The following is a 72,089-nucleotide window of genomic DNA, read 5'->3' on the forward strand; positions in this document are numbered from 1 at the left end:
GATAGGTTTATCTTATTTTAAGTGTCCTAAGATATTTGCACTAGAAATTCGACCTAAATTGGTCAGTTTGTGTTTTTGCAGTGTTGTTGAGTCCCATCATCAAAATCCTTAAAACACATCAAAATGTTGATCAATGTTTCATTTATTATGATTCAAAAGCAACACTGGTCTGGTGGGTTTTAGTCTAGATTTAAAGGAATTTGGTGTTTTGGCTGATTTGTAGTTTTATTCCAGATTTGTGGTGCATAGAAGCTGAATGCAGCTTCTCTGTGTTTGGTTCTGGTTCTGGTTCTGGAGAGTGCATCAAGTTCAAGCAGGGGCTCGTCTGGTTTTGCATGCCACTTGTGAAATAAATTAGACCTGTTTGCATTAAAAGTTGCTCTAATATTACAATTTTTCACATTAGTTTTACTTTTCAGTTTTCCTTTCTAGTTCTTTCCTTTTAGTTTTCTGTGGTTAAGTCAAAATGTTGACTTTTTGTCTCATAATTATGACTATAAATGTTTAGATTATAATTTTTATTTCTTAGTTATGACAATGAGAGTCCAACATACGACTTTCTCTCAAAATTGTCTTTATATCTCAATATTATTACTTTATAAGTCAAAATTTGGTTTTATTTTATCACACAATTATGACCATATGTGTTATATTATGATTTTTTAAATCTTCCAATTATGATTAAAAGTCAAAATTTTGGTGTAGAAAGTCTTAATTGTAAATGTATCTCAAAATTATGTTTTCATATGTCATAATTATAACTTTGAAAGTCAAAATTATAACTTTTTATCTAAAAATTGTATCTTTTTTACTTGAAAAGTCTAATTATAACTTCCTTTTGGGCTTTTATTTTTTCTTTCATGTCGGAAATAGTCTTCCTTAGGAACGCTTTCAGCATTTTAAAAAACTATTTCATCCTTCATGCGTTTCCTTTTCCTGCTTTCAGTGGAGGGGGCGGGGCTTACCTCACAGGCCACGCCCCTTTGCCCTGACTCGTCCTCTCCGTGTGACAGTGGGGGCTGTCCCGAGCATTATCTAAACACCCACAGAGCTACTGACACACACACACACACACACACACACACACCAACAGAGCTCCCTCTTTTTAAGCTGTTTAATTTTTTATATCGGAAGGACCGGAGGAAGCTGCAGACATCCATCCCTCTGGTTTGTTCCTCCCGCTGCAACTCCGGAGTTTTACTGGGAGGAAAAACAAGTTAACATGACGGAATGGGAGTGAATGGGTTGCCAGGGAGCCTGATCCGAGCGGAGTGAATGGAGGCAGCAGCAAACTAAACTGAGAATGGAGGACGGCTTTTCCAGCTACAGCAGCCTGTATGACACCTCATCGCTGCTCCAGTTCTGCAACGGTAAAATGAAACTAACTCATCCCGCTTGCCGTGTTCCCGACCAGCTGACCGCGAGTGTTTAGTGCTGAGCTGCATCAGAGTTCAGCAGCAGCTCCAGCTTTACACTTTAGGGGATTTGGAGCTGAAAGTCATGATGCAGGAGGAATTAAAGCCAGAAAAATGTCAACATTGTGTCAGAGTGAGTCAGCTGCAGCCAGGAGAGGCGATAAACAAAGACAGGCAGGCGGAGAAACAGCGTTTCAGTTTCATGTCCAGATTTCTTTGGATGAGGTTTTCCCCTTTATTTCAGCAGGAGAAAACATCTGCAGTGTTGTCCGAGCTGTTGGGGAGGAGAAATGAGCTGTTTGAGGAGGGGTGAGTCAGGAGGACAGGATGACACATCAGTTTAGAGATTTATTTCTATTAAGCTCTCCTCTGTTTATCTTCTAAGTGTTTACATCAAACTGCATTCAGATTGGTAACATTATGCCTTCCTGCGTGGTTTCTCTACAGTTAATGGCTCTCCATCCAGGGTGGCATGCCCTGGGGAGTCAACTTGCGAAAACAAATCATATCAGTTTGGTTTTTTTGTGTCAATTTAATGTTTTGTATGCAAGTCAGTAATAAACTGAGTAAAAACCCACATGAAAAAGTTTTTATTTTCATACCTGATAGTCTGATAGACTCGCTTCGCTGCACCAAGAACCTCTGGAGGAAACGAGACAAAAACTTCTGAAGAAGACAAGAACGCAACTTTCTGATTGACAAAATGGAAACAAAAATGGAGAGGCATCAGATTTTAGCAGTGCTATGGCTTCTCTTTGGTCTGGTAAAAGACTGCAAACCATTTTTCCAGCTAGCGCTAGATAAGCATGTTTGTTTTGGCTGTGATTACCCAGAATGCCCTGCGTTAAAGTCCACTTCCTGCTTTTGGAGTGGACTTCAGTCTGCTTGCATTCACATTTGCAATCAAACCACACCACAGTTCACTTTAACCGAACTGAGACTTAAGTTTGTAGGAGGACCGGAGTTCATTTTCTTGGTCAATTACAAATGAACTGGACTTTCTAGACAAACAAACTAGAGTTAAATTAAAGCGGATTAAACATGACCGGTGTGAATGCATCCTAACATGCAGCTTTAATTGAGTTTTTTATGTTATTTTTCTAATGCACAGCACTGACAAATGTTTCTTTATGTCTCTGATATGTTGTTTCAGAATAGGGTGGGATTGTATGGTTGAATTCATACCAGCCCAGTTTAGTCTGCTTTAATCAAACTCTAGTTTGTTTATCTAAAAAGTCTGGTTCATTTGTAATAGACCAATAAAGCGAACTTTGATCCACCTAAAAACTTTGGTTACGGTTCGGTTGAAGTGAACTCTGATGCAGTTTGAATGCATATGTGGATGCAAGTGGACCGGAGACTGCTCCAAAAGCAGGAAATGGACTACAGTGCAGGGCATTCTGGGTAAAAACAACCAAAACAAACGCGCGAGTCTATCGCTAGCGGAAGAACTGGTTCATAGTTTTTTACCAAAGACAAAAGAGAAATTGTGGAACTGCAAAAATCTGACGCTACTCCACTTTTGCTTGCATTTTGTGAAACAAGAAGTTGCGCTCATGCCTTCTTCAGAAATTTTTGTGTTGTTTCCATCAGTGGTTCTTGATGCAGCGCCCCTACAGGTGAGGAGGGGAACAGGTTTCTCAAATAGTTTGGTTCTTTAGACACAGTGCAGTGTGAAAGAAAACTGGCAACAGCTGAAAATGTATCAAATGTTGCAGCTTTGGTTCCCAATCGAACCGAATCTACCGGACTATCAGGTGTGAAAACAACCTAAGTGTGTTCAGTTATTTGTAAGGACAGGCGACATTTGTTCAGAATCCTGAAAAGAGACAGTAAGAGCCAAACAAAGGGGATTAGACCGAACACAATGACCGAGCTAACATGCTCGGGCTTCTCCTAAAGTAGTAACAGATTATTAATTAAACATTTCTCCACTTCTTCAAAAAGTTCCTCTTATTCCTCTAAAGTTTCCCCTCGTCTTTATTTAACGGTAAACGTAAGAATGCTCTGACTGCGATCGTGCTGCCGCAGCTTGTCATCGTGAGTCGCCTCGGCTGTCGTTTACTGTTAATGAAAAAATCAATGGCGTTTTCTGAGCTGTGTAAGCACTTGTGCAGCTGATGAGGAGGAAGGGGAAAGCAGCGCCTCTCTAACGAAAACGAAGGATGAGGGATTACAGAGAGGTGACTGCTTCATAGGTCCACTTCAGGCCTCAGTGTTCCCATGAATAACTGATGAAGTGAAGCTGGTTAAAACCATTTTGGACACAAAGGAAGAAGCTGCACAGAGATAGACAAATATTCAATCCATTTGGATTTATTCAAACTTTAAATCCTTTCAGAGCAAACTGTAAAAGTCAAATGGATCTGTTTTCTTTCCTTGTGATGAGTGAAGCGACAGTGACAGCAGAGGTGTGCGTTGTTTTGACTGACCTGAAAAACAGGTGTGGCAGCGTGCTCCACGTCATGGAGGCTTCACCAGATTTCCTGAGGATACGAGTGTCGCTTCAAACTCTTAGAAATAAAAATGCAGCAGCTGGAGGTTCTCTGGTTGGCACGCCATGTTGCTGAAGTAGTAGAAAAGCTTTGTCTTGCTGCATTTATCTCAGTGTGATTTCACACTTCGAAACTTCCTTTCTGTCTTATCAGAGAGCAATCAGTTAACAATACAAATGATTTTCAATTACTAATAATATTTGTAGCAAGAAATAACAATTCACTCTAAAAAATTAAAATATTTTGCTTGCTTCTACATGACATTAAAGCTAAATAACATTCACGTCAGCACAACCACAAAACAAAGGAAAACAAAAGGCTACTGCTAAGACCACTAGCTTGATGCTAATGTCTATAGAAATTCCCATTCATTCTAATAATTAGCATCTGCAGCACTGTAATAAACTTATATGCCCCTCACAGTTTTGTACCTTTATTTTTGTTTCATTGGCATCCAAAGACAAGATGCCAAAGAAAAATAACAAAAGTAGCACTGCTTCAACATATTTTTACTCGAGTAAAAGTAAAAAGTCTAGTAATTGATCAAATTATCAATCATTTAATATTTAAAATAACATCATCAGATAGACCAAACTATGTAGTTGAGAGGAAATGTTGGTATTTTAAGAATCAAAACAACAATAATTTATATAAATAACACAAAATAACAAAATCAAGTAAAAGAAAATGTTTCCAAATCTGTTACTTTAAGTAAAAAACTTATGAAACTTTAACAAAAACTGCAGGTGTGTGTCTGGGGAATTTTGATTAAAACAAGTTTGTTTTTCATTCAGTGGGTAGAAAATCCAGAAATATTACTCTAGTAAAAGTAAAAATACTCTGAAAAGTAAATTTCTTTCAAAAAAGTTCCTCAAGTACATGTAATAGAATAAATGTAGAATAAATGTAAATAGTTACTACCCAACTCTGATAATATGGGACACTTGAATACGTACGTAAAAATCCAAATAATGTTTTAGTTTGTTACTCCTGTGAGGTTAAAATCAATAGCCATCATAACACTGTAAGCTAATTACAAATGATGCCAATAATAGTAGGTATGTTTCCCACGTCGAGTTGCCTAGTAATAACAAAGCATCTGGTGTTGACATGTTGTTAAGGGGGGCCCCAAATTAAAATCCGCTTAGGGCCCCAAAAAGTCTTGGGCCGGCCCTGCCTCTACATTCCTGCTCCCAAATGAAAACACTCATCTTCACAGAGGAACTTGTGTTTTGCTCCAACAGACTGCCTTACCAGGGGCGCACACATCTACTGTGTTTGTCCTGAAGGCCAAACTGACATCATCGTTCTCCGCTCCAGCTGTCCAAATCCACTCAGCGCAGAGGCGAATGATGTCATTCACTCCCCTCTTTCGCTGCCCCTCTCGTGCCTCGTGAGTGTCGAGCATTCAACCAGACTAATGTTCTGAGAGCGGGTCAGCTAAACTACAGAAAACATGAGCAGGATGCACGCTTTGTCCTCTGGCGGTCAGAATAAATGAAAATTAGCCCCCTTACAACCTCAGACACACCCGATGTGTCTGAGGTAGGGTTGTATAATTACATGTAGTTACATGTAATGTGTCTGACTGCAGCTGATGGAGGAAATATACCCTTTAAATAGGCCCTTTGTCTGGGAAATCTGATTTAGAACAAGCTGCTTCTGGAGAAGAGCAGAAATTTAATTGTGTTAGTTTAGGGTTTGTAGCTGCTAATGATGATGGAGTTTATTTGCAATTGCTTTCACAGATGATTTGATGTGTATTGGTTCATTTTAAGGGGAAGAAAGTGACCGCTTTTAGCTCCCATTGAATAATTTGACGGTTGTTTCCTGTTTTGTCTGAAAGCTCACTACGGCCAGCTATTTCCCAAAATAGCTGAGTTTACATTGTCCCTGTTATGAGGAACACAGATTAGAGTAAAAATATAAACGCTGTAGTCAAACCAGAAGAGAGCAATCAGCCCCAATCACAGTAAATTCTCTTTCAGTGGATTTTTAAATGGCTTTAATCAAAATTAAATTTCAATTTGACCTTTTTTATGGAGGATTTTTCAGATATACCAAGTGCATTTTATTTTTACTACCAAAAACCTACGGAAAATCATTAACCAGCTGGATTTTTGTCCCCAAAATTCGCATTTTTTTCTTGAAAGAAAATAATTTCAAATCTAAGTCTGACAGAAGTGTAAATAATTCTGAGCATAAACATACAAAACTTCTGCTTCAAATTCATCAGATAACATGCTTAGTAGCAGCTGATGTGTTTGTGTTGTTTCTATTAAACAGCACAACCTATTATGGAAAACTCATATGTTGCACATTTTTGTACTTACATTTGAAAACTTCTTCTAAAAACTCATAAAAACAGCCAAAGCTATTAAAAACAAAACTCCCAGTCGTTTTTTTCTTTCGACGATGTTTTTTAGTGTGTGGAAAATGAACTGTTTCAAAACTTCTCAAAGGTTAAGTCACGAGCCACTGGCACTGCACCGTTACCTAGCAACCCAAGGGGAATTCCGGACGTCACCTAGCAACCCAAGCAGAGCTCCACCATGTTTGGTCAGCTAGTTTTACCGCCCTATGTGGGTCTGTTGGAATAAGAAATAAACACATGATAAAGTAAAGCGAGCTCAATCTTTTCCATTAGCATGATTTATTGTTTTACTCCTTTCTTTCTCTCTTTCTACCAAAAGTTGGATGACAAAAGTCTTTTATCTGGTAACTTGGAGTCAACTAAGACTTTTTTTGAAGGGCAATAATTCATTTTATTTGTTGTTTCTGTTGTTTTGTTTAGTTATTTTGGATACTTAAAATGTCTTCCAGTCTCAGTGTTAAATGCTCATTAGAATTGTAATTTTATTGCTCTTTGCATAGGTGTTCTTGCATTACTACCATTATATTACTTGAACATGGTCTGAAAACAACAATATTATTGTTTATCACAATAACTTCTGGGACGATTTATTGTCCTGCAAAATTTGTTGTTGTGACAGGCTTAGCTGTATGTGCTATACAATGGTTGCAGGAAAAAACAAATGTTTTGTAGTTGACTTACCATCCAGAAACCTTTTGCTACATTCTCGTTGGTTGTGTAGGAGGCTCCACTTCTGCTTTTCAAAGATGTAGGGTTGTATAATTACGAACCTGTTTGCAGCCATTTTCATGTGGGATGCAAACATTGAGTTGGGGGGGGGCGTGGCCAGCAGCAGTTTATTTGGATTTAAAGTGACAAGGCACCCTAAAACAGCTCAAAATGATCTGTTTTGAGCAGAATAAAATCTCATCATCTAAGAATAATTTAGTGCAAAAAATGTAATGAACATACCACAGACCTAACCTGCTTAAGGAAGCATAACAGGCCACCTTTAAGAATGATTTCTTTTTGTTTTTACCAAATCTTTCTGCTCCATGTTCAAACACACGTCAGGATTAAGGAATCATGGATAAAAAGCTGCGATGTGAGATCATGAATGAAGAAGGTAGGGATTAATTAGTGAAAGTACAGCTGGACTGAGCAGATGTGAAGGGTGCGGTGGGAGTTTAATAAAGACTGAAGCTGCTTTGATGCTTGTTGGAGGTATTTTTGAAGCACATCAGAGGTGACAGGACTTCATCTAGCCTCCGTCTCTTCTTCTCCGTGGATCTGCGTTTAGAGAAGTCTTTGTCTGAACTCTGACTGATGGCGGCACGTGGGGAAGAATTAGGATCAAAGCCCCGCTCAGACTACCTGCCAAGGATGAGTTGTTTTAAAGGGAAATTGTAGTTTTTAGTGTTACAGTAGCGCTGGACAACATGACTGAATAACTTATCACGATATCAGCGTTTCATATCAGTCGACATCGATAATCTTTGATTAGTTTTTTGGATTTAAATATGTGAAATTCTACCAGACTAGGGGTGTGACCTTTCCTGTTTCATCCAGTTTTCCCTCTTCGTCGTTGTTTTTTTTATTATTTGTAAGCAGTTATGAGGAAAAGTGGTGGAACTTTAAACTGCTACTGTGTCAGTTGCTCAGCGGAATTCGTTGCTAGGTAACCGAAGTTAGGGGGTGCTTGAACTGCTGCCCAGTGGGTTGTTGCCAGGCAACCAAAGAGTGAGAGAGTGAGTTGATTCCAGATTTCAGGATCAGAGTTCAGTAGATATTCCATATGTTGAATATTTTATCAGATGTTTTATCTATTGAGATTGATTTATGTATTTTGCTATTTATTTATTATCAAGTTCTTTTTTAGAGCGTTTTTTTTTATCTTAATCTATCTCTCCTCTTCTGCTTTTGACCTTTCTCCTGTTTAAATCAGTCAAATTCAAAAATACTCTATTGATCCCAAATTGAAATTAAATGTTGTAGCATATATTAATTCAAATTCTTTAAAGAGTTACTGTAGATAGCGATGGCTGTTGTTTACATGTTGTCCATGTAAACCTATTTACACTAGTGGACTCTAAAAAAAGACTGCTTCAAAACATTAGGAAATGATGTAAAACACCACTAATCTGTATCTACATGTTTCAGTGGATCGGTCTAATAACTATCGACCTGAACAGGATAACTTATCTGCTCCTGCTGATTCGTTTAAAGGCTCACATTGATTTCCAGTATCAGTCAGTGAGACGTCGCACCTCGTTCTTTTCGGATCCAGCCGCGTCTCGTCCATGTTTAAATCCTGCTCGGCTTTATTCTGCTGCTTTTTCTCAAGCAGTTTGCCCCTTTATCCTCACATCTGACTCTCTCACGGTGGATTTCAGAGCGCTCTTCTGTTTTTCTTTTTCATTTTTAATCTGCAGCCAGTCAGATATTGAGCTGGGCGATTTGAGCCGCCCTGCCCCCAACCATCCAGCGCCTTATCTCCCTCCGTTTTCTCTCACTTTCCCCCTGATAAGGTTTGCTCAGCACTTTTACTTCAGTGCCGCTAAATAGTGAACCATTTATAGTGAAATGATACACAGACCAGCAGCTTGTGCTCATTAAATGTGTGCAGCGATACGCACCTATTTCATAAGATCCTGATCAGATCTTTTTCTGGCGTGTTTAGATTTTATGCATTTTAATTTATGCAAATAAGTGTTTCCGTCTTCAATTAATGAATGTTTTTTCTCAAAAATAGTCACAAAGATAAGATGCTGAAGAAACAAATAGTAGCATAAAGAGATAAAAAAAAGCATAATTAAGGACATGAATGAGAAGAATTACTTTTGGTTATCAAACTACTAACGTGTAGTTTAAAAAACCCAGATAGCTCAATATGATCAACATAGAAATAGTAATCATGACCATATATATTTGTATTAGTTCAATCTGTTTTGTAAAGTACCTTTAAATAAATGAACAGAACTGAATTAAATTAAATTATGTCATAAAAAACTGAAGAATACCTGCTAATCAAAGAATATGAAGGGAAGAAAAAACAGTGACGCGAGTTAAGAGCCTTGAGGAATCCCACGAGTTAAAAGGGACAAAACTAAATAAATAAATACATCATTAAATTATTAATTAAATATGCCAATTTATTAAATGTGCAAGAACCGTAACCATGAAATGATTAAATGCACATTTAATTATCAGCTATTATAAGTTTGCATTTTAATTTTTTCGTAATACCTTTAATAAATTGTCTAGTAAATAAATTATTTAAACGTTTATTTATTTCATTGTACATTTAATGATTAATTTATTTAATTTAGTTCCTTTTAGCCCTTCAAAAACATTTTACTCTTCAACAATTTTCTTTTTAAAACACCTAATTGTACATTTCTGCAAGTTTTTGTATACTAAATTAATTAATCAATTATTTTATTTAATATTTATTTTAATGACACATTGCAGTCACAACTATAAAAGACAGAATACAAATACCAGTAAAGCAAATTAGACTGACTAATAACTGAATGTTTCTTACAGGTATGACTGTTAAAAGTATTTTAAATGCAAAATTAAAAGTAACTCCACATAAAATGCTTGACAGATACTGATGTAACTGCAATATTAGAAGCAGCTATTGCTCAGGTTGAGGCGCTCAAATCTCTTTAATGCGATGCTTAGCTTAAAATCTGCAAAAATAATATATAAGAACCATGAAAATGTGCTAATATAAAAGGGTCTGCTGTCAGCTTCTGCTGAAATATTTTATTTTTGTCAAAATGCATTAAAATGCTCTCATTGTATCCTGTTAAAAGCAGGCCAGTATCAAACATTCATTTGAAGAAACTGTTACTTGTAAAAAATACTTTGTAGTTCTTTTCAAAGCATTTCTGTCTCTTCTGCCACGCAGCTGTAATTGTGTTTGGTTTGGTTGTCTTAAATAAATTAAAAATAGATTTTCTCTGCACATTAAAAGTTGTCAAGAACACACTCTTCCTGCACACTCTTCCTCTCTCCTCTTTATCTGCACTGACACACATTCAGGCAGCCTCATCTTGTGACCTACTAAAACAATCAGGCATGTAAAGCAGCACAGTTCCAATTCCTGGGCTATATACTGTATATATATATATATATATATATATATATATATATATATATATATATATATATATATATATATATATATATATATAGCAGCAATATAAAGCTGATGATTTTAAGTGGTCTCTTAATTTTTTCCAGAGTTGACAATTCTCCTACACTAAATATATTGCATATATTGTCTAGTAAATAATTTATTGAAGTATTTATTTATTTCATATTATCTTTAATTAATGGTTTAATATCCAATTGTTTAACTTCAAATCCTCCATGGGGTTCCTCAAGGTTCTGTACTCGGGTCATGTGTTTTTGTCCCTTAATATACTTTGATTAGCAGGTTTTATTTTCTCTTTTATGACATAATTTTATTTGCTTGGCTCCAGAAACTACTTATATACACTGCAAAACAGATCTTACTATATTTATATGGTAAAATTCTAGTTCTACCATAATTTAGAGATTTTCTTTCTTTTACAGTGTATAAAAGAAGAGCTTCTGGAGCTGAACACTAAGAAAGTTATGCGCCTTATCTGTGCTGGAGAATTTGCATAAATGTGCATCTGCATTTTGAGGATCATCATGTGGGGGGGTGTGCGTGTGTGTGTGTGTGTGTGTTTACCTAACATCACAAGGTCAGGAGATGAGACACGCAGGCGTCACAGAGCCTTGGACAGTTTGTCACAGATGTTTAAAAATACCTCAGCAGAGCAGAAACAGATCGGAAAGTGGCGCCGCTCCGTTTTGAGCGCGCTCAGCAGAGCGTGGATGTTACCTGGGGGGGAGGCCGCTGGTAATAAATCAAACGAGTCAGCACAACCCGCTGGAGGAGATGCCATTATTTTTAGCTGCTGCATCATCAAAGAGATGAGAGGCAAAAAATTATGAACAGTTAAACTAGAAAACAGTAACTTATTGAAAAAAAAATTATTGGGTGTTTCTTTTTTTTTTATAGCGTTTGCTTTTAGAATCAGCAAACCGGAGTTATAATAATTTTGGGTTTTTCTATATAATTTTGTTATATTTCATTGCGATTTTTAATCAAATTCGGTTAGAGTGTGTTTGCTAGTTATTACTATTTAAATATTGTTTAGCTTTAGTTTTGCATACAGGTGCAGAATTAATAAATGTCAAAGTATCGTGTTGTGGTTATGTGTACGTATGTTGGGTAATGAATACTCAACAGAAGTCGTCATTTTCAAAAAAATGTATTCAATTATTATTGAATAAAAAACTGTCTTCTGTTCTATCACAACTTTTGCTGTCGCCATTTTGCAAACCAGCGGAGTTTGAAGGACCGTAAACTGCTGATATTGCAAACACAAAATAGGTTTGTTCATGCAATATGTTAATAAGATACAGGCACAGCCGTCATCCTCTTGCCACTTCCTGTCGTCTTATTTGTGGTTTTTGCCAGCAGTAACATCTGGTTGTTGATCACATGATTTGTGTGATATTTCCTTTTCAGTTTTGCAAAATACATCTATTTTGACGCAGCCAAAAACTCCACCTCATTCTACACCACCAAAACGTTTTATCAAAAAATGTGAGGTTTTTTGAAATTGCTGTGTTTACATTAAGCAAATTTATTTTTTATTATTTCAATGTGCACAATTTTTGTGTTTAATGCAAACACAGAAAGAGGCTTTCATTCTCTTATCACATTTATTTTGATGAGGAAATGATTTATTTCTTAGATTGCTTCATGTTGTCAAACAGCAAATGATTTCTTCATTTTAAAGTTTTTGGAAAATTAAAACTTTGTTGTTGCTGATCAATTCTTTCAGTTCACTCATATTTAACAAAGCAGCAGTTTGGATGTTAGCATTTGAAAACTGCAACATGTATTCACTCAGGTTGTTATTTTGACAATCTAAACTTCTTGGTGTTGTTGCCACAAAGCAAAAACAGAAGCAATCTGTTTTTCCAAAGCTCTGAACAGATGTAAATCAATCACCAAACCTTTTACAATCAGCTCAGGATTAATTTGTTAGCCGAGTGTCTCATTTCCAAACCGTGTCTGGTTGCGATGTTAACAAATATAATTTACCTCTTGGTGCCTGCTGTGCAGCCTGCACAGATTACGCTGCAGCCTAATTGATGCCCTACATTTGCTTTTAATGGGGGAAGTGCGGGAAAACCCGGCTTTCTGTGATTGAAGTGTGCATCCCCCTTCTGCATGCACCCAGCCGGAGCGGAAAACCCCATTAGAAATCCCATCAAAAATTGATTCGTCAGACCACAGGTGCAGACATGAGAGGAAGAAAAATATTTGCAATTATTTTTTCTTGGTTTGGTTTAACCTGACACAACATTTTTTGTTGCTGAATATCATTTTATTTCTTGTTTTGTTGAATTCAGTTTCAACTAAAAAGTTTGCAGCAAAACCAGACAAAGCAGAGATTTAAAACTGGATTATGAGTTCAATCATTTTAAGCATATTTATATTTTATATCTAAATCCTGATTTTAATTTTAAAAGATTCTAATTGGTGCACCCTTAGTTTGTTTCTGTCTTTTAATCTAGTTCTAATATTGTATAAAAAAGGCTTAAGTGGCTAAATGAAAAATCTGGTGAATATGTCATTTTTTAAAATCCAATTAATCATCAGAATAATCGATTAATTGATTACTAAAATAATCGTTAGTTGCAGCCCTAATATGATGCAAGACAAACAGCCTGGATATTTAAATGGGTAGCAGAATAATAGAGAATACGGAGTTCACTGAGGATTGCTACTGTAAAGACCAAATTAAATGAATATCCACTGCAGAGTGACTGTATCCGGTAGTGTTGCTGTTCACTGTTTCTATTTTTAATGAATGGAAATCATGTTTTCTGTGACGCCAGTGTTTCAGGATAGAACATCAGCATATCCACGCGCCCTCTCGCTCTGGATGGACCTCCTGTTCCTTCCTGGCTGTTTGTTGCTGAGGACAAAGGCCTGTTTCATGTGAGGAAAGGTTGAGACTGAGAGCGAGGCTTGTGTCAGAGCCTGGAGCTGCTGCCAGCCATGACTCAGTACATCTGTGCTCCGTTTGGGTCCTGAAAGTCTCACTAATGAAGAGGATTTCTGGTTCCAGCTGTTTGTCACGCCGCTGTTGATTCAGATGGTGGCAGGGGATTTATGTGAAAATGAGAGTTATTGTTGTTTTTGCAGATCCGCTATGTCACTCAGAAAACTGAGGTTTATTTTGATTGGAGGGAAAAGGACTAACTTAGAGGAGTTGAAGTGTTTTTATACCTGATAGTCCGTTTCGATTGGGGACCAAAATTGCAACATTTGTTACATTTTCAGCTGCTGTGGTTTGCTTTCACACTGCACTGTATCAAACCTGTTCCCCTCCTCGCCTGTGGTGGCGCTGCACCAAGAACTTCTGAAGGAAATTACATGAAAACCTCTGAAGAAGACAGGAGGACAACCATCTTCTACATAAAATGTAAAAGAAAATGGAGTAGCGTCAGATTTTAGCGGTGGTAGCATTTCTCTTTTGTCTTTTATAAAAGACCAGGAGCCATTTTTCCCGCTAGTTTTAGATTCACGCATTTTGTTCAGAATTTCTTGCACTGTTGTTTGCTTCCTGCTTTTTTGGTTTCATTGGAGACCAAAATTGCAACATTTGTTACATTTTCAGCTGGTGCGGTTCTGTTTCACACTGCACTTGGTCAAACAATCCAAACTAAATGAAAAACCTGTTTCCCTCCTCGCCTGTGGGGGCGCTGCACCAAGAACCACTGAAGGAGACATGAAAACCTCCAAAGAAGACAATGAGCACAACTTCTTTCTACACAAAATCTGAACAAATATAGACTCGCGCCAGATTTTAGTTGTGGTAGGATTTCTTTTTTGTTGCTTATAAATCCCTACAAGCAATTTCTCCCACTAGTTTGTTTGGTTGTTTTTACCCATAATGCCCTGCTCTGTAGTCCACTTCCTGCTTTTAGACCACCTGGTGTTCACATATGCATTCAAGCAGCACCAGAGTTCACTTGAACCGAGACCGAGGTTTGTAGGCGGACCAGAGTTCGTTTTTTCTGGGCTGAATCAGATTTGATTCATTCATGAACTAGAGTTTGTTTAAAATATACTAAACGGGGGCGTGCCGTGGTGGCGTAGGGCGTAGCGCGACCCGTATTTGGAGGCCTTGAGTCCTCGACGCGGCCGTCGCGGGTTCAACTCCCGGACCCGACGACATTTGCCGCATGTCTTCCCCCCTCTCCTTCCCTGTTTCCTGTCAGCCCACTATCACATAAGGGGCACTAGAGCCCACAAAAGGGTAAAAAAAAAAATATATATATATATATATATACTAAACGGGGCTGGTAGGAATCCACCTCAAACTCATGTTAACATTTCCAGCTTCTGGAATATCCATCCACCCATCTCTGCTGGGTAGAGGGTGGACTGATGCCAGGATCCAGCTGTCATTCGATGAGAGTATACACCCTTAATAAGCTGCCTGTCCATCACACAGAGACAAATACACACTTTTTCTCACACACACTCTCACTCCTAAGTGCAATTTAGAGAGAGCAGTTAGCTTAGCATGTTTTGGACTGTGGCCAGGATTCCAGCCCAGGACCTTAGCAACAATGTTAACAACTGCTGCCTGGCAGAACAGCTACATAAGGTATAAACTGGGATTTTTTTCTCACTTTGATTTTGGTAAGCAGCTAGAGAAGCTTTTAACCCTTTTACCGGTTCTCTGTTTTTATCTTTTCCCTGTATGAACACTCACTCTCCACCTTCACCTTCGTTTCTTGGATGCCCTTTTTTTCTGTAAAATGGTTCTTTATGTTATAGATTCAAAATTGCATCTGCATAGGTGGGGAGAGTACGCAAAAATTTTACTAAAGTAAGAGTACTTCAGACTACTTCAATATATTTTTACTCAAGTAAAAGTAAAAGGTAGCAGCTGATCAAATTATGAGGCATTTAATATTTAAAAATTACATCATCAGATGCACCAAAATATAAAGTTAAGTGGAAATGTTCATATTTTAAGGACAAAAAAGACAATAATTCATACAAGTAGCAAAAACTGCAAGTGTGTGTCTGGTGAGTTTTTTGGTAAAATATGTTTCTCATTCAGTGGAAAATCCAGAAAATTTATTCAAGAGTAAAAAGTACAGCACAGTAAAAGTATTTTTTACTCAAGTAAACATAACTCCTTTGATATTTTGATACGTATCGACTTTATTAAATGTCACACTAATGTAATAAATTTCACCAGGTAGCCTCTTCACGCTTGTTTAAACCGTTTGGGACGTTTTCTGAGGGTATAATTGCGAGCAGATAGTTAAAAAAGCATTTTCACAGACAGAGAGAAAACAGATCTATGTAGCTGAGCTTTGACTTTAGGGATCGCTGACATTCAGTAAGATCTGCTCCACATATCCTCCGTAATCCCTCTGCACTTCCTCTTTGGCAGGACAGCGTGTGTTTCGTTTAACAGCGTGTTGGGATAACGGTTTATATCTGACGTGTTCCTGGGTTAATGGAAGCCACGTCTTTGTCTACTTTTTCTTCTTTTTTTGCCAATTATTTCTGGCTTTGTGGCGGGTCTGCGCTCTGTTTCTCATCTTTTTAATCATTTATCTGTGGAGACTGCTTAAACATTACAGTTCTGAAAATGTTTAAACACTCATCTTTCAATTTTAAACCTCATCACAGACATGTAGCAGATCTTCTGATCTTGACTTCTTTCAATATGTTTTAAGTTGGATTTAATTATTTAGCTACGGCTAAATAATTAGCATTTGAGATCAATATCAAGCTGAAAAATCCTGCTTCATTTAATTTCTGATTCTTATCAAGGATGTTCCCATAAATTTATCCATTGCTGTTCATTCGGTTATATAAATGCTTTTCAAAGATGTACGGTTGTATATATTTACACGTCAGAGTGTAACCGTTGAGTTAGGGAGCGTGGCCAGCAGCAGATTATTTGGATTTAAAGCGACAGGGAGCTCTAAAAAGAATCATTCTGACTAAAATCTCATTATCTAAGAATGATTTTGTGCAAAACATGTAACCAACATATTTTGCATATCCCATGTTCAAGGAAGAACACTAGGTCACTTTAAGAAATAAATACACTTCACATCTGAAATCATTATTTATATGTATGAATATAAAATAAACATCCATAATTAGGAAACTATCTCTAGTCTTTCTTAAAGACACAAACCGTTGATGTTTTATCTTCTCCTTGATGCATTTTGCTGGAACAGCTTTACATCTTATTTTTTGAGGTCGCCATTCCTGTCATGGTGAGAGGATGAAGGTGGGGCCGCCGTCTGACCTGAGTTTGACTTCAGGAAGGATGTGACTGATAGGAAGACGGCGCTTTAACCCCTCGTGGGAATTGTTTCGCCTGTTATCATCTCCTCCTTGACTGTTTGCTGACCTTTGTACATGCAAAGTTTTGAGTGCTTTCAGTGATGTTGTGTCGCCATATGAAGCCACCCAGTCTGCTTTGCTTTCTTTTTTTGCACTCCCCTCCCTCTGTGCTGCTTGTTTTCTGCTCTTTAATCCCCCTACAGGTCTCGTATGTGAGAATTTCCAAAGAGCCTTTAGCGGCTCATTGTAATCAGGCACCTGTTTCCCTCAACTGACCTGTTAATTCGCTACGACGACATCAGCAGATCACCTGCTGCTGACCGCAGCTGACTCGTGGGATGCATCATTAGCTGCATTTCCACTGCTAATCCACACAAATCTTGTATTCTGGTAATGTTGGAAAAAAAGCAATTTCACAGTTACGGTGTTTCCATTAAGTAAGAAATTAAAATAAAATTACACGTTTGTTCACGCGGTAAGTCGTAAAAAAAAAACATGTCAGCAATTGATGTAAACAGTTACATGAGATTTCATTCATAATTAATCCATGGTACTAGCGCTAGCCATCTGTTAGCCATCAGAGGAGACGTTAGCATCTTATTCAGGCGTTGGAGCAACAAGCCGCTTATCCTTGGGAGCGGCTATGTATTTGGCGTTTTGGGGAAAATAAAAAATAAAACAATCCATAATTTTTCTACCACTTCCTGTCGTCTTCTTTGTTGTTTTCGCCAGTAGTAAGATCCTGCTGTTGATCACATTAAACTGTTTTCATTGCAGTTTTGTGAAAGACATCTATAGCCAAAAAAAGACACCTCATTCTAGTCCAAAAGCTGAAGAAAAATCCATTAAGCTAATTTATTTTAATAATTTCACTTTGTGCAATCCTATGGTTAATGGAATGGTCTTCTGCACAACCAGCAAGAATGTGACAAGTGGTTTCTGCATGATAAGTCAACAATGAAACACTTGTCTTTTCCAGCAGCCATTGTACAGTGGTAAAACCAGCTGACCAGAAGTGCTGGAACTCAGCTTAGGTTGCTAGGTGATGGGGCTAGGGTGCCTGGGGTTGCTAGGTAACAGGCAGTGCCTGCTGAATGTGACTCAACAAAAGGGAGGTTTTGAAACAGTTCATCTTCCAGACACCAAAAGACACAAAAAATGTATTGACAAAAAAACAGCTGGGTGGGTTTTTTAAGATCTTGGACTAATTTTAGACGCAGTTGAGACCCAAATGGAAGTATAAAAACAAGCAAAATGTAAATTTTGAATAATAATTTAAGTGATTACTTTTTGCTAACTCCAGGATGGAGCCCACCTCATATTTAGGAGAAGCAGTATGACTTTTCTCATTTCTCTTGGTTAAATGTTTCAGTTTACTGTTCTGGGTCAGAACTAATGACATCCAGCTGTTTAACTCAAAAATGATTGGAGTTGATTGGTGAAATTATTATGATCTACTAAACCAATAATCATGAGAAACCAGTGACAGAATGTTACCTCTTATTTTTTTCTTTAAGCCAGTTGAGTAACATTCGGGACCTCCATTAGTAAAGCCAGCAGCAAAGTGAGTTCAGATGTTTCTTTTAACAAATGAGACTCACTGGGAAAAATTTATGTCCTGCAGGATCAATTTTCACCAGCTGAAGTTGCAGTGGCAATGCACCATCTGGACAAACAAATGAATATTCTGGAATAGGAACCAGCTGTTGGGTTTGTCCAGCAGATAAGCCAGAAGTGGTGATTTCACATGCGCTTTGGAAAACAAACAGAAGTCAAAGTGTTTTAACAGGCTTTTCCCTGCAGCCATTTTGAGTTTTATCATCTTTTTATTTGTGCAAATACTTGTGGATTTTTAGATCATCCGACAGATTTTTCCTGAACTTTCCATCAGGTTGTTTGAAGCTTAGTGAAACGTCTCTGCTCTCCTGGAGCAAAGAAAGCGAACATTAACCAGCCTGTTCGTCGGTGGATTGTTGGCATGTTCAACATTAACCATCTGTTCATGAGAAGATCCAACACGTTGAATACAGCTGGACTCTCCGCGTTCTTGGAATGAGCTTCACATGTGTTTTTTAAATTCCTGTTTTGCATATAATTGTAAAAACGATTTAATCTGTTTTTGTTTTTTTGGTGGGGGTGGGGAAGGTTGCCACACTTATGAGCTTTCAATTCAAAGAAAGATAACTTGAGTAAACCCAAAATGCAGTTTTTAAAAATGTTTTAATGTATTAATTTAAAAAAGATCAACTTAAGTGGTTCAACCATTCTTGCTGGTATATAAAATAACTCTCAATGAGATGTAGCTCAACTTTTGTGGTTTTATCAGAGTTAGCAGATGATTTAAGAAGAAGACAGTGGGTTTGGATAGCTTTTCATCCCTAAAGGAGATCTATTACGCAAAATTTACATTTTACATGTTTTTATATTTCCATTTGCGTCTCAACTGTTTTTAAAAACAACCCAAGTGTTAAAAAAATACCCAGCTGTTTCTTGGCTATAAGTTAATGGTTTTTGTTGAAAATTAACCGTTTCAAAAACTTCCGGAATGTCGAGTCACAATTGATGGGCACTGCCTCGTTGCCTAGCAACGCCAGCCCAGCCCAGCCCGTTACATGGCAACATAAGCTGAGTTCCAGGACGTTTGGTCAGCAGATTTTATCGCTGTACAATGGCTGCTGGAAAAGACGACTGCTTTGTTGTTTACTTACCGTTCAAAAACCATTTGCTGTATTTTTGTTGGTTGCGCAGGAGGCAGTACTAATGCTTTTCAACATTGCAAAAATGCAAAATCTCACCAAGTATTTTTGGTCTACTTTTTGGTGCGAATATCTTAGTACACTTAAAATAAAACAAAACTAACTTAGAAGTATCTTTTCATCAGGATATCAAATGAAATAAAAAATCAAATACAATTTTATTTGTATAGCACATTTCAGCAACAAGGCAATTCAAGATGACCTACATCATAGAACACAAAAATAAAAAGTCCTAAAATACACAGTCAGCAATTGAAACATTACATTTTGCTGTCATTACACATCAGATCACTGATTAATGTTTCATTGATTAAGTTTCAAAAGCAACTCTAAACATGTGGGTTTTTAGTTGAGATGCCTGGAAGATTGATACAACAATATCAGAGCTTGTTTTAGGTCAGTCATTTTTTAATATTCATGAAAAAGTACTAGTTCTACTGGCAGATTATTTTACTTATAACTATAGTTTTTCATCAATATTAAGGATTTATTGACTGTAAACAAGCTCCTTTTTTGGCTGAAAAGTTACTTCTAAGTTAGTTTTGTGTTATTTCAGAATATTTGCACTAGAAACTAGACCAAAATATTTGGTAATATTTTGTGTTTTTGCCGTCTGAACTTTATCTGTGTTTATTATTATCTACTGAAAGCCTTTATTATAAAAAGAAACAATCATGAGCAGGTTTTGTTTTGTATTCGCCCTTCCTGTTGCCCCCTGTAGCTGCAGTGATGGACATGCAGTCAAGCTTGCGGCTGCCTGCCTGAATCTCATCGTTTTACAGGGGGAGATAGTGGGGGACACCATGCCCAGATCCATTAAGGTGAGCAGGGAGCACGGTCTCAGATTTGTGACCCCGCCACATATTGGTCCAGTAATGAAACCAGAACAGACAGGGGAAAAGTTGGAGGGAAGCTAAGGAAGACGGACAGTGATTAAAGATGATGGCTGACAGGTGTGAAGACCCCACTGGAGATTGTTATTGGGCAGTGATCCTCTCTCCCACAGACAGAACAATGTTTAAGTCTCCACACTGTGATGGATGTGTTGCTAAATAAAGATTGACACCTCAGTGATGTGAATCTCTGGGTAGAAAGTATGTGACGGTGTTATTAGGAAGCATTTTTTTTTGTTTTTCTGGAGGAACTTCTCTGACTGGCTGGAGCCGGGTGACAGACGGAGCTCAGAGCTGTGACACCCAGTCATTGTACGGCGGCTACACCATCGCTATCTGTGTACAGAACAGACTCACAGCAGATTCTCAGCAGACACGAGAAGCTTTATCTGAGGAAATTCACATCCTGCCAGACATCCACATATAAACATGTACATGGATTGCCTCGGTGAGATATTTGCAGGTGAGAGGAAAGCAGTTAGTCGTTTCTGGCAACATCTATGCTTTTATTTTTAAGAAAATTAATGAATTCATCATTGCTCTTGTAAGCTTGGTTTGTTGTTTTGTTATAGAAGTTTTAAAGGGCCAATATTATGTATTTTCCAGCCATTTTATAGCACAATCAAGGATCTATGATAACTTTAGTTGTGAAAGAATGCTGTATATATCAAATATGGCTTAAAATACATTTTTTAATGCCTTGAAATTGGGCTTGTGTCTCTTTAAAAACTCTTGCTCTTTCTGAAACTCCACCTTCAGGAAGTCATCATAACATGGCTCCTCTATTAACCTCTTAACAATGTTTTTACTAGCATTGCACTGGGAAGTAGCTCCTGTAATGAGCTCAGCTGATGCACAGTTCCACCAAGTTTGCTAATTGCTGCTGGCTAGTCTGAAGGAGCCGTGTGGAGGATTTGCTGGGGACGGCTGTTCTGTGAGGCGGAAGTTTGAAAACTGCAGCTCCAAGGAGGAGCGATGCCTCAAAGAAGGCACTGGGTCGAACATTTTCGACTTTTGAAACTCAGAAATGACCTCGTTTTTTATTCAAAAATTTCTGAGATTAGTCTAAAAAATATCTGAGTAGCAGTTAAAAGGAGGAGCTTTGTCCTCGAAGGCGGGGCTAGGTCCACCTAGGCATCTTGCACAACTGATTGCAATGGAGATTTAAGAATTTTTTAAACATGTATGAAAGAATCATAGCAACAGTTCAGGTGTTTTTGATGAGGGAATATCATAATATGATGTAAAGCTCAAAATGTCGATTTTACATAACGCTGGCCCTTTAATTAGTAGACACAAATAAATCAGACAAGGAAGGCGGGTGGTTTCATTAAGATTATGAACCACCAAACTTTCTTCAGCAAATGCCTTCTAATTTTGTAACTATCTGTGCGTTTATTAAGTGTGTTTCTAAAAAGTTGTCTAGAAAGTTCGGTTCATTTGAGGAGTTGTGAACTCCTTTTGCTTTTTTGGTCTGAGTGGACCAAAAAAGCAAAATCTGGTCGCCCTACAAACCTCGGTCTCGGTTCAGTTGAAGTGAACTCTGTTAGTTCAGAGACTACTCCAAAAGTAGGAAGTGGACTACAATGCAGGGCATTCTGCGTAAATACAACCAAAACAAACACGGGAATCTTTCGCTAGCAGGAGAAATGGCTCGCTGCCTTTTACTAAAAACAAAAGAAAATTCCTACAACCATTAAAATCTGACGCCTCTCCATTTCTGGTTAGATTTCGTGAAGAAGGAAGTTTAGCTCAGTATTTTCTTCAGAAGTTTGTTTTGTCATTTTGTTTAGTGCTTTTCAGTGCAGCGCCCCCGCTGGCGAGGAGGGGAACAGGTTTTTCAAAGATTTGGTTTGTTTAACACAGTTCAGTGTGAAAGTGAACTGCAGCAGCAAAATGTAACAAATGTTGGAAATTTGTTCCCAAATTGAACTGAGTCTAGTGTGAAAGAGAAGCACAACTTTTTCTGGCATGTAATTATACATCTACATACGATATATAACACAGGCATTCTTATTTTTATTTCTATTAAAGAACAGGGCGTCTTGTTTTGTGAGGCTACATACAAATAAAATCTACTTGACTTTTATGAGAAATAAGGACGCACTAAATGTCTTCCCGCTTATTACCCAAAACATTTTAAAATGTAATACTCGTTTGGGAAGATTTGTTTTCTTTATTTCAGATCTGATAGAGTTTCGGTCGGGGATGTAACCTTTTAAAAAGCTTTCATGAACCCTCAGGAGCTCATCATGCCACTTTACTTCCAGCATCTGAAATCAACAACTGCTGCAGCTGATTGTTTGAAGATGTTATTTACGGAGGTCAAGAGGCTTTTCCGTAATGCTGTCAGGCGGCGGGGGGTTGAACTCAGACTCTGAGTGGGTCTGCTCCGTCATGAATAATTCATCAGGCTGTTATTAACAATCTGTGGGGAAAACACGGCATTGATTTACATGAATATTTCAACAATCCACCCTGACATCAAAGTGTTAATGGAGGACACCCCGGGTAAGTGGGGGTGCATGTGTTATCATTAATGAAGTGGACCCTGGTGGCCGGTGCTTGGCCCCGATCTGCGTTTCTGCTGGAGACAAAATAATAATCTGTTCGGCTTGATGAGAGGCCAGGAAGACGTTGGAAACAAATCTGTGATTAACCTCGCATCCAATTTGGTTTCCTCTTAAGTAAGGCAAAGTTTACCTGTTAAAAGTGACCTGTTATGCTTTATTGAAGAGGTTATGGTAGGTCTATGGGTGATACAAAACTTGTTAATAAATTTTTTTTGTTGTTGCTTAAAATCATTATTAGATGGTGAGATTTTAATCTGCTCAGGTCTGCCTTTTTCGAGCTGTTTTAGGGCCTCTTGTTACTTTAAATACAAATAATCTGCTGCTGCTTCCCCAGCTTAACGTTTACTATTGCACATGAAAAAAACGCAATTATGCAACCATGCGTCTTTGAAAAGGAGAAGTGGAGCCTCCGGCACAATCTACAAGAATGCAGCAAGTGGTTTCTGGATGGTAGGTCAACAGCAAAACACTTGTCGTTTCCAGCAGCCATTGTACAGTGGTAAAACCAGCTGACCAAACGTGCTGGAGCTCAGGTTGGGTTGCTAGGTAACATCATAGTGACTTTCAAATGTACAAAATTCACACTTAGTGAGTTTTTATACTTCTATTTGAGTCTCAACTGCTTCTAAAAATAGTCCAATGGTTAAAAAAATTTGTAGCATTGGTGTCTGGAAAATAAGCCATTTTAAAAAGTTCAGAATATGAAGTTACACTGCCTGTCACCTAACATTATTACACGGTATTTTGTCTAGTTTGTCTAGTTTCTTGTGCAAATATCTTAGTACACTTGACTAGCAAACTGAACTCCAGCATGTTTGGTCAGCTGGTTCTTCCACTGTATGCGCTGTACAATGGCTGCTGGAAAAGACAAGAGTTTTGTTGTTGACTTACCATCCTGAAAACACTTGCTGCATTCTTGTTAACTGTGCAGGAGGCTCCACTTTTGCTTTTCAGGGATGTACAGTTGTATAATTTCACATCTGTTCACGTAAAAGTGTAAATGTTGATTTTGAGGGGCCGTAGCCAACAGCAGCTTATTTAGATTTAACGTGACAAGAGGCCCTAAAACACCTCAAACTAGGCAGAACTGAAATGTCATTATCCAGGAATGATGTCATGGACCTATCCTGACCGGTTCAAGGAAGCATAATAGGTCACCTTTAACAATCAGGTGGATTTTCCAGACACTAAAAGATTTATTGCCAAAAAAACCCATCTTGGTGTTTTTTTAAGCACTTTGGCTGTTTTTAGAAGCAGTAGAAATCCAAATGGAAGCATAAAAATATACTAAATGGGAATTTTGCATGGTGTCCCTTTAAATGTGTCTTTCTTGTAATACGTTGACATGTCTGACCTCTTGTCTCCTCAGACGACAGCGCGTCGGCAGCCAGCAGCATGGAGGTGACGGACCGCATCGCCTCCCTGGAGCAGCGGGTCCAGATGCAGGAGGATGAGATCCAGCTGCTCAAGTCCGCTCTGGCCGACGTGGTTCGGAGGCTGAACCACTCGGAGGAGCAGCAGGCCATGGGGTCGCGCAGAGGACCCACCAAAGGTAACAGAACCAGAACCTTCACTTTTACCTCTGCTTTGTTTCTCCTTACATGGTTTTATCTGTTTGTGGAGCTTTTTCTTTACGTTTCTTCTTCCTGCCAAAGTTTACTTCAGATTCTGCTTGATTCCTCTGACCAGCTGTCACTCTCTCCTCCTCCACGACTGTGTTGTTTTGTTAATTGCGTTGTGCTATAGAGCCCACTAAGATGAGAAAATCTCCATCAGCAGACAGCAGTTTTGGCAAGTCAGGTAGGCCGGCTGTAGCTTGTCTGCACTCAACGGGCCTGTTGTGCACTTTTCAGTTGTTGCCTGCTACATTTCACCTCAATATGCTGCACAATGTTCAGATTAGAAGACAGATTTAATAAAAGAAAACTTTGATTTACTATAACTTGTAGTTTATATACTGTTTTTAACACTTTAAGAACATTTTATACCCAATTATGCTGTTAAACCTGAAATTCCCCTATGTGGGACAATAAAAGTTGTTTCTGTTCTTACTTACAGCTGCATAAGTTAATAAGAATAAATCATTTATTCACATTACACAAAATGAAAAATGCAACCTTTCTAAAATATTTTATTTGTAAATGTAACATTTATTTACTATTAAGTTTTGATGTCTAATTCTTTTTATGTGTATCTGGAAAGATTTAATTTCTCTTAAACAGCAAGAATGAAAAACAAAACTGTTTTTTACTTGAGGAAAAATTAGGACCCCCTAAAGTAATTTTTTTTTTGCTAAGAAAATGCAGCTTTGGAATCAAAAATACTTAAATTCAATGCTAGTTGATTCACAATTAGCTGGCATTTTCAAAGCAGCCAATCCAGGAGCGCCGTTCATTTTCCTTCGTTCTGATTGGCTGAAAGCAGCCAATCCAGGAGCGCCGTTCATTTTCCTTCGTTCTGATTGGCTGAAAGCAGCCAATCCAGGAGCGCCGTTCATTTTCTTTGGTTCTGATTGGCTGAAAGCAGCCAATCCAGGAGCGCCGTTTATTTTCCTTGGTTCTGATTGGCTGAACTATGAACGACAGAGCGAAGGAAGAGTGTGGTAATGCTAAAACCGTTTCCACTGTTCATATTTATTCATAATAAGGGATATTTCTTGTTTAAACTACTAAATTTGGTAGATTTAAGTGTTTATTGTCTAGTTTCTTGTGCAAATATCTTCGTACACTTGAAATAAGACAGAATTAACTTAAAAGTATCTTTTCACCAAAATATTGGTGCATAAAATTTAAGTCAATTATTATTGAATATTGATCAAAAAGTATAAGTAACACTGGGAATTTTTTCACTTGTAAGAAAACATTTTCCCATGTTGCAAGTGAAGAAGTTATAACATGGAACTATAGTACTTTTTCATGAATATGAAGGAATTATTTACTGAAAACAAGCTTCTACATCGTGGTGAAAAGTTACTTATAAGTCAATTTTTTCTTATTTCAAAGGTACTCAGATGTTCATACTAGAAAGTACATTGTAAAACAAACCGTCTCTAATTTACAGTAAAGTACCGGCCGCTGAGGTAACCGCATTTTTTATCATATTTATACTGTATTTATATGTTAAAATCTCTATTTATACAGTAAAATTCTGGCAATTCTGGTAGGTATTTTTAAATTAAATGTAAATTTGAAACAGTTTGGGGGGTTTTTGCAGTGAAGACAAAAAAAATCCTTGGTTAGATTTAGTGTTTTTGCAGTATAGTCTTGCTTATGAGTTTTTCTTAAAGAGCAAAGTTTGGTAACCTACCCTGGCAGTTAAACTAGTATGGTATCTTTCTAATTGTATTTATGTCACCCAATGATATTTTTGAGTTTTTGGAGACGTCTAGCATCTTGCATCCTGTTCCTGATTTAAACCTGTTTGAAGAGTCAGATCTGAACACATTGTAAACTACAGTACTTCAAAATGGCAAAATGGCAGATTTCTAGTTCATCTTTAAATCCAACTGTATCTTCAAATGTTAGAAAATGATGGCGACTTGATTGTTTCACCTTCACACCTGTGAGTTAAACTGTGCTGCTGCTGATTTTTTATTTATTCCACTCCATAAGACATGTTACATCTGTCCAGGCTGCACTTATTGCATTGTTTTGCATGCTGCCACTGCTGCTGTCTGTTCGCCTGCATGCCGTCATTTTTGTATCTCTGTTTAATTAAAAAACTCTCCATGTGTTTGTAAAGCTGATCTATTATGCTTCTTTGAACAGGTTAGGATTAGTTTGTGGACGTCACAAAACATGTTTATTACATTTTTTTACACAAAATCATCCTTAGATAATTACATTTTAGTCTGCTCAGTTCAGAATGAGCTGCTGCTGTCCGCGCCTCCAATTCCACGTTTGCACTCGCACATAAAAATGGCAGCAAACAGATGCGCAATTATACAACCATACAGCTTTGAAAAGCAGAAGTGGACTCTTCTGCACAACCAACAAGAATGCAGAAAGTGATTTCTGGGTGGTAACTCAACAACAAAGCAGAGCATAAAGCAGTAAAACCAGCTGACCAGACATGCTGGAACTCTGCTTGGGTTGCTAGGCGACGGGCTGGGCTGAGGTTGCTAGGCAACCAGGAGGCTCATTTGAATCTAGACACCAAAAAACATTAAATCATTGCAAAAAAAAAAATAGTTAATGTTTTTCTTTTAAGCATTTGGGATGTTTTTAGAAGCAGTTGAGAACCAAATGAAAGTAGAACAACAGGTTAAAAAAAAGAGAAAAAAATGAAGAATTTTGGATAATAGGTCCAAAAACTGATTAAACTTTAGCTTTAATAACATAAAGCTACATAATTTTTAAGGTTTAATCAGTAATACTTTATAACAAATTTATGTCAAATCATGATTTCTTGCTTAATGTCAAGTTCTCATAAGGAAGAAATTTTGAATAATGTCAACTTTGTATTAAAAGTGTCATGATTTACCGAATGACACTTTATGACAACAGTCATCAATATTAATGAAGACTTAGTCATGTTTATGACAGGTGTTATGTCATGTTTATGATGGTGGTATGACAGTCTTATTCACAACCCGTCAAATAAAGTGTTACCCAGTTTCTTCCCACACTGAAACTGAGGATTGCTTGTGACGCTTGTGTTGCTTGTGACGCTCTCCATCAGGATTTCAGGTGTTTTTGAAAGAGGGAGCAGAATCAGGTCAGAGATCAGCTCACTGCCGCCAGTTCAGTTCTCATGGTTGCTCTGAGTTTCACTCAGATGATTCCTGAACAGTTTGTGCCTCTGCTGAAAAACAAAAAGACAAAGTCAAAGAGCGAGCTCTCAGCTTGTTCCCACAGCATAATGACTACTCTAGAGATAGAGCAGATAGAACTGAGAGTGCATGCATGTGTCTCTGCTGGAAGAAACTGCATCTATTAAATATTTATCACTGCAGATAAAGCAAAAATATTCAAACCCTTTGAACTTCCATTAATGTATCGTATTGGGATTTTATACAACAGTGCAACAGTAATTAGTGCGTCATTATAAAGGGGAAAGATAGGAATACATAGACTTTTTCAAAAGGAGGGTGAATACTTTTGCATTTGGTTTGTGACGTCATGTTATCTGTAAAACTGATTTATTAGAAAATTATCATGAAACTAGTACAAACCTCTATGTTAATGCTGTAGTTCTAAGGAAAAATGTTTTTAAAATTTTTTATTTAAATTAATGAGTTATGACAACATTTATTTTCCCCTTTGTATAAACAAACTATTTTTAAATCTGTATCTGTCCTCACATTAAAGGATGTGGATATAGAGGGAGGGACACTTAAGGCTTAGTGATAAATATTAGGGCAAAAACAAGTAATCGCATTAACAGTGACTAATTATTATTATTATTATTAAATTATTAATTATTATTTAAAAGAATTGCCAACTAATTTAGTGATTGATACATTTTTAACTGGAGTATACTGACTCAAAAAAGATAATTCTGCTGAAAAAATAACCTATTCAGAGCAGTAATTAAGTCAAAATTTAACAAAAATATATACATTTTGTTTTTAAGATTTTAAAAATTAAACATAAATTTTAGTTTCACCTGGTTCAAAAAATGTTCACCTTTTTCAATCAAAGTATTAATCAGTTAATCTAAAAAGATAATCCACTGATTAATAAATGAAGCAGAAAGAGTGAATCTTTTCACATGTTGATGTTAGAAATATATATTTTTAGCATCTTTTGCTATAAATAATCTAGTGTTTCCTAAAGGAATGCTACGTAATTACATTTTAGGAAATAAAATATTTTTCTTATTTAAAAAGCACAATTCTTTGTTTATTTCAGTGTATTTCTAATATTGTAAAAAAAAAAAAAACGAAAAGAAATTGTTAGCTGAAAAATCTGCAAAATGTGCCAATTTTTTTTATCCGATTAATCGATCAATCATCAGAATAATCAACTAAGAATAATCGTCAGTTGCAAGACCAATGAAAATGAACACTTTTGGTCTTCCCTAACTTTACAATTCAACATTTTTATAATTACAAGAAATTTATCAGAATGGCGAATTCTTCTGGAAATAATGTGTCCAAATCAAGTAAGTGGGTTTGATAGATCCTCCAGAATAATGTCAAAACATCCCAACAGTAGCTTAATATTACTAAACTGTAAATCCGGATAAAAAGTGATCAGTTTAGTGTTTTATATTTTGTTACTTTCCTCCCTTGTCGCTGACATAAACGTTTCACCGCTGCAGCTGACGCTCCTCGCCGTTCTGCTTGTGGTTGTTTGTCTTCCAGCCAGGCCGCTGATCGCCACTCTGCCGCTGCGGCCCACGGTCAACAACGGGACCGTCCTGCCGAAGAAAGGCAGCAGCACCCTGCCCTCCCCGTCTGGACCCGGGACCAGGAAGGACGCCGGCCCGGCTGCCAACAAGAGGTCAGGAGTCAAAACAGAGGATTCCTAAAGTACCGTCCTACGACGGAGTACCAGGAGTAAAACACGGATAAAAAAATCACAAAAAATAATCAGAATAGTCAGAAATTACCTGAATTAATTCTTATGAGAATAAAGGTGAAATTATATGATGATGAGGTCATAATATTTTGTGTAAAACATTTAAATAATACAAGAATAAAGTTGTAATAATATGGGAAGAAATTAATATTTCAAGAATAAAGTCTAAATAATATGAGAATAAAGTTATATTTTGAGAATAAAGTCACGCAATTAAGAGATTAAAAGTAAAAAAAAATGAGATTAACCCTCTATGGCATGGCGTTGCCCTCAGGCAACAAACCACATATCTGTACCTCACATTGCTCCTTTATTTTATTTTTTGGGGGGCATGATTTTTGACATATTTTTGTCCAAAAAAAAGTTTTTTCATGAATATAGTTTTTGTTTGATTTGTATTTCATTTCTCATAATCAGTGTAGAAAATCTTGGTGTTCTAGACCAATGTTGCCCTGAGGCAACAAACCCAAATCTGGTTCCAGGAGGTGTCAGAGTCCGATTTTATGATTGACATGTAATTAGGGACCACCAAGCTCCCAAAGAATGCAGGAAAATATTTTTTCCCCCCAAAAATAAAAAGTCATGCCATAGAGGGTTAAAGTTGCATTATGAGTATAAAGTTAAAATATAACCAATATCTTCATAATGGTGATCTTATTCTTTTATTATTTTGACTTTATTCTCACATGACTTTAAAGTTGTATAAATTTATTCTTATATTACAATTCAAATTCAAAAATACTTTATTGATTGCAAAGGGAAATGAAATTAATTTGTGACTTTATTCTCATATAATTTTAATTACATTTTTTGCAATATTACAATTTTATTCTTATAATTTTATTATTTTTTATTTTCTTAGCTTCACCCTAATACTCCGTCATACTATTCAGCAGATTGATAGATTTGCTTTTTGTTTTTGATTTATATTTTGTGCAATTTTTATGAAAGATTCACCAGGTCTTATTAAGTGCTGAAACAATTAAACAAATTAATCGGGATTAATCGATTATTGAGATAATCGTCAACTAATTTAGTTATTACCGTATTTTCCAGACTATACGGCGCACCTCACTATACGCCGCACCCACAAACCTTTTTTTTTTTAAAAACTGGAAACTTACATTCAATTAATCGTCAGAATAATTGAGAAAATATTCGATTATTAAACTAATCTTTAGTTGCAGCCCTAGTTTTATTAATGATGTTGTAAATCTTTGGTCAACACAGCCATGTTGCTTTGTGTTTCTGCCGTTTGAGCCCTCAGGTTTTCTACCAGCCATATTCACTGACATTTAACGAGACTGATGCAGAAAGAGACTTCTTTGTCACTGCGGTGTGTGTGTTCACGTGGAGGTCAAGCTACAAATTAAGTCTGCCAGGGGAACAAAAGTCTTTTCCAGTTCCTGGATGACATTAATCTAATCAGAAGAGGAGCAGCTCAGTCCAAACAAACCTCTCAGCTCTAATACTTTGTTCACTAAAACTAGAGGAAAAACGTTCTAAAAGAATCATTCTTAGGTAGTGAGACATCAGTCTGCTCAGTTCTGCCTATTTTGAGCTGTTTTACGGCCTCTTGCCTCTTTAAATCCAAGTGAATTGCTGCTGGCCAGAGCCCCCAATTCAACGTTTACACTCGCACGTCAAATTGGCTGCAAACATGCAAAATTATATAACCATACATGTTTGAAAAGCAAACATAGAGCCTCCTGCACAACCAACAAGAATGCAGCAAATGGTTTATAAATGGTAAGTCGACGCATAAAGACTTATCTTTTCCAGCAGTGGTAAAATCAGCTGACCACTCGTGCTGGAGCTCCATTTTGGGTTGCTAGGTAACAGGGCTACTAGGCTTGGCTGTGGTTGCTAGGTAACAGCAAACAATTTTTCTTCCTCACTGCAGTTTTTCCAGAAACTGGGACCTTGATTTTTAAATAAAATGCAAAATCTTATGTCAGAATTGAAGGAACAGTTCAATCCTTTTTCTTCTTTGATCAAATTAAGATTCTTCCTACACTGATAAATAATAAGGAATGCAACAGGGGTAGCCCATATCCTGAACATTTCCTGTAACTCTAGCTGCACTCCGATTCACAACTAGAATGAGACTTTCTTTCATAATCTTAAGTTCCTACGATATGTTTTTCTTCCACTAAACTTTCCTTTTGCATACTTTTGCATACCTGTTTCTTTTATACAATTTTTTGTAGTGACAGTCTGCTGGAGAACTGTCAAATTAGCAAATGCTAAAAAAATTAATTGCTACTGTAATATGCTACTTTCTTAGAGAAATTTCACTGTAAGAGTTTTTTTTAACTGAAAAAGTGAAATAAACATTTTTATTCTCCGGTTGACTTTTTTCCCCCTCTCCTCATGCATCGTGCCGTGTTTTCCCAGACACATCCTCTCCTGTAGCCTGTTTTTGAAAGCATCTCCTGTTTTCATCTCATGTTTTGTCCTCTTTTCTCTTCCCACCAGAATTTTGACCCTCAGGTGAGAGTCACCCAGCTAACATCACCGCCATTTAAAACGCAGACTAAAACTTCCCCTTCTGTCATTTTGCCTCCTGCACTGCAAAAACAAAAAACCTTACCTTACCTTGGTTCAAGTCTCTAGTACAAATATCTTAGTTTTGTCTTTTTTAAAGTGTTCTAACTTACAAGTATTTTTTCAGCATAAAATAGGAGCTTGTTTTAAGTCAATAATTCCTTAATATTGAAAATGGGAAAATTTTATTGTTATAAGTTAAATAATCTTCCAGTGGAACTAGTACTTTTCATTAAGATTAAGGAATTATATACCTAAAACAAGCTGAAAAGTCACTTGTAAGGTGGTTTTGTCTTATTTCAAGTGTACTAAGATATTCGCTCTAGAAACTGGACCAAAAAAACTTGGTAAGATTGTGTTTTTGCAGTGAATAGTTTAAATAAAAAGTTCTAGTTCCACTGGGAGATTATTTCAATTGAAACATGAGAAAAATGTCTTGTTATAAATTATATAATCTGCCAGTGGAACTAGAACTTTTTAATCAAAATTAAGGAATTATTGACTAAAGACAAGCTCCCATAATTTGCTAAAACATTAGTTTTTACTTATTTCATGAGTTCTAAGGTATTTGCACCATAAACCAAAAACATTTGGTAAGATTTTGTGTTTTTGCAGTGCAGGTTGTGTCTTTCTATGAACGAATCAGATCAGCCGAAGCCATGAAGACATTTACAATATTTTAATCTGACATTAATTTGTTCTTATTAAACACATATCTCTGTTTTATGACTCCATGAGAGTTTTATATATATATGTGTAAGAATTTTGTTTAGTTTTTTCCTTAGCACAGTAAATTAAACAGGCATATAAATGCAAGTTTTTAATTACACTTTTCAGATAGTAACTGAGTTGGTAAGTGATATATTTTATTTAATTTTGATAGGGTTTAAATAAGTTTTAACTTTAAAAAAAAATACTTGGTAAGATTTTGTGTTGTTGCAGCGTGTAAACATAGAGAGTTGAATTTTAGTTTAACTTTCTCCTAATTGATGTTTGTATTAATTTAAGCTTCGTCGCAGTCGCTTCCCGACTCGCTGCAGCCTTTAAAGCCCTGCGGTCCAATTAGGGCGCCGGGATTTCTCACAGGAAAAACAGCAAACAGTTGTTCCTCTCTGCTGCTTCGAATAAAAACACAGTTTGTGCAGAAGGGATAAAAGCCAGCGGCGAGTTTCAGGTTCTGGACAGAGTGGATTAGATGACCTGTCTGCCTGCTGGCTGCTGATTTGGCTCTTTTTTTTGTTGTGGAAAAAAGACCGGCTGCCCTCATGCAGATCTGCACAGCGCTGCTTTCATTCTGACATGTTGTTGTTTTAAATAAACTGTATTCCGGTGGAGAAATACAATCTTATCATTTTGCACTTCAACAAATTCCAATGTGTTATGTATTTCAGCCGGTTTGATGCAGACAATAACACTGACTGAGCTAACACCTTTTTATTTGATCCCTAATTTGCCGCTTTTTGCTTTGGAAGGCAGTGAAGCAAACTTAATTTATTGTGACTGTTTTATATGTTTTTAGGACAGGATCAGCAGACCTTGAAACAGGAAAATAAAATAGCTTTCTCTGCCAAAGTAGGAGGTGGTAATTTTTCCAATCTGAATACAAGTTGTTGTTCTACCAATAGACTGTTATAAGAATTTAACAGATTTTATTTCTTTTTATTTTTTACATTTGTTAGAGGAGGTATAAAAATACTGTATTTAAGCTAGGGATGCAAACTATTCACTGACTTACTATTAGTTTTCGATTAGTGGTTTATTGGATTAAAATTAATTCAAATTGATTAACTGGTAACTTCCGTTAGAACGTCTTGTAGTGTTGTAGTTTGGCCGCCATCCAGCAGGTGGCGCGCCTGGTCATCCTCAAGCGGATCCGGCCGTTGATATGAAACAAAGATGGCGGCGGGGCTATGGCGGAACGGGAAAGAAAAAACGGTCCAAGTCCGTTTTGGGATACAAAAGAACACTGTTTTCAGATATAAACACTCGAAAAGCCCTTCCTTGAGTTAAGTTTTACTTTAATAGCACTCCTTTAACCGAGCTACATGTCGTAGCAGCGTCAATTTCTCACTCAAAAATGACTGATTTACTACGAATTCGATGATAATGTGACAGAAAAGTGGAGGAAATATTTTAATCTTATGGAAAAAGGTTGACTTTGATAGCTGTGGTGAGTTAAAAAGACTTAATGCAGCAAAGTTTTAACATTCCTTCAAGAGCAACAACAGACTACCTCTGTATGAATGTTTCTCTATTCATGGGGAATTAAGGGTTTCACATATTTTATTCTTTTCATCTTTTAATTTTTTATTCAGCAACCTAAGAGGCTGTTTTGCTCCATTTTATACGTCCAGGTGTATTAATGTAAGAAAACCATTAATACACCTTTTAATTAATTTTCTATTTTATCACTTAGTTCATAGAGCTGACACAAAATGTAAAATTTTAATAGCTGCTTTAAAAAGTTCAGCATACCATGAAACATTTAGCCCGCCATGTGAAAAGCCTGAGCACTCAAGAAAAAAACTCAGATTCTTAAGAAAAGCCGCTTATAAATGAGTCATTAGTCGATACGATAAATCAACTTTTGATCAACTCAATCAATAACTTGCATCCCTAATTTCAGCAACAAGATTAGAATTTGTGCTTAATGTCTCAAACGCCTTCTTGTTGCTAATAGAGCATTAAAACAAATCCTTATCAATGAAATCTTTTCAGGAAAGCTCACAGACGCTCCCGTCAGGTCATTTTACTGCCCTTTATTCTGTCTGCTTGCACTCACTGGTTTTGCTTCTTGTGTTTGTCCCTGCAGCACTGTGAGGAGAGCCAACTCTAACGAACACGTGGGGAATCTCACTCGCAAGGATTCGGGCGACTCCAAGGGGAACCGAACCCGGGCCGGGTCAACAGGCAGCAACTCCAGCGGCAAGAGGAGCGACAGGTAAACCCAAACCTCAGTCACTAACTGCGTTTCCATCCCAAATGTGTGAAAATCATTGTCAATATTCTCCTAATGTAAAAAAAACACAAAACAACAACAACAATTTCGCAATTGCTGAATTAAAATAACTTATAAGAAGCTTATTCACGCTATAAGTCGTTAAAAATCATGGCAGCGACGGATGTAAACAGTAAGATGTATTTACAATTCAGCCATCAGAGGAAATGTCGGCGTCTCATTCAAGCGTTGGAGCGTCAAGCCGCTTACACTTGGGAGCCATTATAGTCGGCCATTTTACTGATAGCTGTGGATTCAACACGTTAGAATGACACACAACTTTTCATGAACTGTGAGAGCCAGAGTTGGGTAGTAACTATTTTGCCTGATTTTGTTATTTTTTGTTACTCATATTAATCATTGTTATTTTGGTCCTTAAAACTTTCTGATTATGTAATTTTTAAATATTAAATCCTAATTTGATTGGTTACTCAGTACCTGAGTAGACTTTTAACCAAATACTTTTTTTTTACGGTACTTTTTGTAATTTTTTGGATGGCGACCTTTTACTTTTGAGTAAAAAGTATGTTTAAGTAGTGCTACTCTTAGTTCAGTTCAATTTTTTGACCAATGGTGAGAGCTCATCCTCCTACAACTTCCTGTCATTGTCTTCTTTGTTGTTTTCTCCAGTAGTAACGGCTGTTGATCATGTGACTTTTGTGATGCTAAAAAAGTGTTTGGAAAAACCAACTCGTCCTAGCACAAAAACTTTTTTTTATCATAAAGTATCATAGAGTTTTTTTTTCATTGATCTGTCTCCATTAAGCACATTTATTTTTAAAATTTCATTTTGCACAATTTTGTGATTAAAGGAAACGCAGCTACTGACTTTTTAGGTTTTTAGTTTTCTAAACTGAAGTGTGTGAGCTTGGATGACTGACAGTTGTGTTTTTATTCATTTACTTTGCAGCAAACAGAGGGATCCAGTGTTCAATGCAGGTAAGAATCCAGCTTTTTCTTTTTCAAAAAGTTGAGAGCTGATGTTTTTTCCAAAAAACAAATTTAATATCAGCTCTGATTTCTGTGTCATGAGTGTTTTGCACACAGAAGTCTACTTCAGCTTCTTTCCATGATGTCCTGCTTTAAATGTCACTGTTAAACATTCATTTTTCATTCATTCTTTACATTTAACACATTCACCTTGTATCGTTTTATCCTTGCTTCAAAATTCATTACAAAATCTTTTATTATTAAAACGTTTTTTTTTTTTGTTTTTTTGTAGATTTCAGTTCAGAAGCAGTTTCAGGTTTTTGTTAAATTCACCACAGCAGTAGGACCCGTTATTATTGTTATTGTTATGCTTTATACTTATATTTGTTACATCATACCCTCCACAAAAGTAGTCATACTCAGGGCAAATTTAGATTTACATTTATTGTCATTTATGTAAGAAGATCTTACTAATGCTCAACATACATGCACAATTTTCCACTTAATATTTGAACAAACATGCAACTTTCTTTTTAACATGTTTTAAAAAAAATAGATGAAAAACATAAAAACTATTATGACGATAGAGAGAAACTCTTAGAAAACGATTGCGGTGGTTTATTGAATACATCATGGACAGAAGCTGCCGTTCACCAGGAAACAGGAAGTGAGGTCACTGTAGAGGTGAGGAAGCGATGCCAGCCTTCATCTGGTGCTTGTGTGTCTCTCTGTGACCTTTACAAGGGATGCGACGTGTGACCCACTGCAAAGGTAGGTCAGGGCCCCTCCGCTACCCCCCTACCTCCGCCCCGTCTGCACAGCTCTCTGCTCATCAGTTCGGATTCATTCAGACGTGAAGCCGCTGCTCTCAGGCCGAGTCTTGAAGAGAAAACAATAAAAACCTGTTCATGCAGTGAGCAGAAAGCTGTCCAGACTGGAGCAGGAGCGGACTGCTGAGCTGCGTTTGAAACTTTCCCTTTGGAAAAATTAACTCACAAACATCCCACCTAACCTCCACTCAAAGCTGCAAAAACACAAAAACTTACCAAGTATTTTTTTACTTTCTACCACAAAAATCTTATTCAACTTGAGGTAAGACAAAACTAACTTGGAAGTAACATTTCAGCTTGTTTAAGTTAATTTTTTCATATTTATTAGAAAAGTACTGGTGCCGTTGGTTGATTATTTTACTTAAAACATAGAAAAAAATGTCTTGTTATAAGTGAAATAATATGCCAGTGGAAATAGTAGTTTTCTTATAAATATTAAGAAATTATTGACTGAAGTAAAGCTCCTATTTATTGCTGAAAAGTCACTTGTAAATAGGCTTGTCGCAATAATCAATAAATCAGTTAAAACAAACTCAAACATTTCCATTTTCATGATTTATTGATTTTCTTTTTTTTTTCCTACAAAATACTGGATGATGAAAGTCTTCAGTCTCAACAAGCCCTTATTTCTTTTTTGAAGGATAATTTTGTTTATGGACATTTCAAAATTCATTTTGATATTTCTGTTTTATTTGTTTTGGATATTTAAAATGTCTTTCAGTTCCAGCGTTAAATGTTTGCTAGAATCTAAAGTTTATTGATCTTTGAGAACTTGTTCTTGCATTATTATGCTATTATTATCATTACATTACTCAAAAACGGTCTCAAAACAACAATGTTATCGTTTATCATGATAATCTTTGAGGCAATTTATCATCCTAAAAAAATTGTTACTGTGAAAAGCATAGCTGTAAGTTAATTTTGTCTTATTTGAAGTAAGGTAAGATTAAAAAAAATACTCTGTAAGACTTTGTGTTTTTGCAGCGGTTGCTGTCTGTTTGCTCACAGCCTCACTTCAGTCAGTTTTGGTCACCATAGTAACGACACAAAGATGTCTGCCACTCAATGCCTTGCAGTTGCTTCCAGGTTGTTGTTTTTTTTTTAACTCCTGCTCTTGCAGCCTCCCTGCACTTGGAATGAGTATTTTCACACTGACACAGTTTCTATTGAATCTTGTCTTGAGTTTTCAGCTTTTTGTTTTGTATCTGTGCCCAAAAAAAGAAAAGAAAAAAAAGAGGGAGTAATATCCTGAAACATGTAGCTTTCTTTCAGAGGGATTAAACTCTTAAACCAAAAGCGGGTAAAGTAGATAAAGATAGTTGCACTGCAAAAACAGATTTTTACTCAAGTGAAAGTTAAAAGTAGCCATCTAAGAAATCACTCAAGTAAGAGTAAAAATGTATTTGGTAAAAAAGCTACTCAAAACATCAAGCATTTAATATTTGAGATAGTATTTACATAATCAGACTGACTAAAATATAAGGTTATATGGAAATGTTGTGTTTCTTATTTAATGGGAAAGAAGCTACTGAAACATTAAGCTTTTATGAAATAAAACTCAGTATTTTGTAAAAACTTTCAAACAAAAAAACAAGCTGCTCCAGTAAAATATTTTACTATATGTTAAAAATGTTGGTGATTTATAATTGCAGTCAGTTTCCTTTCTTTCCTTCTTTTATTAGCTTAGTTTGTTCTTTGCTTTACTCTCCCTCATTATGACATAACAAGGAATTTCAATCATCTAATATCCAACATTCTTCACCTTCTTTTCACACGTATTGTCCCCCCATCTCTGCCTCCTCTGCTCTGTAGTTCCCAGCCAGTATCAGATTTGCTACTAGCGCAAAACATCAACACTCATCATTTGAAATATTATTGTTTTAGGTTAAACAGGCCAATTCATGGCTTAATTTAGATCAGATCTTCTAAAGTTATCTTTTGCTAGAAAAAATTACAGCTGCAGCTAACGGTTGTTTTTGTCATCAATTTATTCTGACAATTAATCGATTAATAGTCAGGATATTTAATAATTCTGACAATTTACCGCCTGAATAGTTGATTATTTTGACAATTAATCGTCAGAATATTTGATTATTTGGACGATTAAGTAACTAATTGTATTTTTAAAAAATGGCCACATTCTAGATTTTTTACTGAACCTCATTTATGCAATATTAGAAATGCATTGAAATATGCAAAGAATAAAACCTAATCAATTCCTTTTTTAACAAGATTGCCTAAAAAGCAATAATACAGCATTCGTTTAGTGTGTTTGAACCAGGTGAAGCAAAACCTACGCCACTTGAAGAGTTTTGGATAAAACATATTTATAGACAAATGAGATTTTTATCTTAAATGCTCTGAATATGTTTGTTTTTGAATCTGTATACTTCAGTTAACGATTAAACTAGTTGACTATTATTTGAACTAATTTGCGCTTCTTTTGTTCACGATTAATCTGAACTTTTTGTTATAAAATGTTCAGATTTGTTTCTGTTTTTGTCCTCTGCATGCATTATTTTATAGGTTAACATTTTACACTGATGACATGTCATTTGTTTGTCTCAGCGTTTTGTGTTGAATCTCTGCTGTGTGTTTTAAAAACATCTGCTGTTCATTTTGTGCCCTTTGTTTTCACGCAGATGTTTGTGTTGTTGTAATTTTTCTGTTTTTAGTTATCTTTTCACAACAAAAAGATAAATAAACTCCACCTTCACACCCAATTGCATCACTGTTTAACCGATCTCACTCATAACTCACCAGCGCTTCTTTTGTTCACTAATTTCTCCCAAATTAATTATTCTGATCTGTTTGTGTATAAACTCATTGTTTGATGAGGCTTTTTTCTGCTGCCTTTCCTAGAGGAAGGTTATGTGAAGATGTTCTTGAAGGGTCGACCCGTCACCATGTTCATGCCTAAGGACCAAGTGGACAGCTACAGCCTGGAGGCCCGAGGCGAGCTGCCCAGCAACAAGCTCAAACTGGACTGGGTGTATCCTGACGCTGCTGCCCAGGAGTTTTCTGCAGAAGTAAAATCCGAAATGAAACGTTTACTGCAAAAACACAAAATATTAGCAAGTATTTTTGGTAATATAATATTCCCAACTATCCCCAACTACTGCTAGTTGTGGATGCACCGATCTACTTTTGTTTTCTTCTCATGCCAATATCTGAGGTTTAGTATTGTTGGCCAATACTGATCCGACTCAGAAAAACAGTGCTAAATTTACTGAAAATGTTTCCTTTTTTAAATAAATACAACCATAGCTGAATTACAAATTTATTTGATAACCAATACACCATACACTGCAAAAACACCAAATCTTATCAAGTATTTTTGGTCTAGTTTCTAGTAGAAATATCTTAGTTTTGTCTTTTTTAAAGTGTACTAACTTATAAGTAACTTTTCAGCATAAAATAGGAGCTTGTTTTAAGTCAATAATTCCTTAATATTGAATATGGGAAAATTTTATTGTTATAAGTTAAATAATCTTCCAGTGGAACTAGTACTTTTCATTAAGATTAAGGAATTATATACCTAAAACAATTAAAACAAGCTGAAAAGTCACTTGTAAGGTGGTTTTGTCTTATTTCAAGTGTACTAAGATATTCGCTCTAGAAACTAGATCAAAAAAACTTGGTAGGATTGTGTTTTTGCAGTGAATAGTTTCACAAATTTGGTCAAACATATAAAAACAACACAACTTTAATTTGTTCATTCTGTGAAATTAGGAGTAAAACAGCCAATGTAATATGTTACATAACAAAGAAATTGAAAATGACAGAATAAATTGGCAAAATAAACCAACATGTAAAAAAAATTTAACTTTTTTCAAATCGTTCAGAAAGTGTAATTAGGAATTCTAAATGTAAATAATTAAGCATAGAATTAGACCGAATAGATCTGCCACTATGGATGGATTTTTTTCAATGTCTGGGCCGATACAGATATTAATATCAGATTGGTGGCTCTCTAGTGCAAATATCTTGGTAAACTTGAAATCCAGATTGCTGAGTCAGAATTCTGGGCCCTGTGCCGTCACCTAGCAACCACAGCTCGTCACCTAGCAACCCAGGCGGAACTCTGCTGGAAAACACAAATGTTTTGCTATTGACTTACTATTCAGAAACAACACTGCAAAAGCACAAAATCTTACCAAATATTTTAAGCAAGTATCTTAAAACACTTGAAATAAGACATAGCTATATCTTGCTGAACGTTCAGCTTGTTTTAAGTCAATAACTGTTTAATATTGCTGAAAAAGTGCTAGTTCCTCTGGCACGTCTTGTTATAAGTGAAATCATCTCCCTGTGGTACTAGCACTGTTTCATCAATATAGAGGAATTGTTGACTTAAAACAAGCTGAAAAGTTACTTGTAAGTTAGATTTATTTCAAGTGCACTGAGATATTTGTGCTAGAAACTAGACCAAAAGTATTTAAGTTTTTGTATTTTTTCAGTGTTCAGCTGAGTAATTGTGTGCATAATATATTCAGCCTGTTATTCTGGAAAAACAAGAGTCTGTAAATGTTTCCCCTGCTTGTCAGAGTCGATCTGTTTTCGTCGCCCTGCAGCCTGGAGTCAGGAATAACCGGCACACAGCTGACAAGCCGACGGCACAAGCAGTCAGCAGCTCCTCTTGTGCTATTTTCTTTTTTGTTTTCTCGTCATCTGTGGCCATCTTTGCTTATTTTTCTTCTTGCCAGGAGTGAATGTGGCGTGCTGTTCAGCCTCGCAGGAATAGAAAAAACCCAAAAGGCAAAAAAAAATGTGAAGAGGAAAGCACAAACAACCATGTTTTTTAAGGGTTTATTTACAAATTTCAATGTATATTATTGATATTTTATGTGACCGATTAGACTAGAAGGTTTTTTTTTCGATGTTTTCTTCACCTAAAACACCTTAAACTTCTTTGACACATTGTTCTTGTGCCAAATCCATTTTCATCCATTTGGATTCCTTGACCCTTGACCCAGCTACGGTTACCGCGGCAGAGACTGTCGCTCCAACCTGTACCTGCTTCCTACTGGAGAGACGGTGTATTTCATTGCCTCCGTGGTCGTTCTGTTCAACGTGGACGAACAGCTGCAGAGACACTACACAGGACACACGGACGACATCAAGTGGTGAGAGACACACTGGACTTTCCGCTTCCCGTCCATCAATAAAACGAGGATTTATTTAAAACGTTCCTTCTGTTCGTAAAGCATTTATGGTGGTAAACATCTTTTCATGGCAAGAATTTTAATTTATTATTGTCATAATATAATCCAATTAATGTCTTACTGTTTTTTTCCACTGTTGGCTCAATGAATAAGTTTGAAAATCTGATTAAATACACTTAAAATGTGGAGTTTAATGATATAAATCACACTTATTTAAATGACGGATGTCCCGAAGAAGCTTATTACAAATAGAAATGTTTTTTTTCAGGATCAGTATTTTTGTTAGTGTGGCTATTATTTCTGTGGCATGTAGGCCTTGATTTGTCAATAAATCGCATAATAAATTAAAATGAGCTCAATCATTTCTAGTTGGACCAGAATCATTTTGACACCCAGTATGAAGTCGTTAGTTTGTAATGGTTTTTAAACAGTCCTGCCACTTTTGCCTGTAACTTTATTGTTATCACAATAGTACCACGAGATATTGTACGGTAATAAAACTTAATATCCATGTCGCTCACCCCTACTTTATGTTCTTAATTTCTATCATTTGACTCTACTGGGAAAATGTCTAAGAGAAGAAAAATGTATTTTAATTAATCTAATTTCCTCCACTCTGATCAGAAATGTCAGTTTTCCCAACCAGGCTGATTATTTTCTGAGACTATTTGATGTTTTTCCTGTCTTCTTCAGTTTGACCGTCCACCCTGATAAAATTACGATTGCGACTGGGCAGGTGGCAGGAACCTCCTCAGACGGAAAAGTAAGTGAACTTTTATTGTTTCTTCACATTCATGCTTTACTGAAGCAATATTAAGGTACGTTAAATTAAAATAACAGTCATAGAGCCTCAGGACTTCTACACTTGATGCGGTTAATCACACAGTAAATTGAAAGGAGCTCCATAATTTCCATTCTGATCAATATTTATGGTTTTGGTTGTGTTTTTTATTTCCGTTTTATTTATTGTTTTTGGTTGTTTTGTTTTGGATATTTAAAATATCTTCCTTTTTCAGTGTTAAGTGGAGCGTTGAATAAAAATTAAATGTCTTTGAGAAGGCGAACTTGCGTTATTAGGCAATTATCAGTATATTATTTGAAAATAGTCTCAAAACAAAAATATTGTTTATCGCAATAATTATTGTCATAATTTATTGTAAATTTGATTCCCTATGGGTTAGAGTTTGGCTTGGCTAAATCTAAAGTCCAATGAAGTTATTTGAAGTGATTTTGAAATTTAGAACTTTTGTAGGTCAAAGGTCAAATTTGAGTTGTGTGTGAATAAATGTGGTGTTCAGCCTCTTATAATCTATTGCAAAAAGAAAATTTGCTTCTTTTATTAATCTTTTGTAAATATTTCAAGACTTTTGATGTTTATGATTGAATATTTTTCCAAAATAATTAATATTCACCAAGCTAAGTAAACGGATTATTGTATCCTAACTTGGTATTTGTTTTTCTGGCAGCAGCTGGCTCCTCACGTCCGCGTGTGGGACTCTGTCAGCCTCAACACGCTCCACGTTCTGGGCGCAGGCTTCTTCGACCGAGCGCTCGTCTGCCTGGCTTTCTCCAAGTCGGTAAGAGACGCTAGCTAGCACCTTTAGCGCCACTCCAGCTCTGCTAGGAGTTAGCTTTTAGATCTCTTCCTGTGAAGCCAAATAAACGCATCATATGGTTTGTGTTGTTTTTTTTGTTTGTTTTGGAAATCAGAATGGAGGAAACACACTTTGTGTTGTGGATGACTCCAACGATCACGTCCTGTCTGTGTGGGACTGGCAGAGAGAGGAGAGGCTCGCTGAAGCAAAGGTAGGAGCATCTTCTGGTACAGTGTGTTCTGGTGTTTGTCCTTCTGAACTGGACCTGTTTCATTCTTTTTGTGGGTCTGCTCAGTGCTCCAATGAGTCGGTGTTTGCTGCAGACTTTCACCCGACTGACAGCAACATTGTTGTGACTTGTGGAAAGTCTCATCTCTATTTCTGGACTCTGGAGAAAGGCATGCTGGTCAAAAAGCAGGGGTTGTTTGAGGTAAGAGAAATGTCTAACATTAGGCAAAAAAATGATCAATTTCACTTAGATTTTATCAAAGAAGTATGAGCTTATTTTTATACCCACCCCTCTAACATCTATAGCATCAACTAATAAATTACTATTCACTTTAACTTTGTTTTAATGCCCTTTCTCAGTTAGTATTTTCTATATCCATATCTATAACTACTACAGTGCATTAATAATTGCATGTCATTGACTTTTCAATGAAAAAAAACTTTTTCAGACTTTCAAAATCTTCAAAATTCGATTACTCCAGTAAGGGTTCATTTGAGCATAAGAGGTCGTAGTGGCTGAAAATAAGAGATTCAGTCAAGAATATTTTGGAGAAAACAAATAAAAATGTGTTGAAGTTCAGACCTTGTATATGCGATTTAATGAAAAAAAATCTGTATTATGTAAATTCTTATATAGTGGAAGAAATCAGTGAATTCTTGTGTTGTGCTACAGAAACAGGAGAAGCCCAAGTTCGTTCTGTGTGTGACCTTTGCTGAAAATGGCGACGCTATCACAGGAGACTCTAGTGGAAATATCCTGGTGTGGGGAAAAGGTACGAAGATTTGCAGGGAATTAAAAAACATGCATGAACACTGCAAAAACACAAAATCTTACCAATTATCTTTGTCTAGTTTGTAGTGCAAATAGCTTCATACACTTAAAATAAGATATAACTAACTTACAAGCAACTTTTCAGCAAGATATAGGAGCTTGTATAAAGTAAAGAATTCCTTTATATTGCTGAAAAAATAATTGCAAGTTAGTCTTGTCTTATTTCAAGGCTACTAAAATGTTTGTACAAAAACTAGACAAAAATACAAGGTAAGATTTTGTGTTTTTGCAGTGAATATAAACAAATGTGTGAGCCGGAGTTGAAGGGAATAAAACAATCCAAATGTTTCCAGTCACAAGCTCCAGTGTAGCAGGCAGGAGGTTAAAGTCAGGTCACTTTGAGAATAGATCAAAGCCTGATCTTGTGAGCAGAGATTTAATGAGAAAAGCGATTCACCATCTCCATCTCAGTTTAATCTATTGATCACTGTTCCTGTCTGTCTCCCTGGCTTGAGATCCTGCTCATCTGTCTCTTCCCGTCTCTGTTGTGCAGGCACTAATCGCATCAGCCGCGTCATCCAGGGAGCTCACGAGGGCAGCATCTTCGCAGTGTGCATGCTGAGAAACGGCACCCTAGTGTCCGGAGGGAAGGACCGCAGGCTCATTTCATGGGACAGCAGCTACCAGCAAATCCAAACAGTGGAGGTAAGGAAGGAAAACCCAACATCCTCTTTGAATAATGCAAATAATTTGTCAGTTTAATCATTAGTAATTAGTAATTTAGTGTTTTTTAGCATGAGTCATGATGGTGGAACTCCATAGCATACCAAGGAAGTGCTGCAAGTGCATAACATCAATATTTAAGGCTCATCTTGCTTGTTTTTGTACTTCAAATTCGGTTTCCGGTGTTTCTAAAAACAACGAAACTGCTTTACAAAAAACCACCCAGACATTTTTTGTTAACTTCTTAATGTTTTTGAGTGTCTGAAAAATGAGCCATTTAGACAAAACTTCAAAATGTAACATCACAAATCAGCAGGCACTGTCTCTCACCCAGTAACCCCAATAGAGTTCCGCCCATTACCTAGCAACCACAACGAACCCCAACCCGTTACCTAGCAACCCCAGCAGAGTTCCGCCAACCTGTTTACACTCTGATGGGGTCCCTGTGGAGCACTTTATACATGTACAATGAGATTAAAGCCATCTCTAAAACAGTGCAAACAATGTAAGACATATGTACAATATATGCAGTTATATATTAAATCAGTTAAATTTACATATACACGCATACTCATATAGCCACCATGCATAAAAGCATGCGAGAGTTAAGGGTGTTAATTGCCTTTGGGAAGAAGCTGTTTTTGAGTCTGTTTTTGTTTTGATGCACCTGTAGTGCCTCCCAAGAGATAGAAGAGTCGCTATATCAGTGACAGGACTGCAAACTCAGCAGCAATCAGGAACTTTTTTGAATATCTTGATTAGCGAGAAGATGGGGAATTTATTTTTTTTTACTTTCTTTCATTTTTCACATTTCTTAGCTTCTTGTTTCAGATCAGAAATGAATTAGTCAAACTCAACTATAAAAGGGGATCTATAAGGCAAAATTCACATTTTGCAGATTTTTGTCCTTCCTTTTCAGGCTCTACTGCTTGTAAAAACAGGGCAAGTGTTTAAGAAGAACACCCAGCTATTCTTTCACAATACATGAACGTTTTTTGGTGTTTGGAAAATGAGCCGTTTCAAAAACTTCCAGATTGTTGAATCACGTGTGACAGACACTACGTCGTTACCTAGCAACCCCAGAAGCTCAGCTCCTTTCCCTAGTAACCCAAGTGGAGCTCTTTTCACTCCTGTATGTGTTGTACAATGGCTGCTGGAAAAGATGAGTGTTTTGTTGACTGACACAATTTACATCAGTCCTCCAGATAATATTCACCCCCTTAACAGATTTGAATGCAAAAACAACACACAGTTCTTAAATCATGAAAACCTAATTGACTGTAATTCACCACATTTTCTTAGTTTAAAATTTTATTCAGCCTGATTGTGCTAAAAGATTTAACCAGGTCTGAAGAAATTCAAAAACATTAGAAGAAAATCATTGACATCAATTTTTAAGTCAGGCTGGATATGTATTCAAGGTATTTTAAAACCTTCATTATGAAGAGAGATTGTTTATTTGTCAATGTTTGCTTCCAGGTAAACAACAGCTTTATTTTCATTCTGCAGGTTCTTGAGTTTTTCGGTCCAATCAGAACCATAGCAGAGGGCAGAGGGGAGACCGTCCTCATCGGCACCACCAAGAACTTTGTTCTGCAGGGCAGCTTGGATGGAGAATTCATACCCATTACTCAGGTAAATGTGCTCAGATATCCACCCTCCACTGAAGGAGTTATTTTGTTTTTGTTAGGTACCATATTCACTTGTTATGACTGGGTGAATAATTAATAAAGTCTCCTCTGCAGGGTCACACTGACGAGCTGTGGGGTCTGGCTGTTCATCCCTGGAAACCCCAGTTCCTGACCTGCGGCTATGACAGGCAGGTCTGTCTGTGGGACGCCAGCACTCATCAGCTCATCTGGACCAAAACCTTGGAGGTGAGATTAGTCAACACTGCCCCCTGGGGTCCTTTAGGGGAATTACACAGCATAAACACAGTTCATTAACTACTAATCTAAAATTGTAATATGGAATGAGGATGAAAAACAGTAATACATTATACTGAAACCTCTTTAGAACTGTTTTTTAGAAAAAATAAATCACGAATAGGCCTATTTATTTTCTTTTTTCGTCCCGCTTACTATTCATTTTTGTATTTTATGTGAACTTTAGGCTGCAGGTTGATTTCTTTTTTTTTAACCCCAAGAATTCAGGGTCACCATGAGCAGATTTTTACTTACATAAAGTGGTGAATGTGATGAAAGCTGTACACTGCAAAAACACACAATCTTATCAAGTATTTTGGTCTAGTTTCTACTGCAAATACCTTAGTACATAAAATATACTAACTAGTTTAAAATCAACAATTCTTGAATATTGAGAAGAAGTACTAATTCCACTGGCAGATTATTTCATTTACAAAATAGAAAAATGTATTATGAGAAAAATTATCTGCCAGTGTAACTAGTACTTTTTAACAATATTCAAGAATTGTTGACTTAAAAAAAGCTAGTATATCCTGCTGAAAAATTACTTGTAAGTTAGTTCTCTTATTTCAAGTACAGTTTCAAAGTTTGCACTTTGCTACGTCTCATCACCGATGGAAATATTAGATGGAGAGGAAATCCTAGTTTTCTTTTTTCATTGTTGTTTTCACAGGATACAGCCCAGTCAGCAGGTTTCCACCCATCAGGAGCCGTGGTTGCCGTGGGAACCCAGACTGGCAGGTACAAATGCAAACTGGTCTCTCAATGAGACAAACTGTACAAATAAAGGTAAATAACAATAATACAACAACAAATCTTGCTTGACAATAAATTGTCCCAGAAATCATTGAGATAAACTAAAATACTGTTGTTTTGAGACCATTTCAAGGTAGTATAATGTTAATTGCATAGTAATGCAAGAACACTCACTTTAATTTCTGGCTAACACTAGAAGTGGAAGACATTTTAAATATCCAAAATAAATAAACAAAACACCCAAAACAACAAATAAAATGGATACTGAAGTCTCTGTAAACAAAATTCATTATTCGTCCAGTCTCTGGTTGAAAGACAAACCATGAGCCTGTTTTAATTCATCATAAGATTAATAGTTTTATTACAGAGATAGATTTATGTGACGCTGACAGGAAGCTCAGTGTGTCTCTGATCCTGCAGGTGGCTGGTTCTGGACACGGATTCGAAGGATTTAGTTACGGTTCACACAGACGGGAACGAGCAGCTGTCAGTGATGCGTTACGGCCCAGGTGTGCTGGTTTCTCTGTTTTACCTGCAGCAATATGCTTAACTTGCCTCATTTAGACAAGTAAAAAAAAAAATACAGTTTTTACACTGAGAGGACTTTAAATTGTTTAAACTTATGGGAATAATTTCACATCCTAAACGACGTAACTTTGATCTGTTTTCTCTAGACGGTAACTTCCTGGCTATCGGTTCCCATGACAACTACATTTACATCTACGCCGTGGCAGAAAATGGCAGGAAGTACAGTCGGGTTGGGAAGTGTTCGGTCAGCTCAGTCTCCTTCACACCTCCTTCCTCACCTTCTCCTCTCTGGGTCATTTCTCTAATTTTAATTCCTTTAATCCCTCGCCAGGGTCACTCCAGTTTCATCACCCATTTGGACTGGTCTGTGGACTCCCAGTATCTGGTCTCAAATTCAGGCGACTATGAGATTCTCTACTGTAAGTACGGGCGGTTAAATAAAGCATACTGTAGAGGAGCCAGACTCCTCAGCTGTGACCTTTGAGCTCATTTTTTAAATAACATCACTTACATTCCAGTTGCCAAACGTGTTTCATAATACCAGCATTCCTCAGAGATTTTGGTCCAAACTGTTACAAGGTTCACGTTAAAACAACACAGAATGTTACTGCCGTTATTAAAGGTGACCTATTGTTCTTCATTAAACAGGTTAGGATAAAGCTATGAGTCATAAAAAGCATTTTTATTACATTTTTTCACAATATCGTCCTTATAATGAAATTTTTCTAGCTGTTTTGTGTCTCTGTCACTTTAAATCCAAATAAGCTGCTGGTGGCCACGTCCCCCAAATCCACATTTACACTCAGAAGTAGAAATGGCTGCAAACATATGCATAATTATACAATCCTTCATTTAAAAAACTGAACATCTTAAGTATTTTCGGTGTAGTTTGTAGTTTGAATAACTTAATAGACTTGAAATGAGACAAAACTATATTACAAATAACTTTTCAGCAAGAAATAGGAACTTGTAAGTTAGTTCTGTCTTATTTCAAATGCACTAAGATATTTGCACTACAAATTAGACCAACAATTTTTGGTAAGATTTTCTACACAACCAACAAGAATGAATCAAGTGTTTCATTGTTGACTGAATCGTAAGTTGACAACAAAACACTTGTCTTTTCCAGTGAATTGAGCAGTAAAACCAGCTGACCAAATGGTCTGGAACTCCTTGGGTTGCTGGGTAACGGGGCTGGGCTTCTGGGGTTGCTAGGTAACGGTGCAGTGCCTGTGGAATGTGACTCAACAATCTTTAGGTTTTTGAATCGGCTCATTTCCAGACATGCCAAAAAAACAGCTGGGTCATTTTTTTAAGTCCTTGAGGTGTTTTTAGAACCAGTTGAGACTCAAATGGAAGAAGTACAAAAACTTACAAAATATGGATTTTGTATAATTTGTTCCCTTTAAGAATTGAGAGGAGTTGACTTAATTCATTTCCATACTGAACCAGAAAGATAAAATACGTAAAAAAAACTAAAAAAGAGTTTTAAAAAAAATCTAAATTTTTCACAATTCATACCATTCAAAAACATTGTTGATTGCTGCAGAGTTTGCAGCCCTGTTGCTGATGCAGGACGTCTTTTGTCCCCACAGGGATCCCGTCGGTGTGTAAGCAGGTCGTCAGCGTGGAGACCACCAGAGACATCCAATGGTTCACTAACACCTGCACTCTGGGCTTTCAGGTGTTTGGTAAGACACTGCCGCCTCCTGCTCTCTCACTCGACCCATGTGCATTCACTGGCCACTTTATTAGGTACACATCTCCAGTAGTGGGTTTGGCTGTTCTGTTTTCTAATTCACTTTAATTCTTTATTTTATCACTTCAGCAAAGTGTCTGAAAAGCTTCTGGGAAATTTTGGTCCATCTTGACATTATTATGCCTCCACCACAAGGCTGAATTATTGATAGAAGTCAGGTTGGATGACTGCATTCGTGGTTTTTTTGCACCAAATTCTGACTAAAAGGAGCAGACATGGTTTGTCCTTAAATAAATTTTAAGCTCTTTTACTCATTTTGATTCCCACTTTGTACTTCAGCAAGTCATCTTCATCATCTAGATGACTGGTCTGAGGGTGTCCATGCCTCCTTAGTCAAAGTCTTGAATTCATTTATCTAAAATTAAGGCCATAAAATGTCTTAAATTCATTAGAATTTTTTTAAACTTAGCTTTAAATACATTCATTACAGTTCTTAAATTTTGTCATAGCAGGACTGTTTAATCTTATTTATTATTTTTCTCTGGGACTTTTCTGTCAGGGAAATGTTTGAGTCACACTCAAACATCTTTATTGCATTATGTGAGTCACAGCAGTTGAGGCTACCGCTAATTAGCTGCTAATATATCCTCGCTAGCTAGCTTTTTTTGTATCTATCATGGATAAGTGTACATTTACCTCCGGGAAAAGATATAGAAGCCTCTGCTCCCTCACCACCAGACTCTCCAACAGTTTCATCCATCAGGCTGTGAGGATGCTGAATTCCCTCCCCTCAGCATCAAAGCGGCCAAGAAGATGAAGAAGAAGAAACCCAGAACCTTGCACAACTGCAACCACTTTTTTATCTGTACATCTCTATATGCTTATATATATACATATACATTCTCAGTTGTAAAACTTTTTACGCTATATGTCTAGTTATTGTACATCTATTTATTGATTGTTTAGGATAATTTTAGTTAGACTGTGTCTTTTATTGTTACTCAATGTTAGTAACGCCCCGTCTTGTATCACTGTGGGATAGTGAGAAACGTCATTTCGATTCCCTTGTATGTCTGGACATGTAAGAGGAATTGACAATAAAGCTGATTGATTGATTGATTGATTGATTATCCACTGGATTATGTTGGCTTGCTTTTGATTGGCTGATTTAAATAAAGAGCCAAGTGAATGTTTGTTTTTGTTGAACTTCTGACTGATAAAATGTTTCTGCTGCTCTTTTCTCCTCAGGGTTGTGGCCCGACGGCTCAGACGGCACCGACATCAACGCAGCGTGTGCGTCCTACGACAGGAGCCTCCTGGTTACGGGAGATGATTTCGGGAAGGTCCATCTTTTCTCATACCCATGTTCACAGTTCAGGGTACGAAGCTACACAGGCTACAAACGGTGGCGGTTTGTGATGTGGCTCTCTGCCAAGGGCAGCATAGCATGAAGGGCAACATTAGCACTTTTTTTTTGAGTCAGGTAGAATAACACTGGCTCTGACGTTGGTCTTTAATATTTATCTTCCAAGTCAGACTGGATTAAATTATTTCATGCTTTTATTTGAAAAATCTACCCTCATTTGAACATTAAAAAAAGCCTATGACCAAACAAATCAATAGAAATAAGATCAAAGTTTTTTAAAGTGACATATTATACTTCCTTGAACAAGTCCTGACAGGACTGCAGGTGACACAAAACATGTTCATTAATTTTTTTTCACAAAATTATTCTTAAATAATGAGATTTTAGTCTCATTTTGAGTTCCTTTCAGATTGAGATGTTTTAGAGCGTCCTGTCACTTTAAATCCAAATCATCTGCTGCTGGCCATGCCCCCAATTCAACGTTTCCACTCACGTGAAAATGGCTGCAAGCGGATGAATTACACGAGATAAATATTTTAATTCAGCCGCATCGAGTGGTTCGTGCAACAAGTATACAACCGTACATCTTTAAAAAGCGGAAGTGGCGCCTCCTGTACAACCAACAAGTAAGCAGCAAGTGGTTTCTGGATGGTAAGTCAACAACAAAACACTTGTTTTTTCCAGCAGCCATTGTACAGTGCATACAGCAGTAAAGCCAGCTGACCAAATGTGCTGCAGCTTAACTTGGGTTGCTAGGTAACCGATGGAATTCCACTGGAGTTGCTAGATAATGGACGGAATTCCACTGGTTTTGCTAGGTAACGGGGCACCGCCCCTTGACTATGACTTAACGGCTCATTTTACTGACACTAACAAACAATAACAGCTGGGTTTTTTCGTTTGAACGGTTGAGCTGATTTTAGAGACCAAAATGGAAGAATAAAAAACGTACAAAATGTGAATTTTACCTTTAACAATGATCGTCATAGATTGGGGTAGAAGCTGTATTTAGTTATTTATGGAGGCAGGAGAGCATTACAGAACCGCCACTGGCTACCAATGTGACCATTTCCTTTTGTTTTATTCAGAATTGTATGAAGAAATGTGTTTGTTTTTATCCCTTCCAGGCTCCAGGCCATGTTTACCGGGGCCACAGCAGCCACGTGACAAATGTGAGCTTCCTTCATGACGACAGCTACCTGGTGTCGACCGGCGGGAAGGATATGAGCGTCCTGCAGTGGAGGATAGTCTGAACAGCCGAACCGAACAGAACTGCACTAAAATGAACCAAACTAAAAAAAACAAAAGACTCCAAATAAGAAGTGGATGTGAGTGATCGGAAGTGGTTGAAATGCAGAACTTTTCCTTTTTTCTGTTTTTTTTTTTAGTCACACTACATGAACAAAACAAACGGTCCAACAGAATCAAAGGCTCCGACTTTCTGACTGCACTTCCTCAGCGTGGATGTCCCGGTTCTGCTCTCAGGATGTTTGTTCGCTGCCAGACAGAACCGAATGGAGCCGGAGAGCCAAAAAAGCCTGAAATGTTGGGATTGTTATTGTTACTCTTGAAACTTTTATTTTGTATTTAACAACTCAGGAAAGCACTAATGAAGCAAGACTCTTTCCCACTGAACATATCAGGAAGAACTTCTGGCAACGACTTGCAAAAGTATTGAACTTTTCCACATGACAACCACAAACTTTGATGTTTTTTACTTAATTTTTATGAAACAGACTAACACAAAGTCGTGCATAATTATGAAATCGCTGAAACGTTTAATCATGATAAATACATTATTTATTAATTATAAGTATAATTTAGTACTCAGTTAATCATTAATTGCTGTTTGCTGAAAAAATTATGTATTCAAAGCTGTAATTAAGACAAAATTGTGCAAAAGATAAATAAGTTTCGCATACATGAAAAAAAGCCCCTATATTGGGTTAAAACTTTTTTAAAGCACGTTTTGCGATCTAATTATAATTTATATAATCTAAAAATAATCAACAGATTAACTGCACTTCCACATGTTAGGATTTTATTTAATTTTTTTAGCTACAGATTCATTCTTTGCAATCATGTTACTGCATTTTAGCCAATAAAATTTTCATTTTCTTACTTAAAAAATCAACTTAAATTACTTATGTATTTCTAATACTGCATAAAAAGGCCTACATGTAAAATATGCAGAATTTCCCAGTGTTTTTATCCAATTAATCAATTCATCTTCAGAATAATTGATAGATTAATTGATAACTAAAATAATCATCTAATAATATTTACAGAAAAAAAATCTGAATGTTTTTGCTTTTATTTGAAGATAGCTCAAACTCAGTCACATTAAATGTAAAATAACAGATGTTCAAGTATTGCCACAAATTTTCATTTAGATTAAAGTCTGGACTTTGACTAGGTCATTCTGACACATGAGTTTGATGTAAACGACTGTATTGCCTTTAGCAGGTTTTTTCCCAGTATTGGCCTTTTTTATTTCCATCCATCCTTCCATGGCATTATGCTGCCACCGCCGTGTTTTACCACAGGAATGATATGTTAGTTTGTTTCTACATTTAAATTTATTCATGCTAATTGGAAACATTCTGTTTAGATTTTTATTTGTAAAAAAATACCTTTGGCTTTACATTTAGGCACTTTTTGTTGGTCTATCACATAAAATTCCTGAAAAAACATAAAAGTTTGATGATGTAAAGTGATTCAATGTGAAAAAGTTTAAGATGTATCAGTGACATCATCACAATATAACAAATCAGGTTTCAGCCAATTGGACTGAATGAAGGATTTTCTGCATCATAGTCTAAACATATTTGACCAACACTGCAAAAACACAAAATGTTAAGAAATATTTTTGGTCCAGTTTCTAGTCCAAATATCTGAGGACACATGAAATGAGGAAAAACTAACTCATAAGTAACTTTTCAGCAGGGAGCTTGTTTTAAGTCAATAATTCCTTAATATTGATGAAAAATAACTAGTTCCACTGGCAGATTATTTCACTTTTAATTTGGGGAATGTGTCTTGTTATAAGTGAAATAATTTTCATCAGCATTAAAGGATTGTTTACTTAAAACAAAGTCATATATTGTGCTGCAGTTACTTTTATTTTAAGTTATTTTTTTAATTTCAAGTGTGTTAAGATATTTTCACTAGAAATTGGATGGTAAGATTTTGTGTTTTTGCAGTGTTCAAGCTGAAAAGGAAACAATTTTTTATTTTTTTATTGATTTTAATCCAAATCTCCCTCTGCCAGTCATTTCTCCTTGAGGTTTTCTCCTTTTGTTGTCTTGAGTGGGTGAATCTATACCAAGAGCCATGGCATGGTTCTGTGGAAAACCTGAGTGGATATTTGAAACAGTTTTAGCTCTTTCTTTTTTTTTTGATGAAATGTTGTATGTGTCTTTTTTCAAACAAAAAGAGGAGCATCAAAAACAAGCAAATATAGTTTTTTTGTTGTTGTTTTTTGGCTTCTAAGGTTTGCTCCTGCAGAGGAAGGAAGAGACCGTTGCACTGTAATCGCCTGACTTTTTGCACCGACACTGAACTGAACCCTTTTCCTCTTTAATGCACTTCTTCCGCCTGGCAAACACTGCAGGTTTCTGACTGCTCAGCGTTACATGAAACAATCTCTGCTCCTTCAGTCTCAGTCAGGTTTCTGCTTCACGTCAGAGCCAAACTTTATCGGGACGGAGTTGAGTGGATTTTAGTGTGAGCCTCTCTGCTGGTGTGTGTGACTGATGGCTGGAGCTTCGTTCTCAGTAAAATCTTTTAACTTCCTCCAGATGGATGTAACAGAACCTGTTTTACCACATAACACCTGAAGCTGCAGTTTTATTCCTATTAAATACCTAACATCTGACTGAAAACAAATGAAACTTGAAAATGTCTTCATGTTGTCTTTTTATTTCCACATGATCAAAATAACAACGAAAAAACAGTATTTATCATGAAAATGGAGAAAAATAATTTTGGGTTTCCCCCAACTGGTAAAAATGTTTTTTTTATCAAATCTTTTGTTTTGTTTCTTTTTTTTGCTTTTTTAAATTTTATTTTATGGAGTTGTCATATATTCCCTTTTGTCCAGTTTAGTTGAACTTGAGCCCAGAAACAAAATAAGTTGACTGCAAAAACACAAAATGTTTCCAAGTATTTTGTCTATTTCTACTGCAAATATCTTACTACACTGGAAATAAGACAAAACTAACTAATAAGTAACTTTTCAGCGAGATACAGGAGCTTGTTCAAGTCAATAATTCTTTAACATTTATATAAAAAGTCATTGGCAGATTATATAACTTATAACAATAAATTTCCCCTATAATATAAGGAAACAATCTGCATGTGGAACAAATTATTTTTCATCAGTATTAAATAATTTACTTAAACTCAGATTTTCTCTTAAAAGTTAGTATAGTAATTATAAACTAGACCAAATTACTTGATAATTTTTTTGTATTTGTATAATTTAATCAAACCCACAGTAATAATGTGTGTAAAGGTTTTAATTTAATTTAAATGTTTAATTTATTTAAGGGTTTTCAATAATACACTGCAAAAAAGCAAAATATTACCATTTATTTTTGGCAAATATCCTAGTACACTTGAAATAAGACACAACTAGCAAATAGCTTTTCATCAAGAAATAGGAGCTTAATTTAAATAATTAATTCCTTAATATTGATGCAAAAATACTAATTCCACTGGCAAAATGTTGTATCTTTAACGTATAAAAACACATTTTCCCCATGTTATAAGTGAAATAATCTGCAAGTGAAACTCTTACTTTTTTTAAACAAGATTGAGGCATTAATTATTTAAATTACGCTCTCATATCTTCATTGTAATTTCATTTTGTAAGATATTTGCACTAGAAACTAGACCAAAAATACTTCATAAGAGTTTGTGTTCCTACAGCTTGATGTTAATTTGTGTTCTTTTGTTTTGTATTTTACAATCATTGTTGCTTTTGAAGACAAAGACCAGACTCCTGTTAATTGGCGACACCCAGTGGAGTCCCGCTCCCACCTTTTGGGAACCACTGGGAGGCGGAGGGGGCTTGGTTCAATGCTCGCCTTGGCCGCTGGGGGGCAGTCTTGAGTCGCTCCTGTTCCTTCTCCTTCTTCGCCCACCGTGTTAGCAATCCACGAAATCTGCTTCCCCGGCGCACCGCGACCAGAAACAAAACACTCCGGATGGGGAGGAAATGCTCCACGAAGGAGACCGAGCCGCACCGGCGCTGTTGACCGAGCGTCTCTGAGCCGAACATGGGCCTGAGGAGCCGCCAGCGAACCGCCGGAGCTCCGCTGAGACAGCGCAACACAAAGCGCATGGAGGCGCGCGCTCTGGTTTAGCGTCTGCGGATCATTTCAACGGTTGTTTTTTTTCCCTCTCTCTCTCTTCTCTCTATTACTGACGCTGCTTGGACGCGGGAGGGCTGTTTTTATTTTTAGTTTTTCTTCACATTTATCAAGACGGATCTGACGCTCATCACTGCATCACCAACGGCTGGATAAAGGAGAAGAAGACGAAGGAGGAGGAGGAAAATGAGGTACGCTGCTACCGTTGCTGCGGCTCCATGCGCTCCGTTTGACGCGTCATGCCAGATGCTCTGCCCTCTTCCTTCCCTCTCGCATATGTCTGAAAATCACTGCAGCAGCTTCGGCTCATTCAGCAGCTCGGTTCGGCCACCTCCCCCCCCCCCTCCTATTTCATGTTATTATTTTTTTAACCACTTCTCCATTGTCACCTACACCGGACCCACCCTTGTGAGCTAAAAAGCCGGACTCAGGCCCCGGTTCGTGAATCGTGTTGTCATGGAAACGACAGCATCGTGTATCTCTCCTAATCGGTGATGTATGGGGAAAGAAAAGGCCCCGTTTCGGTGTATGTGACCGCCATATGTGAGCCGCTGCAGGGGATAAGTGGGGGTGCTTATGGCAGCAGCGGGGGGTGGGGGGGTGTTTATTCTAGTGGTTTCCAGGCAGGTTAATAGCCCCCCACCCCCCCACTACACACACAAACACACACTATTCCAGCATGGATCCAAGCCATATTTGCTCATTTAAAAATATATTCTATATTCGACCTCTATTCAAATTGTCTGATACTCACTGGCGCTTAAAAAAAGAGAGAGAAAAAGGGGTTTATACTATAGGCGATGCATAGGGGGCGCTGCGATAGCGGGGGCGCCAAAGACAAAATTTATTTTTTCAATTTAATTCTTTATGCTGACTAGAAATAAAACAAAATTAACTTACATGTAACTTTTCAGACAGGAGGAGCTTATTTTTAACTCAATAGGTTTTTAATTTTTATATTAAAAAAAGATCTATTTCCACTGGCAGATTATTTTACCTATCATACGGGAAAAATGTCTTGTTATAAGTTACAATTTTGCCAGTTTTTAAAAAAATCGATGTTAAGGAATTAAATACTTAAATTAATATCCTATGTCTTCTTCCTGAAAAGTTATTTTACCGTTTCTGTTTTTAAATGGTGAAGTACCAGACCTGCCACAATAACAAATTTTGCTGGGCTATAAATCACCCCAGAAGTTATTGTGATGACAAAAGTATTGTTGTTTTGAGATCATTTTTCAAGTAATATAATGGTAATGATTCTCAGAACAGATTCTTTAAGATGAATATTTAACATAGGAACTGGAAGACATTTTAAATATCCAAAAATAAATTAACAAAACAACAGAAACAACAAATAAAATGAATTATAAATAAATGTGTCCTTCAAAGTATAGGCTAGTTCAGACAAAAGATATTTGTCATCTAATTTTTAGTAGCAAGAAAGAGAGAAACAATAAATCGTGCAAATAGAAATTATTCAGTTTGTTTTAATTGATCATGCGATTAATTGATTTATTGTGACAATCCTAAACAGCATTATGTAAAATTTACATCACGTTATGATATCCCCTCATTAAAAACATACCCGGAGTGTTGCCTTGACTCTTTCATGCATGTCTGAGAAATCTTTATATCTCCATGGCAACCACTGAACAGTGCAAAACGCCTGGTTGGACCTAGCCCCGCCTCTAATGGCAAAGCTCCTCCTCAGAGCTGCAGTTTCCAAGCTTCCACATTACAGAGCAACTCCTTCAGAGTAGCCAGCAACAATTAACAAATACCTGGTGGAACTGTGCATCATTATACAAGCCACTTCTCAGGGCATCGCTGGTAAAAATGTTGTTAAAGGGTTAATAGAGGAGCCATTTTGTAATGACTTCCTGAGAGTGTTTTTTTTTTTAAAGAGACAGAGGCCCAATTTTAAGCCTTTAAATTACAAAGTATAATTTATTTTAAGTAATATTTTATATATATAGCATTTTAAACAACATAGTTACTTGATTTTATTATAAAATGGCTGAAAAACACCTAATACTGCCCCTTTAATGACTGTGACGTACACCTCAGACAGGACAACGCTGCGTCTCTGCCGGTGTTCTGGCGATCTGCTTGGCTGCTGCCAGGCAGCTCCAGCTCCACCCCGTTGCTTTGCCGGGTCAGAACCAGCAGCTGAACTGTTTTCCTCTCAGACAGCAAACATGTAGGAATCATGTGGCTCCTTCCAGCTGGACGAACGCTCGGTTTCCTCCCTTTCTGTGAAGCTCAGCTCCTTGCGTCCTGTGTGTTTATTTTTGCCAGAGGCAGGTCTGCTCTTTGACTTAAGCCCAGAAGGGAAATCTTAAATCTCCACAGAGAAACCACTTGCTTCTTTTGCAGTGTATGGAGGGGATGCAAATTATTGACTAATGAGCTCATGTAAAGTTGATTGACTAACGATTAATTAATAAGCAGCCATTTTCTTTAAAACCCGAGTTTTCACTTCCATAACATAAATGGTTGTTTTTGATTTTGAAAGAATGTTAAGACTTTTCTTCATGAAGTGAATTAACTCACTACAGCCCTAAAAATGAACCATAATTATCAGCATTATGTTTTTTCCCATCATGTTATAATTTTTCTCCGTTATGCCCTTTGCTTTTCTTGCATATTATTCTCATTTTGTAGCAAAACAGTAATTTTTGAATGAGAAATTGACCCTTCTCCCGCTAAATGAACGTTATTAAGGTAAAACTTGACTTAATGAGCTTTATATTTGAAAACATAAACGCATAAAGACCAGACTCTGGACTCTTGGACCGTTTCTCTTTCCTGTTCTCGTCACCATCTTTTTTTCTGTATCCGCTGCTCCGCTTAAGGATGACCAGCGGCGCCCTCTGCTGGATGGCGGCGAAACTACAACACAGATCTAACAAAACAACAGAATATGTCTTGTTATAAGTTAAGATTTTGCCAGTTTTTTAAAAATCAATGTTAAGGAATTAAATACTTAAATTAATATCCTATGTCTTCTTGCTGAAAAGCTATTTTACCGTTTCTGTTTTTAACGTTGTTGACTAATGTTAATTGTTGATTAATGATAAACCATTAATCAACAATTAGCTGTAAGTTGGTTGTTTGCATCACCATGGAGGAAGATTTTTATAAAAATGTAGCCTCATTCTGGGCTTTGTTGCATAATGCTGATGCGCTTAAGCGTATACATGAGTGCATTTGTAGTCCTTTGGCTGTGCATTGCTTTATGCTGTCAGGTCTGATGAAGTTCTTGCTGCTGGATGAGGAGGAAGCTTTAAAACAGTTGGGCTTTTGTCCTACACCGTCATTTCAGGATGATTTCTGAAGCGCTTCTGCTGGTGACTCATTGTTGGAGAGGTAAAATGATGGAGGACACACTGCTTTACAGCAGTAAAACTGTACTGCAGGCTGCTGCTGCTAGCGTCCACGTCAGCCAAAGTCATCCGTCTCCAAGCTTTAAGCTGGCAGAGAGAGACTCACAATAAACCCTGAAATGTAGTGGAGAGAATTCAACCTTCAAGGGAAGAAAAAAAAGTATTTTTAACTGTTAATGAGTGTGTAGTTTTTTTCCGAGGGGTCAGAAGACGTCAGAAAAGCTCTTAAACTTATTTATTTTCATTTTATGCAAACATGGCAAAACGTTTGCCATGTTTACAAAGTAGTCACAGGCCAAAAGAAATCCAAAATCAAGCCATTAAGCTTCGTAGAGCAACAACTTGAAAGGGATTTTTACGGCCGTGTATTAGGGCCTTTATAAATAGAGAAAAAGGAGTACATTTCCACCAAAAACTCAGAAATTTTGTGATTAATCTAGAAAATTTTGTAGGTTGCACAAAATCAATACAAGGGCCACAGGTGACCCACGGACCCCACCTTGGACACCCATGCTTTTTGCAATTCATTTTATTTTCCAACCCATTTTGGCTGTGTGTATAGCTCAGATTTTTGTTTTAAAATGTAATTTTTTTCTTAAATTATCCCCAAAACAACACATTTGTTCATAAAGAGAATAAACATCCTATTGGAAACCTGTCATAGTCCTTAAATGTGTCCTGAAGTAAACTAAAAGTTATTTGTTTGTCCAGCAGATGGCAATACTCTCTCCGTTTTAAACTTGCAGCCAAATTTTACACTTTTTGTGAATTTCTCCAAGAAATACATTTTGTACTATTATGCAGCTATTATTGCTGCATAACTGTGTCTATCTTTCTCTCCAATGACAATATCAGCAATTAATTTTAGTTATTTATCTTTAAAAAATGGTCCAATGTTAGTATCTTGGCTTTAAAGTGGTTATAACGAAGCAATAAAATTTAAAAAATAAGATTTTAGGGAGTTTACATTTTTTGTCCCTAGGACTTTGGGTGGGATTTTTTTTTAAATCTGACAATATAAAAAACATAATTATAGCCTCAAAATCACTATTAGAGAGAATAATGGATTTATATCACAGCTTAAAGAGAAATCCTACAAACAGTAAAATCTGACGGCTCCATTTCTGTGAAGAAGGAAGTTGCTCTCAGTGTTTCCTTTAGAGGTTTTTGGTGTAGCGCCACCACAAGTGAGGAGGGGAACTTTTTTTTTCTTTTAGTTTGGATCGTTTGACACAATGTAGTGTGAAAGCTGAAAATTCCCCAAATATTGCAACTTTGGTCCCCAATCGAACTGTGTCTACAGGACCTCCAGGTGTGAAAACGCCCAAAACATTTAAATCACAAACAAGGAAATACTTTTTTACATCCTTTCATAGTAAACATAAACATCTTGATACTGTTGATCAAAAACTTGGGGAACTTTAGTGGTGAAGTAATTGCTTGTGGATTTTTAAAAAGTTCATGTTGTGTTTCTGTGACCTTATCAGCTCCAGGCTGCATATTTCCTGCCATTTTAAGGTGCACAAAGCCCTCTAATCTTTAAGATTGCTCTTTGTTTGCTTCCTGCACCTCGGCTTGCCGTAAAGAAGCTTAATGTCTGCGTTGCTTCGGCCAGATGGACCCTGCGTGGCGACAAACTAAACCCACATATAAGCAACAGAGAATTATATTACACATAATTGCTGCTCAGTTTGTCTGAACTGGAATAATTAAATGGAATAAAGGTAAACAAGTAGAATCCATTGTGTTTCCTACAAGGGTTAAACTGTAAAAACAAAAGTAATTTTGGTGTAGTTTATAGTGCAAATATTTTAGTACACTTGAAATAAGACAAAACTAACTTTTCGGCAAGACGTAGAGCACATGTGACAAACTCAAGGTCCGAGGTCCAAATCTGTCCCGCCAGAAGATTTTATGTGGCCCTCAAATAGAATCTTAAAATAACAGTGTTTTTTACATATCATTTTATCAATCAGCAGTTTTATTTGTATTGTTCCAAATTAAATAAGGGTGAAAACATGTTTAATATGATTTAATTTCAAGAAGTTCTCACCATCAGCTGGTTATTAATAGGTGGTTTCATCAACACGTTCTGCCACAAACTGATTGTGATGTGGCCCAAAATGAAAACGAGTTTGACACAGCTGATTTAGAGGCTTGTTTGAAGTAAATAATTCCTTAATATCGCAGAAAAAGTTCTTGTTCCACTGGCAGATTATTTTATTTAAAATAGGACATTTTTTCCATGTTTTAAGTGGAATAATCTGACAGTGGAACTAGAACTTTTTCATCAATATTAAGGAATTATTTACCTAAAATAAGCGACTATATCTTGCTGAAAAGTTACTCATAATTTAGCTTTGTGTAGTCAGATGATGACCAGGAATACTTGGTAAGAGTTTGTGTTTTTGCAGTGTAACATGTAATTTCCACCCTGTGGAAGTCATTCCTCGGGGGCCGGTCTGCAGCGATCACATGCTCTCTCTCTCTCTCCTTCATTCCCTTTCCTTTTCATCTCCCTCCTACTCTCTCTCTCTCTCCGTCTTTCTCTCTCTCTGTGCTTCATGCTTTGCTGGCGTGGTGGTTTCTTAAAAAACAGCTTTTGAGGATGTGAAGAGGGGAAAGACTGAGTGTGCTGCAGCATGTGTGGCTCTCCGTCCTCTCAGACCAACACTTCCCCCTCTCCTCCGTAATCGTCACCTTTTTTTGTATCTCCTCTCATCCTCGAGGACAGCGTCCTCTCCGACATGTACTCCCTGGATGACTTCGGGTAAGGCAGCGCGACTCTTCCTCTCCGCCTCTCGTTCTGTGTTTGTGGAGTTGTGCGAGTCGCCATCGGATTGCTTCTGGAATGTGTGGGAATGATTCTTCGCTCCTGAGTATTTCTTTTTAAAGCTTGGCTCGGCTTTCAGGCCACATAATCTGCTTCCTTCTTGAACAAACGCTCGCAGGTTTGCTCGTCTGAAAGAAAGCAGGGAATTTTTCTGCTTTTGCTTCTGCGTTTAAGCTGCTCTTCGTGCCATGAACTCCTCTGGTGTGGCAGAGAAAATGAGAGAAATGCGAGGGAAAAATGCCAGTTTCTCTTACACCCTCCCGTCTGTGTTTTCTTTGCTTGCGGAGAATTGATTTTGATTAGCTTAGTTCCCATTTTTTCCAGGCAGAAGGAAAGAGTTTCTGCCTCAATGTTGCCAATTCGCAGCAGTGATCTGACTCAATGCATCACCTAAAGTAGGAGAGACAGGAAGAAAAGGATAGAGAACGTTAATCTAAGATTGCTGGATGAGCTGGAGTAGCAAGAGCCAGATGAGATTCAGACAAAGAGGTTTGTGCATAATATGGCATGAATCAGCTGCTTCATGCCGATTTGTTGCAGCTATCTCACAGATGTGGGTCAGGAGGGATAATATCAATGGTTTAGATTTGACCGCGTGAACTCCAGTGATCTATTGCAACCAGATCACATGTCGGATCACAACCGGAAACTTGTCTGCATGTCAAAGCAGGTAACATGGCGGGAAGGAGGCTCAGACTGTCATTTCGTCTTACAGACACACAGGGACGAAACGATTAATCGGATAAACCATGATTAATCGATTAACCATTAATAATCGGTCAATTGGTAACTGGCGTATGCAGACTTAAAAATATGCATTTGGCTGGAAGAAAAACATTCAGAGCTTTATTTAAGCCAAAACTGTACAAAAACTTAATTTTAAAAAGATCAAACTTACACTAAAGGCATGTTTAGTTATTGCATTGTAGGCACTTAAATGTTCATTTTATTTCAAAAACTTGGTTATTTGTTCATCTGCATTTTTAAAATTGATTTCTATTATGGTATAAAATAAGCTTTTGTGGTTAGATGAAAAAATCTGCAGAATTTTTATCCAAATAATCAACTGATCCTCTGAATGATCAATAAAATACTCAGTTAGCAAAATAAACATACATTTCTTATCAATACGACTGTCAGGTTCATGTTTGCCTGCAAACAAAAGTGCACTGCAAAACCACCAAATCTTACCAAGTAGTTTTGGTCTAGATTGTTGTGCAAATATCTTAGTGCACTTAAAATAAGACAAAACTAACAGACAGTTCACAGTTCTGCAAGATTTTAGATCTTTTAAGTAAATAATTATTAATATTGATTAAAAATACTAGTTCATTGTAACAAGAGATTTTTCCCATTAAGTGAAATAACCTGCCAGCGGAGCTAGTACTTTTTCATCAATATTAAGGAATTATTTACCTGTAATAAGCTCCTATATTTTTCTGAAAAGTTTCTTTTAAATTAGTTTCATCTTATTTAAGGTGTACTAGGATATTTGCACTAGAAACTAGAGATAAAATACAAAACAGAAAAGAGTTTGTGTTTTTGCAGAGTGCTAATTCCCTTTAGAGGGCGAGTGACACTGTCAGGTTGGAGGTTTGTGTTTGTGTTGTGCAGTATGTATCCATGTCGATTAGCCTGAGGCCTGATTGGCATCGAAAGACATTTGTAATAAATAATTGATGTAATCTGGGGCGATCAGTGTGCTGGTTTTAGGCTTTTCACCAGATATGATATTCATGTTTATCTCAAAGCATTTAAATATGATCAAATAGTGAATTTAATTCAGTTATCCACTTCAAAAAGTGAAACTTATAGATGTATGTTGCATCTATTAGCTAGTCAGACTGTGGAGACGTTTAAAGTAAGGTTAGGTTCAGTAACACTTTATTTGACGGGTTGTGAATAAGACTGTCATGACACCGTCATAAGCATGATATAACACCTGTCATAAACATGATATAACACCTGTCATAAACATGATATAACACCTGTCATAAACATGATATAACACCTGTCATAAACATGATATAACACCTGTCATAAACATGATATAACACCTGTCATGAACATGACATGAACATGTCATAACACCTGTCATGAACATGACATGAACATGTCATAACACCAGTCATGAACATGACATGAACATGTTATAACACCTGTCATGAACATGACATGAACATGTCATAACACCTGTCATGAACATGACATGAACATGTTATAACACCTGTCATGAACATGACATGAACATGTTATAACACCTGTCATGAACATGACATGAACATGTCATAACACCTGTCATGAACATGACATGAACATGTCATAACACCTGTCATGAACATGACATGAACATGTCATAACACCTGTCATGAACATGAGTAAGTCTTCATTAATATTTGACTGTTGTCATAAAGTGTCATTCGGTAAATCATGACACTTTTAATACAAAGTTGACATTATTCAAAATGTCTTAGTTATGACAGCTTGACATTAATCAAGAAATCATGATCTGACATAAATTTGTTATAAAGTATTACTGATGAAACTTTAGCTTTAATAACATAAAGCTACATAATTTATTGTAGTTTTTTAAAGTACATAATTCCTTAATATTGATGAAAAAGGACTTGTTCTATTGGCAGGTAAATTAAATTGTAATATGGGAAAATTTTCTTCTTATGAGTGAAATAATCTACCAAAATCAACTAGCACTTTTCTTTTATCAATAAACAATAAAATAAACTCCTTCATCTTGCTGAAAAATTACTAATAAGTTAGTTTTATCATATTTCAAGTATGCTAAGATATTTGCCCCAGGAAGTAAACCAAAACTACTTGGTAAGATTTTGTGTTTTTGCAGTGTAGAGGTTTGCATGCAGCTTTATGTGTCGTTTTTCCTTGAGCAGAGGCTGAGAAAACAGGGTTGGTCTCTTTGTGGGTGTTGATGGACAGTTAGCATGAACCCCTCTGCAGCTAATGAGTGTTGTATTCATGTATTCACATCCGTCCTCTGAGGCCGAGGCCACCCCAATCAATATTAGTCACCACAGTATAGACCGGTGGTTGTTAATTTAGATTCTGCTCATCACTGGCTGGTGGTGAGCGGTAGCAGCAGGAACCCAAACAGCAGACTGAAAAAGCTGTGTATGATGGAAGGGGGCGGGGCTTAGGACATGAGGTAATCTCCCCTGGGTTAGCAATATTACAATAGCACAGAGGCTCAAACACACAGCTGGCAGGTCAATGACTTCATCTCTGCCTGTCTGTCAGTCAGTCATCTCTTTGTTGCTGGAAGGATGGATTATTGGTCCAACTGTGGATGCAGCAGTGCATGAATTCAGAACCACTGGATCTCATCTCTTATACCAAAAGGATGTTTTCTTGCCCATCGCTTCTTTTTAGTTCTGGTCAAACGTGACGGTTAAAGCTGCTCTCCTGGGGTTGCAGTTCTGTTTCCCTTTTGACCAAAATGGACATTCATCGGGTCCAAGCGGTGCGTTACTGCCTCCCTCAGAGCGTCAGTGACTCGGGGTTGTTTTACAGCCATATCGCTGCCAGGTTTGTGCTGACACTTTCTTTGTCTGTGAAACGATTAATCAGATTACTCATGATGAATTGATTGTTGAAATAATCGTCTAGTAATTTAGTAATCGATTAATCGTTAACCAGAGTATAAAGACTAAAAAAAAAATCTAGTTTCTGAAAGAACAACATATTCAGAACAGTAATTAAGCTAAAAATATACAAATTTGTATTTGCATTTAAAATAAAAACCTTATTTTTCTGTAAATGTATTTTACAGAAACTCTTCAAGTTCCATAGTTTTAGTCTCACCTGATTCAAATTCAACAAATGATTGCTATGTTGTTGCTTTTTAGGCAATGAATTGTTACTTTCTTGTTTAAAAAAGGACTTGAATTATTTGTTTTTGTATATTGTATGAAAAAAGTTTAAGAAGTTAAAGGAAAATCTGCAGAATGTGGCAAATTTTAAATAAGATTAATCACTTAATCATCAAAATAATTGATTAATTGTTAACTAGAGTATACATACTGTAAAAAAGAGGCAATTTGGATAAAATATTCAGAGCTGTAATTAAGCTAAAACATTTTGCATTTAAGATAAAAATCATTTGTAAATATGTTTGCATTGTTTTGACTTGACCCGGTTCAAATTGTTGTTGCATTTTAGGCAATAAAATATTTATTTCTCATTTTAAAAATTAATTTAATTCTTTGTTTTTTATTGTATAAAAATTTTTTGAAATTAAATGAAAAACATGTAGAATGTGGCATTTTTAAAAATCAGATTAACCGATTAATCATCAGAATAATCGATTAATCAATTAGTAAAATAATTGTTAGTTGCAGCTGTATTCTGTAGATGAGCATTTCCTCTGATTATAAATATCAGAGAAGAGTGAAGTGTTATGACTGAAATTAAATAATAAAACACTTTATGAGGAATTTTAAATGAGTTGGACGGAGTGAGTGTGAAAAAGGAAGAAAGCTTCTCAACATTTGTGCAGCACAGATGGACAAATCTTTCCTTTTTGTATTTTAATCAGAGCTAAAATACTAATCTGTAATCTTAATCTGCTGTATGGAAACAGAATTGAGGTTATTTGGGATTAGTTGCTCTGTACATGACTGGTTTGAGCTAACTGTTGTTTTTTCCATAAAACAGTGAAGCTGATCTACCGTTTTGTAGATCCTGTCTGGTTGCATTTTCCCAGTGAAAGTCAGAGATGCAACGAGCCTCGTCGTTATTCTGAACACTCTGCAGCTTCGCACAGAGCATCTCTGAACAGCAGAACTCTTTAAGGCCTCCATGCATTTTTAATTCACACATGTATTAAACACAGTTTGGCTTCTGGCTGAGGCAGCAGTCTTTCAGGCCAGTGGTCTCTGCGGGGTTGATGCCAACAGGGTCGCTGCGGTTGTCCCCACAGCTCGGATGGCAGCCTTGTTCATCTTTAAAAGGAAAATTATGAACAGTTAGACCTTTTTGTGTTCCTTCTGCTTAAAATTCTCTTGACTTTTGGGGTAAAATGTCCTGTTTTGGTGTTTTAAGCTATAAAAATCCACAGTTAGCTTTTGACAGTTGGCGGCTGCATGCTGAGCCAAATATAACGTAGATAATTAAAGAATCAGAAGCAGGGGAATGTAAACTCTAGATTACATGTTATTTTCTGGTGCTTTTATTTTTGTGCATAAAACATAAAGGGAATTTATTATGCAAAATTTACATTGTGCATGGTTTTGTTATTCCATCTGTGTTTCTACTGCTTCTGGAAACAACCCAACATCTTAGGGAAATCTTTTTGACTATAAGTTAATGTATTTTGGGTAAATTTAAAAACCTTTTGAATGTAATGTTACAAATTAGCAGGCACTGCCCGTTACCTAGCAATCCCAGCGAAGCCCAGTCCATTACCTAGCAACCCCAGCAGACTTCCAAAACATTTGGTCAGCTAGTTTTATTGCTGCATGCGCTGTACAATGGCTGCTGGAAAAGACAACTGTTTTGTTGTTGACTCACCTTCCATAAACCACTTGCAGCATTCTTGTTGGGTGTGCAGGAGGCTCCACTTCTACTTTTCAAAGATGTCTGGTTGTGTAATTGCTCAGTCTGTTTGCAGCCATTTTCATGTGAGTGTAAACGTTGAGTTGGGGGCGTGACAAGACGCCCTAAAACAGCTCATTCTGAAAGGAACAGACTAAAATCTCATCATATAAGAATGATTTTGTGTAAAAGATGTTATGAACATGTTGTGTATAGACCACAGACCAATCCTAACCTGTTCAAAGAAGCATAATAGATCACCTTTAAGGTTGTTACCCCACCAACTAAATTATCATGGCACTAGATCTAGATTTATGTTTTTTCCACAGTGACTGTGGCATAGAGAGCTACGCCCAGAGCTGTATTTATGTGGTTTGCATTAATGCCTTTAGGACTTCGAGTTTTGTTCATTTGGAGCTTTACCATCCTCGATTGTGCAGTTTTAGTGTTTACTTGTGTGGACCAGATGGGGCAGGGGTGGGATTAGATAAATATACAGGCTGTGGAAGTGGGTGCACTCAGGACAACATCTGGGATTGGCATGTTTAGGCTTTGGAATATGGATTATAAACGCAGCACAAAAAGTTAAACCATTTGTATTGGGCTTAAGGTTTTCTTTCCTGTAGCAACGTTTCTTGGCAATAAGTCTCAAACCGTTGGAAAGCCTGTTTACTCCTTCCTAAATGGTGCCACATTTGTTCAAGGCTTGTCGTAGCTCAGAATTAAGGCAGATTAATCGTTGCACCCCTACTCAAAAACATTAAAAATGACAGTAAAGCAAAAGCATCTATTGTCCTGAGAAAGTTTCTGCCTGGTCGTCTGGGTTCTGACTGTCATCTGCGTTTTGTCGATTTGAATGGGATTCCTTCCACTGAAGCCAAGTTTCTCTATGATATTTTATTATCCTTGAATTGATCCAATCACTTTTACTCATCTCTCCAGCATAGAAGATCTTTGGCCAAAGTAGGAATGCTCACTCTGCTTTTTTTTCTGTTGCCATTAAGTTTTAGCACATAAGTTTGACTTGATCTGGAGAAAGCAGTTTGATTTCTGTTTTCAGCAACAGGTTGTCATGCTCTGCATCCTGTCTGATATGGCATGTTTTTTTTTAAAAAGGGGGGTTTACTAGCACTGAAACGATTAATTGCGATTAATCTGTTATGGAAATAATCATTAAATAATTTAATGATTGATTAATTGTTAAATGGAAGATGCAGACCCAAAAAAGGCCTTTTGCTGAAAGAACAACACACTCAGAGCAGTAATTATACCAAAACTGTACAAAACATATATATATATATATATATATATATATATATATATATATTTTGCATGTAAGACAAAATAAGAAAAAAATTGTAAGTATGTTCTACACAGAACTAAAGTGGCATAGTTTTAGCTTCACCTGGTTCAAATTCTGTGAAAAAACTTAACTTAGTCATCAAATTATTATAATCAAATAAGAGTCAGTAGATTATCCCTATACTATGTTAATTTTTAATCAAGCAGAAGGGCTGAGCGCTTCACATTTTGATGCAGATGCATCCTTTGCTACAAATGATCAGGTGTTCACTACAGGAACGCTGTCATTGCATTTTAGGCAATAAAATGTTTATTGAATTGTTTGCCTGCATACTTAATGTATTTATATTATTGTATAAAAAGGCTTAAGTGAAAAATCTGATAATCGTTAGTTGTAGCCCTACTATTATCTGTTCTTTGATGAAGTTGGTTTTCTCGTGACAGTGTGCAGGATTTCTAAGTATTTATGTTGTCTAAATTTAAAATGAAATGGTCTGAACCGCATCAATGTGACTCTTACTGACTTTAGAGCCAGCAGTGATACTAAAACCCAGCTCACATTGACTCATCAGTTTGGTTTTAACAAGCGAACAGAATCTGACCCGGCTTCTCGCTGCCGGTTCTGTTTTTAGTTCCCGGTGCCTGTTTCTCTGCCCGTGAGCAGTACTTTCCCCCCTGGAACAGATTAGAGGTCTTGCGCTGGAGTTAAGTCGTGGTTAATTTAGATTTAAAACTGCTGTGAGGTAATGATCCGCCCAACTTGGCTCGGTCTCTAATCCAACCTGTCAGTCAGCTGAACCCCACACCCACCCAGATGCTGGCGCTGTAAATAAACTTGCACACCTCCACCCAAATCGCCAGCGTCACCCCAAAGACTACTGTAATTATACATACATCAAATAAAATCTACGCACTGGAAACAAACTGAGAGTATGAAAGAGTTTTTTCCTGCTTCCTGTTGTTCTAAGCCATGCCTGAGCTAAAAATATCCATCTGTTTTATTTTGGGTTTACGTACAGTATGGGTACCATGATGTATGGCATGCTGGTGGATAATTATGTGTTTCTATTCCTGTTTGGGGAAGAAGGCAGAGCAGCATGTCACAAACGCAGGGCGGGTTGATTCAGTCTGAGCAGCAATTTGCATTTCTAAGTCATTTCTATCTGCTTCTCTTGGCCTCAACTAGCGATTAATCGATTAATCTATCGATTATTCTTACAATTAATTGCGTACTTGAAAGAAAAATTGGCACATTTTGAATTTTTCATTTAACAACTAAACTAATTTTATACAGAATTATAAATACATTAAAAGGTGCAAAAAATATTTCAATTCTTTTGTTAAATAATAAAACAAACATTTTATTGCATGAAAACGATGACACAGCATTCCTTTAGTGAATGCTTGACCATTTGTAACTAAAAAATACTTCTAACATCAACATGTGAAAATGATTGTATAACACAAGGACTTTTTAAAATTATTATTTTATTTTGCATAATTTGAAGCAGGTAAAGCTAAAACTGACACTTGAGGCGTTTTGGGTAAAACATCTTTGCAGACAAAGGTTTTTTATTATCTTAAATGGAAAATGCTTATATTTTTGTACAGTTTTGCCTTAAATACTGCTCTGAATATGTTCCTCTTTTAGCAAATTGCCTTTTTTAGCATGTAAACTCCAGTTAACGATTAATTGATTAATATTTTAATAATCAATTAATTCAATTAATCGTTTCAGCTCTGATAAATTCACTGCTTCAGTTGAACAAACACTGAAAGCTTAATGCATTCTTCCTCATTCTGCTGTTTATTTACTCCTCTGTTGCCGACTTCATGTCTCCATAAGCAGCAGCTCCGACCAGCGATGCATTAGACCGTGTAATTATTCCTGCTGCTGCTGCACATGGCAGCCTCTCCATGTGCTTTTGTCATTCAGGAGCTTTGAGCTAGTTAATGAGCATGAACCAAAACGGATTATTTGAAGGAATAAAGTTGTCACTTTGCAGGACGCCTCCTGGTTGGCCCAGTTATATTCAGAGGAATCTGCTGTGGAAAGTGGTGCAGAGGAGGTGTTTAGGATGTGATTATGTGATGAGAATTTTTT

At 36.7% G+C, this 72,089-nt stretch overlaps 2 protein-coding genes across 8 annotated transcripts in view; both read left to right on the plus strand.

The window, feature by feature from the left end:
* Positions 1-1,041: 1,041 nt before the first annotated feature.
* Positions 1,042-53,438, plus strand: LOC116709393 (echinoderm microtubule-associated protein-like 1). 7 transcript variants are annotated; one of them, XM_032547887.1, is made up of 25 exons: positions 1,042-1,370; positions 24,305-24,487; positions 24,682-24,735; positions 29,243-29,381; positions 31,938-31,952; positions 34,819-34,947; positions 35,915-35,943; positions 36,679-36,705; positions 39,627-39,756; positions 41,741-41,890; positions 42,623-42,692; positions 43,396-43,506; positions 43,640-43,735; positions 43,820-43,954; positions 44,426-44,525; positions 45,078-45,229; positions 46,757-46,882; positions 46,993-47,124; positions 47,846-47,913; positions 48,349-48,437; positions 48,603-48,700; positions 48,788-48,875; positions 50,052-50,147; positions 51,404-51,534; positions 52,649-53,438. In XM_032547887.1, the coding sequence occupies exons 1-25, from the start codon at positions 1,304-1,306 to the stop codon at positions 52,772-52,774; spliced, it is 2,541 nt and encodes an 846-aa protein (XP_032403778.1). In that variant the 5' UTR covers positions 1,042-1,303; the 3' UTR covers positions 52,775-53,438. The 7 variants fall into 7 exon arrangements, with proteins under 7 accessions (XP_032403778.1, XP_032403779.1, XP_032403782.1 ...); XM_032547888.1 differs by having other exon boundaries at positions 43,399-43,506; XM_032547891.1 differs by lacking the exon at positions 36,679-36,705.
* A 9,379-nt stretch (positions 53,439-62,817) lies between these two features.
* The window catches only part of LOC116709014 (ena/VASP-like protein), a 39,773-nt gene continuing 30,501 nt past the window's right edge, over positions 62,818-72,089 (plus strand). The window contains 1 exon segment of the mRNA XM_032547235.1: positions 62,818-63,055. Coding sequence (XP_032403126.1) covers positions 63,033-63,055 — 23 coding nt within the window. The 5' untranslated portion in view covers positions 62,818-63,032.

Source organism: Xiphophorus hellerii, chromosome 19, assembly GCF_003331165.1.
Source record: "Xiphophorus hellerii strain 12219 chromosome 19, Xiphophorus_hellerii-4.1, whole genome shotgun sequence".
Taxonomy (NCBI): Eukaryota; Metazoa; Chordata; class Actinopteri; order Cyprinodontiformes; family Poeciliidae; genus Xiphophorus; species Xiphophorus hellerii.

What these genes read in the sequence shown, in the direction of transcription:
- LOC116709393 (XM_032547887.1), top strand. Translation starts at nt 1,304, where the DNA reads ATGGAGGACGGCTTTTCCAGCTACAGCAGCCTGTATGACACCTCATCG. An exon ending in CAGCAGTTTTGGCAAGTCAG is followed by an intron (nt 24,736 to 29,242) that starts GTAGGCCGGCTG and finishes TTTGTCTTCCAG; the next exon opens with CCAGGCCGCTGATCGCCACT. An exon ending in CGACTATGAGATTCTCTACT is followed by an intron (nt 48,876 to 50,051) that starts GTAAGTACGGGC and finishes TTGTCCCCACAG; the next exon opens with GGATCCCGTCGGTGTGTAAG.